Source organism: Miscanthus floridulus, chromosome 4, assembly GCF_019320115.1.
Source record: "Miscanthus floridulus cultivar M001 chromosome 4, ASM1932011v1, whole genome shotgun sequence".
In the NCBI taxonomy this organism is placed as follows: Eukaryota; Viridiplantae; Streptophyta; class Magnoliopsida; order Poales; family Poaceae; genus Miscanthus; species Miscanthus floridulus.
The window spans coordinates 118,874,989-118,946,524 of NC_089583.1; the positions used below are offsets into that span (position 1 = coordinate 118,874,989).

General features: G+C 46.1%; 4 protein-coding genes and 1 pseudogene across 7 annotated transcripts; 2 read left to right on the forward strand and 3 right to left on the reverse strand.

The window, feature by feature from the left end:
- The first annotated feature begins 2,122 nt into the window (after positions 1-2,122).
- On the forward strand, positions 2,123-3,788 carry LOC136552856 (uncharacterized). Its single transcript, XM_066544426.1, has one exon. The coding sequence runs from the start codon at positions 2,450-2,452 to the stop codon at positions 3,533-3,535; it is 1,086 nt and encodes a 361-aa protein (XP_066400523.1). The 5' UTR covers positions 2,123-2,449; the 3' UTR covers positions 3,536-3,788.
- A 1,963-nt stretch (positions 3,789-5,751) lies between these two features.
- On the forward strand, positions 5,752-6,637 carry LOC136550535 (histone H2B.5-like). Its single transcript, XM_066542136.1, has one exon. It carries the CDS (start codon positions 5,861-5,863, stop codon positions 6,314-6,316), a length of 456 nt encoding a protein of 151 aa, XP_066398233.1. The 5' UTR covers positions 5,752-5,860; the 3' UTR covers positions 6,317-6,637.
- A 109-nt stretch (positions 6,638-6,746) lies between these two features.
- LOC136550533 (pentatricopeptide repeat-containing protein At2g34400-like) lies at positions 6,747-12,790 on the reverse strand. Of its 4 annotated transcripts, XM_066542135.1 has the most exons (5): positions 11,714-12,790; positions 10,298-11,610; positions 8,906-9,022; positions 8,682-8,810; positions 6,747-8,495 (listed from the first exon to the last, which is right to left on the reverse strand). In XM_066542135.1, exons 1-2 carry the CDS (start codon positions 12,742-12,744, stop codon positions 10,662-10,664), a joined length of 1,980 nt encoding a protein of 659 aa, XP_066398232.1. In that variant the 5' UTR covers positions 12,745-12,790; the 3' UTR covers positions 6,747-8,495; positions 8,682-8,810; positions 8,906-9,022; positions 10,298-10,661. The 4 variants fall into 4 exon arrangements, with proteins under 4 accessions (XP_066398232.1, XP_066398230.1, XP_066398231.1 ...); XM_066542133.1 differs by having other exon boundaries at positions 6,747-8,810; XM_066542134.1 differs by having other exon boundaries at positions 6,747-8,810; positions 8,901-9,022.
- A 2,961-nt stretch (positions 12,791-15,751) lies between these two features.
- Positions 15,752-19,226, reverse strand: LOC136550536 (uncharacterized). The gene is made up of 6 exons (XM_066542137.1): positions 18,846-19,226; positions 18,076-18,182; positions 16,824-16,932; positions 16,576-16,737; positions 16,246-16,419; positions 15,752-16,049 (listed from the first exon to the last, which is right to left on the reverse strand). The coding sequence occupies exons 1-6, from the start codon at positions 19,104-19,106 to the stop codon at positions 16,020-16,022; spliced, it is 843 nt and encodes a 280-aa protein (XP_066398234.1). The 5' UTR covers positions 19,107-19,226; the 3' UTR covers positions 15,752-16,019.
- Positions 19,227-25,344: 6,118 nt separating this feature from the next.
- LOC136552857 (condensin-1 complex subunit CAP-D2-like) lies at positions 25,345-33,927 on the reverse strand (annotated as a pseudogene).
- Positions 33,928-71,536: the final 37,609 nt, after the last annotated feature.

A 71,536-nucleotide genomic window follows, 5' to 3' on the forward strand; every position in this document is an offset into this window, starting at 1 on the left:
CGACATGTAAATAAAAACAGAGGGAGTAGTAACTATTAGTTAGATAACTATTAGTGTTATTATTGGATCTAAATAAACCCATAAACATATAGTTTAGCGTCTCAATCTTATATATAAAAAGGAATTAAGAAAGCTAGCAAGGTAGTGGACAAAGGGAAATGCCAAAACAATGGGGAAAACAGTAGAATATTGTCTCGTCTCTATATTCAGTTTACCATTTTGTCCAAAAATAGAAAAATTGTACGAAACTGAGTGGGACGGGACATATTATTTGTCCCATCTATTTTTATCCACATAGGTGGATCCTCCCATGGTGTGCATGGAAGCTCCCGTATATTGGAATTTATATTCACACCTGTTCTATACCTTTTTCTACCTTGTCACACTTTTCAACGTCCTATACAACGGACCTGCTAACCGAATGCAATAATTCTTGGTAGCACCGCCGTTTCAGAAACCATCGCCCGTTTGATCTGGTTTGGCTTATAAGTTACGGCTGAAAGTATTGTTGACTGGTTTGGTATGAAAAAAAAAATATTGTTCGTTGACTAATAAACCATAGCTTATAAGCCAGATACGAGCACGCGAACAGCTGCATGCAAGTCGCACAGTCCGTGGTGTGGTTTCTTCTTTCAATCTCTTTCTGAATCAGTCAAACCCAATCGTCGAGTCCCTGATCGATCCTACGATTAATTATTCCGTGGTGCAGGACTTTCGCTGCACTTATAATCAAAGTGGCTGCGAAAAGTATATCACCAGAGCCCACAGTCCAGACTCCAGAGAGTTAAACGCAGGCTTGCATGCAGCTGCGAGTTACACTTACACATGACCCAAGCAACTGCCAAATGCGTAGCTCGAAAAGAAATTAAACGCAATCCTTCGGTCCAGTTTATAAGATGCAGTTTACCATGACATGATCTTCTAAGTTACAACAGAATCCATTCAATTTTCATTATATTGTTTACGATCATAAAGTTGTGATTATTGAACAGTAGCTTTAATTACAAATCTAAATGTGTGATTTTGTATTGCAATAGCTAAAAATTACTGATCAAATGATAGGTCAAAGATTATATAATGTAAATCTTGGTATACGTAAAGTGGCCGGGCCACGGTGAATCCATGGTTTTCTGGGTTGATGAGTAACCAAAATTAATGACCATGGTGCAAGCATGCAAGATTCTTAGAACGTGCATGGTCTTCGTTTTTGACCCAAAGATGGTTGCACGAGAAGACGATGGGCACTTTGCATTGCATGACGATTGCAGAAGATCACCAGTCAACTTATTACGATGGTTGGTTTTCTCTTGCACTCATCTGCTGCTCAACCCAACCAGGATCCTGGAGAAGGTCAATAATCTTGCATCTGTACTGTAATCCGCGGCGCGGCGTCGTTCTTCGTCCAGCGCCGCCGTACCTGCTTCACGCCGCATGCCATGCATCGCTGGCTGGCCGGCGACCTCTTCTTGGTCTTCTTTCCTAGAAGCTCGTGAGAGTTTGAACATTAACTGTGCTGCAGCATCCAACTACGTCAGGCCTTGCGACTAGCGACTAGCGAGGCAAGTCGTCGTGTCTCCGTCATATTCCGGCGTTCTGGATCGGATCTGGTCATCATTCGTGGCGTGGGACGAATTGAAGGGGATCACCGTCGAAGTAGTACTCGCATGAAGTGAAGTGGATCGATCATGCTGGACTTTCCTCGCTGAAACTCAAATTGCAACACCCAGAGAACGAACGAACATGCGAAAACGATGGATCTAAAGTGTCTGGTTCACAGACTAGTCCAGAACACAATCAAAGCGTCCACCGTACCGTACTCCGTATCCGCCATGCCAATGCAGATCCGGGTTGGCGCGGATTGCATCCCGATGATAGCTCTCCTCTCCTGTGGCTGTGATGTGATGTGATGAAGGCCCGTTCAGCTTACCATATATATTCGGTTTACTTTTTTAGCCGAAACAGTGTTTTTCTCTCACAACAATTCAGCCGGAATAGTATTTTTCAGCTAATTTCAGCAAGTCTCGGACCAGCGAACGGGGCCGAAATAAAATGAAAAGTAAAAGATCGACGACTTGGTCTGTCGTCTGTAATAAGCTAGTACAGTACATACAAGTAGAACGCTCTCCCCGTCACCGGTGACGCAGGCCGGCCCATCGGACACCATCCCTCGCGGTTGACTTTTTGCGCGCCATTCCGCGTCAGCTATAGCCTGGCCACAGTACGTGTCGGCCAGCCGGTGCCGTGCAGGGGCAGGGACGACTTGGTAAATGGTAAGCACTGGAGCCGCAGCCTAGCACGCCGACGGCACCCCATCCACAGACCACCACGGATCGGAACCGGAACGCACGCGAACACCACCTGCACTGCACCCTCGCACGCACGGCAACTGCAACTGCAACTGCAGGTGCAGGCAGGCGCGGCCAAACCGCCGCCACCCAGGCCCCAGCGGATGCACGCTGCCGCCCGCGCCGACTCGGCGTCTCCCACCACCAAAACCCCCGATCCACTTGCCCTTGCGCCTGCCGCGGATCCACCGCGGTTTGACGCCCGCGGCCCCGTGCCCCGGCCCAGAAAAAGCCACCGACGCCATGTCCCGTCCCGTCCTTGTCAACCGCTCGCCCGCCCCCCAGCACAGCTGCCACCACACGCCCATGCAGACACGCCAAACGCCCAAACCTCCCTGGTCCCTGCGATATGTATAAAACGGAACCTACTACCGCCTGCCGGCCCTGCTCGCACAGTTGCACCTGCCTATACCAAGTCGCCACAGAGGAAACGGAGACCTAGCGTACGTGCTGCTAGCTGCTGGCGCGCGGCGTGGCGCGGCATGCCGGGCGACGGCCTGCTGCGGCGGTGGTTTGTCTGCATGCGCCCGGCGCGGCGTGAGGCACGGCTGGTGCTGTGGGGCGGGGGCACTTGGGGCGCGGAACCGGGGCGGGCGGCGGGGGAGGTGATGGCGGAGCACGCGGGCCACGTGGTGTGCCGCGCCGACGGGTTCCGCGTCGGCCGCCCCGCGCCGGTGCTGGGTGTCGGGGACCGCCTCGAGGCCGGGCGCACGTACCTCGTCGTCCCCGTCGACCACCTCCCCTGCGGCGGCGACGGGGTCGTCACCGCGGCGTCGCTCGCGGCGCTCTCGTCGTCGTCGCACTCGAGCGGCGGCGGCAATGCGGCGGCGCCGTCGCTGGCGCTGGTGGCCGCAGGACGGAAGAGCCCGTTCGAGTACGCCAAAGACGGCGACGGGCGCACCGTGATCAGGGTCGCCGAGGAGTTCATCGTCAGGGCCATCGCGGGTGACGGCGGTGGGGGCGGCGGCGACGGCTGCGGGTCGCCCGCGCTTTGCAGCACGCCGGAGCTGAGGAAGCACTACGAGCAGCTGGTGGGCGCCACGAGGGGCCGGCCGTGGTCGCCGCGGCTGGACACCATCAAGGAGCGCAAAGGGCGGAGGCTTGCGGACGTCGTCAGCCCCGGCAGGCTGTCGCCGGTACGGCTGCTGGGGATGGACAAGGACAAGGGGCTTAGTTTCAGCATCAGCTAGCACCTAGCAGGTACAGCGGGATCAATCAATCAAGAAGCCAGCGGCAAGGACCATCTCAGGCGATCTCCATCACTGGCCTTCATTCATAGCCTCAGCTCCATGCCGCTGCTCCTTATTGGTCGTTGGACAAGTTGATTGTCTCACCACGAATGTTTATCACGTATGATTGTTGTTGACTTGAACAACCCTTCTATATTCAAATATTGGCTCTAGCGCTACCAGTTACTCCCTCCGTACTTAAAAAAAATTAAATCGTTTTGGAGAAGGCTTGGGTCAAATATTAGAAATATAAATCATGAATAACTTTTAAGTTGTTGAGTTGAAAAATATAAAAACCATATAAATAGATTTGTCTTCAAAAATACTTTCATAAAAATATACATATATCACTTTTTGATAAATATTTTTTATAAAAATAAGGAGTCAAAGTAATACTTTAGAGACCGTGTCGCTGTCCAAAACGACTTGATTTTTTAGTATGGAGGGAGTATACAGTTACACTCACTCCTACTTATGCAGCCATACAACAAGTGTAGATTAGCAGCTCTGGTTCAATTAAACTTATTTGGTCAACATGATATAGTTTAAATTGTAGAATCAATAGCTGTGTAACTATATAAACAGGGTTGTTTCAACTAAGATACGAATCAAGCGATTTTTAAAAGCAACTCGTCATGTTTTTTTTATGAGAAGCGATTATACTTTAGATTCTTTAAGATAAACTTCAGGTAAATATACATTTTTATGCAATAAATGATTCATGAGAAGCTATTGTTTTAGTTCCTAGCCTCATAATTCATTTTAGACAAACCACCATACCAAATAAGCATATAATCACTTTTCTATAAAATATTGATTGACAAAGCTACTTGTGAATTCAACCTAGAAGCTACTCTGAGAGTTAGATTCGAAAAAAAGAAGCTACTCGGAGAGTTATGCCAAAAAAATAAAAGTCTAACCAGAATTATATATAACAACTAAAAATACAATATTTATGGTGCCGAATAAATTCTATTACAATGTAGTTACATAATATATTTTTATAATGTAACTATTTTAGTGTCATGAGTGTTTTTTTTTACAAATCTGTTCAATCCTTAGACAGTTTGACTAAAAATACGTTTAAAGTTTTTTTTTTTGAGATGGAGGCACTACTACTTCACAGTCCCCCCCCCCCCACCCCCCCCCCCCCCCCCACCCCCACCCCACCAAAAAAAAAAAGTTCACGGTCTGCTTCTTTGGGTATAGAGCCTGCTTAGTTGAAGACTAGTTTTTGCAATGCAAATTTAGAGAAAGCTAAAATTTGGATAATAATATGAGGGAAAGTCAATATCTTCATAATACAACTAAGGTTGGTACTTGGTTTGTTAGCAACAAGAATTCTCTTGCCAAAAAAATTGGAAGGTATTACCAATTTTTTTGGCACCAAGTTACTTACATGCCAATTGTTGCAAAAAAAAATTACATGCCAATTCTTTTGAAGTTGCCCATATTTTGGTTTGCCAAAAATTAAATTGAAACGAAGCAGACCATAATCCTAATGAATTCATAGGAGGATTAGGAGAAGCTACGACCTTGCTTTCGTATAGCCACTATCCACCATTACTGCACTCCAAATATCTAACCAAAAAAAGTTGGAATCCTGTAAAACACGCCATGTGAACCTAGGCCCCGTTTAGTTGCCGGCCGAATTGACGCCGCCGGAATGCTACGTTACTCTAGCACACTGTAGCATTTCGTTTGTATTTGGTAATAATTATCCAATCGTTGACTAATTAGACTCAAAACGTTCGTCTCGCAAAGTACAACCAAGCTGTGCAATTAGTTTTTGATTTCGTCAACATTTAGTACTCCATGCATGTACCGCAAGTTTGATGTGACGGATAATCTTCTTTTTACGTAGTACCAAAGTTTACATTTTGGATAACTAAACAAAGGCCTAGAAAAAATGAAGCTCGAATTGACAATCTTTGTGTGTGTGTGTTTTTAAAAAACACTGACGAAGATAACTGAGCATGCATGTATCCGAGAAACGTACAGCGTTCCCCTGTCAGACATCCTTTTGCCACGTCAGCGATCCGCTCCGAAACGCATCTCAGCCGTCCAACCCCTGACCGCACCAACGCCTGGCGCTCGTCCACGCCAGCGATCCGCGGCATCCGCCTCTCCACCAATCAGCGCTCAGGGCATCCGTTCTATAAAGCAGCCGTTCCCTCCCCGCCTTCTTCCCCACGAAAATCCTCCGCAACCTCCCATCCCATCCTCGAATTCCGATTCGCAACCGAGCAAACCCTACCGCCCTTTTCCACTCACCGAGAGGACCCGATGGCGCCCAAGGCGGAGAAGAAGCCGGCGGCGAAGAAGCCCGCGGAGGGGGAGGCCGCGGCCCCGGCGGAGAAGGCCCCCGCGGGGAAGAAGCCCAAGGCGGAGAAGCGGCTCCCGTCGGGCAAGTCCGCCGGCAAGGAGGGCGGCGAGAAGAAGGGGCGGAAGAAGGGCAAGAAGAGCGTGGAGACGTACAAGATCTACATCTTCAAGGTGCTGAAGCAGGTGCACCCGGACATCGGCATCTCCTCGAAGGCCATGTCCATCATGAACTCGTTCATCAACGACATCTTCGAGAAGCTCGCCGGCGAGGCAGCCAAGCTCGCCCGCTACAACAAGAAGCCCACCATCACCTCTCGGGAGATCCAGACCTCCGTCCGCCTCGTCCTTCCCGGGGAGCTCGCCAAGCATGCCGTTTCCGAGGGCACCAAGGCCGTCACCAAGTTCACCTCGTCCTAGGCTTCTTGTCTTCGTGTGAGTGAGATGTCGGTGGCTTTTTGACTGAATGGAATGCTATTGTTATCTGAATGTTGATCTCTCGGCTGTCCAACATCTGCTTGCCACATTATTCTGGCAGTTGTTTTTGTTTGGGCTTCAGATTGAGACTGACATGAGAGTAATGTTGGCTGAATCTGTTGCGGTCATGGTTTGATTTAGATAATCTCTTTTGATCATCCAGGATAATACCTTCTGATCAGTTGTACTCTAGAGAGAATTTGTGCTTCTGCAGGGTTCATCACCTTATGGAACCAATGAATAATGCTACCCTTGTTTTCTGGCGATTCCTTCTGTTGCTTTGAGCATAACAATTTATGTATGTAGCTATAGACGTCGTTTTTTCAATTTCCATCTTTTGCTTCCTGCCAGCAGGTTTAATTTCCAGAAATCCTCTCTTGAGGACCAAACTTGATTGTCCTGAACATTATTGTGCGGTCTTGAAGTGTATGAGGTCAGTTCTGCACCGTACGGTCCGTACCTGGTTGTCTTGAATGTTGAATCTTGGAGTACAGTCAGTTGTTTGCGGTGCTCATCCTTGACATTGTATAGTTGAATACAATGGCCAATCCAACAATTTTTCAAATATATGCAGTCTTTTTCTTGTGGGATGGCTGGTTTATAAACATGTAGGAATCATGAATGGCTTTGTTTCAGGGAAGGTGGGAGTTTAGCTATGGATGGTTGTGGGTTGCTATTTAATAATCCTATTTGTTTGTTTTGGTTGTGTCCATTGTCTTGAGTGATTTCAGCCTCTGTTAGGTTAGGAATTCTCTGATTCTCTTCCTTGTTCCAATCCAACTTGTTCTTCTAAATATATTGTTTAGTACTTCAGAAATCCTGTTTGTGAGAGAAAAATATTGTTCGCTGTTCGCTTGGCTGATAAGCCAGACTGAAAAGTACTATTCACTGATTTGTTGTGAGAGAAAAATACTATACCATGACTGATAAGCCAGACAGAGTTCAAGCGAACAGAGTTTAAAATCACAGAGAATTGTGTATCACTTACAAGTATATATTAAGAAGAAAAGGACATCAGCCTTACAAAACACAATCACACATCCAAAACTCTAGGTACACATTTTTAGTTCTTTCAAATTGCTTTCCCATTGTTACTGTCATCTCCCTGTTGAATTGAGACCGTTGGTTTGCCTCTGCTGACTGCACCTGTGGAAAGCAGGAATTTTGCATGTTTTCTTCGTTTTTCATGTGAAAATAAATTGATTCCTATAAAATTCTTGTGTTTGAAAGGTGCCTTTGGTTTTGCCAACAGAGGTTCAGTTTATGTGCTATTGAGAGACTTAGAAGTACATCTTCCCTTCCTGGCAAGTGAGTGAAATTTTGAAGTGCTCTATGCGACTATGCCTCTATCAATCAGAATGTGCAAGTTTTGTATTTTGATTGAGATTTCTCGTAAGGAGCTATGCAAGCTGATAACACGACACAGTTTGCTTGAACTTATCAGCGCTAGAATTTACAGTATTTTTCTCTCACAATAAAACAGCTTCAGTCGGTTTATCAGCCGACTTTAATACCAACCGAACAGACCCATCTGAGGTGAACAGGCCCGGTGTTGTTGCCTCATGGTAGCTTAATCAGAATTCAGAAGCGCAGACGCTCGGCAATCACATGGGCATGCTTTTTTTTTTCTATTTAGAATTGATGCACTTGCGCATGTATTTAGGGGATGCTATCCAAACTCAGTCATATATATACGGAGTGTATAGACTAGAGGACAAGGAGGTACAGCTATGCAGGTCCTTTTTTTTTTGCTTATATATTACCAGATTTGTTAATGTTGTCAGTCCTTTCTCGTGTAGTTTGCTAATGTTAAGTGCATCTGCCAACTATATACATAATAATAATGCTAATCCTGTGATACATTATTGTTTTCTTCGTACGACAGATGAACATTGAACACATTTGTCACCCTTTATCCCCACAGCCTGAAGGAAATGCACCTGTTGCTATTTCAAGAAGAAGTATTGAGCAGCCTTGGTAGCTCACGTCGTATAGTCTGGTGAAGGAAAACTATTCTTGTTTCAAGAAGCATTGAGCAGTCCTGGTAGCTCACATCGTATAGTCTGGTGAAGGAAAACTGAAGGATGCACACCACTTGCTCGACTAGGTCAATCGGTTCGAACTACAGAATTCACACCACAAGCAAATAAGCAGCTGGTCAACTTCAAATGCATACATATACATCAGTATATTTGCACGAAGAGACCGCCTGGGGGCCTGGCACAGCTGCACAGGAGAAACTGCCTCTGTTGTTCCCTTAGAAATATGCACAAGCTCATCCATGGAATATTTTGAAATGGAAACCAACCTCAGTTGTCCTTCAGCAGATAAATGAACTACTGAACTGCATCAAACCAGTCATCACATTTCAGGGCTTGTAAAAGGTGGTTGAAGACGAATGTCAAAGTGGACATTCTCAATGCCTTGAAAACACACCCTATCAAACATATCACGTTTTTGTAAGCTTATACTCGTAGTAAACATATAGCAAAAGAAGGTCCAAAACCATTCTGACTGCATTCTGTACCTCACCTTTTCAGTCGTATATCACTGTTGTAGACTTATAGTTCCTCCAAGTACTGCAGATCTGAGTAGCCAGTAGAGGTACCGGCCATGTATTGCCAAAAGGGCCTTCCATCATTGACATACCTGGAGATACTCAAATGCATTAGGATTGAAATTTCAATTGCAGATGAAGCAGCATGGTGGGATTTGAATGTAAATGAGTTCAGGAGGCTGAATAACTTAAAGTTGAATAACTTATATCACGTACTCCTTCCATTCAAAATTGTAAGTTGTTCTAGTTTTGTCGTAAGTCAAAGCTATAGAAGTTTGACTTAAGATAAAACTAGAATGGCCAGCATTTTGGAACCGGAGTATGGTGTGTCTGGAGGGCTGCACGGCTCCCAGGCTTACAGCTCTATGTATTAGTAACATAACAAACCCAATAGTTTATTCTAGTACATATGTGGGCAGGCAAGAAGGGGAAATTTCAGGAATTGCCCCCCTACCAAACATATATCACCCATTTGATACCCTCCCAAAAGACTTCACAAAATTTCCAAGATGAGCTAAAACAAATGAAACTAGGACTCATCTTACTGACTGTCTGAAACAGAAAAGACTCAACACTAAAGACAAACACACAAGATTATCTAACACAATGTACCTGAGAACTAACTAAATAAATAGATAATCAAGTATCCCAAGAATATCTGCAGAATGAAGCAAAAATACCTATCATTGTAATTTTCTAAGACGTTTTGCAAGGAAATTACTCAGAAATTGTAGGATATTCACACCTATACAAGACAAGGACATACCTACAACCGGAAATGGTAAGAAAACATCTCTTAGGTTACAATTAGCATGTTGGGGAGCACACATATAAGGTAGAGACAATAACAGCAACAAAGCCTTACATACTGTAGATACATAGTTTCTTTTTGGGAAAGAAATATTTATTTTACACGAAAGAGTGATATTATTCATCTTATAGGTCAAAAAGGGACGACTGGAGAAAATGGGCTATCAGATCAAGAAGTATTCCAACCAATGTTGGCACCAAAGGCCTGATCCAAGCAAAGAAATCCCGGCAGCACATAATTTATTAGTATACATCCATGGACTAATTCTATGCAGAGTGGAATATGTATTTGGTTCCCCCTCATACACTAATTCTACATTCGCTGCGAGCTCAGTTAACATCAACCGAATGCTCCTCATACACTAATTTGACATTAGTGTGAACTCTCAACATTGACTGAAACCTAGTCAGCGAATCTGATATGCAATACAAGCGCAGAAAAGAGGAGAAAAGCAAAATAACACAAAGCAAAGTATTATAAGAACAGAACAGGTGGAGAAAAGAAAATTTCAGTGCAACTGCAGAAGAAAGGATCCATCAATAGCTGCTCATCTCACCTTGTCCTGTACCATTAAAAATCATGGGCAGATTTAAGGAGCTCCATGGTGTAACTGGACTCTATTACCTTCGCAGCTGAGGAAAAATCTGACTTGGTGGTGGGAAGTAGACCATAAAAAGGTCCCAAGAGCTAAATGAGAGATTCCATGCGACACTTCATTGAACAAGTGAGAAGGTACATAACTCTCAATAATGATTTGCTTAGTATGCTGCAACTATTGAACTTTAGCATGGTATCCCATCATACTGTTGGCTGCTGCTGTTTTGTTCCTCTGTTTATTTCATTTCGCGATTTTCTCCTCCTGTAAATTAGCAGAGGTCCTTCCTTTCGTTTCAAGAAGAGGAAATATGCTTTATTGTGTGCTACACCAGATCGAGGTTCGGAACATATCCCTCTAGTTTCATCTCATTTACCAGTATGCCCATGAGTTGATACATATCTTCTGCACCATGCTGTGGTTCAGTGCTTGCATAGAATTCAAGGACTTTACCATGAACCTCAACCCAGCTGCACCCTGGAGTCTTGCTAACACCCCTCTCCCTCATTAGCCCTATCATTCTTGCAGATTCATCCATTTTATCTGAGGTTGCATAAATCTTGGATGATACCACATAGTTCCATGAGTTTGTTGGCTCCAACTTCATAATCCTGTTGATGACCTTCTCACCAACCTCAGCATTCTTGCATTTCCAACAAGCAGCAAGCAAAGCGCCTAACATGACAGCATCTACCTTGCCATGCATTTTCTCAATAAAATCCCATGCTTCTTCTAAATGACCAGCACGTGCGAACAAGTCAACAATGCAGGAGTAGTGCTCAATTTTAGGAATGACGTTAAACACAGGTGTCAGGGAATTGAACAACCGGCGGCCATACTCAAGTAGCCCAGCATGTACACAAGCAGAAAGCACTCCTATGAATGTGATATCATCTGGCTGGAGTCCTTTCTCATTTCTCATTAGTTCAAACTGCTGAATGGCATCATAGCCTCGACCGTTGAAGGCAAACCCACAGATTAATGCATTCCATGAGGCTTCATTTTTGAATGGCATCTTCCCAAAAACATGTGTGGCTTTCTCAAGATCTCCACACTTAGCATACATGTCCACTAAGGCTGTTCCCACATAGACATTGCTGTAGAGGCCTCTGTGTAAGGCATACCTATCCAATTCAACTCCAAGCTCCAGTGCACCAACTGCAGCGCAGGATGAGAGGACACCGACCAAGGTTATCTTGTCTGGACGCAGCCCAGCTTCCCTCATGCTGTGAAACAAGGCTATTGCTTCATTTGACATGCCATTTTGCGCATACCTGCATCAGCTGATATGCCATTTGTAAATTATCAGGCGAAACAATGAATCCTTAATCAGCATTTGTTTGCAACAATAACAGAAGTGTGTCTTCATATACTTGCCCGGTGATCATGGCATTCCATGCCACGACATCCTTGTTGCTGATGCCATCAAACACACGCCGTGCATCTTCTATCTCTCCACACTTCTCATACATCCCCACAAGCGCCGACCCAATGAGCGAGTCCACCTCCATCCCGGCAGACCTCACCCACTCCTCCACCAACTTCCCAAGCACCAAATTGCCAGCATCCCTGCAAGCTGTGAGCACAACTGCCAGAGTCACCCCATTTGGCGCCACTGCGCCCTCAGTGACCATCGACCGGAACATCCCTTCAACCTCGGCCACCATCCCTGCCCGCTCGTATGCTTTCATTATAGAGTTCCAAGAGACGACATCCCGGTAGGGAATTCCGTCGAACACCCTGCGAGCGGTGAGGTGGTCACCGAGGCAGGAGTACATAGTGATGAGGGAGTGGACGGTGTGGTCGTGGTCCCTGAGACCGAGCTTCTCGAGGAAAGCGTGGGCGGAGCGGGCGAGGGCTGGGGCCGGGCAGCGAGCTGCGGCGAGGAGGAGGAAAGGGAGGGTGTAGGCGTCGGGTCGGAGTTCGGTGCGGAGCATGCTGAGGAAGAGGCGAAGGGAGGTGTCCGGGCGCGACGAGGCGAAGAAGCGGAGCGCGACATTGTAGGAGAAGGCGGTGGGGGCCGGGTGGGAGGAGAGGAGGAGGAGGACATAGTCGGCGGCGGCGGCGGAGGAGGAGGAGGAGGAGGAGGAGAGGGAGAGGAGCTTGGAGAGGAAATGGTTGTAGGGAAATGGGCGGTTTGAACGTGCGAGGAAGTGGGCATGGAGCTGCTTGACGGCGGCGAGGGAGCGGCAGCGCGACAGGAGCCTAGAGACGGCGGCGGCGGCAAAGGCGGCGGTGGTGGAGGAGGCGGCGGAATGCATTGCTGAAGGTGGCGCAGCCGACGGGTTGTGGAGCTGTCGCGGCTGTCCGTCTCCGGCGGCGTGCCAACGATGCGCGCCGCGTCGGATGGGACCGCCGCCACCGTCCCGGTCCCGGAGGAAGAAAGACTTTTTGGCGTGCACCGGCATTTCAGCGGCCGCGAAACTGATGTTCAGCTGGCCGCACACCCTTGTCATTGTGCATTAGCGGCCAAGATGAGCACCTCGGGGCTGATCAATAGAAATTTAGAACAAATATTAAAGATTAACGATGAAATCATATGTTTTTTCTACAGTAAATATAAAGAAAAATCACTATCAGAGGCTGCTGCCCCCCTAGCCCCGTGGATCCGCCACTGTCATTGTGTACTGCTGGAATTTTTTTTCAGGTGTTTTTTTTCACATGGGGTCCACATGAAAATGTTATTTGATATATTTCAAAAATACTATTTAGTATTTGAATAAATTTTCTCGAGAAACACTTATTTCTTCTAAAAAAATGAAGTTCTTTAGTCATGAAACTTGACGTGAATAGATCACCTATGGATTAGAGGGCATATTTGGGACTGCGGGTTGGCCACCGCACCATGTATCGGTACCCCAACATATAGCCTGTTCGCTTGCTCATAAACGATCGTAAATTTCCAGCCGGGAACCGTGTTTTTCTCTCACACCAAACCAGCCAGCAGTAAATAATCCACGATACGATACGGCCTCCCGAACAGGCTAATATGACGTGTTTGGGACCGTAGGCTGGTCACCACATCGGTACGGTATTGACCTCCACCTCATGGTACATAAAATTCAAGCGTGGAAAGAATCATCGATGAGGTGGAGTGTTTGGCGGGATTTTCTTGATTCTCAAGGTGGTACGACCGCAAATCCGATTTTTAGTAGTCCAAACACACCTATAGTAAATTAGATAAAATAATCTTTAGTTGATCCGAACACACCTATAGTAATCCAATAGATTATTATAATCCAATAGTCCATCTCAGACCTACTAATATATAGAAGATTAGAGGTGCTCACAAAATCGAATCCCATAAATTTAACACAGATAATGCAGGGATCCAAACAACCTAGATTATTATAATACCTAATCTAGATTACTATAGCCACATTCAAGATCTAGTTTCTAATAATATAATAATGATCTAAACAAACATTTAATTATGGAGGAGAAACTTAAGAAAAGTTAAGCAGAAGGTAAGCCCTAATTTGGTTCAAAGCGGACATTATGTAACCACCTTGGTTCGTCCTTTTGATATTGTGTGACATGTGGTGCGAGTATAGGGGGGAGGCGGCGGGGGCATGCACCCTTTGTTCGTGCTTTTGATATTGTGTGACATGTGGTTTGTGACGAGCAATGTATGTTCATGGACGGTTCTTTCAAATATTCTATTAATTATTTTTAGTTGCACATAAATTTAGAACATGTACTATGTTATATTGTTTTAGTTTTATAATTTCAATAGTTCATCGGTTAGCCTCCTCATGGACACTTTCTGGCTTGGCACTTGAACCAAAACTGATTAGCACAAACACGAGACATTGGCGTAAAGCAACAACATAGGAGTATCTTCATACCCATGTGAGAAGAGGCTAAGTTTGAGGAATTATTTCAGATAAAAAACCATGGAAAGACTTAGGGCCTGTTTGGCAGGGCTCTGGCTCCGGCTCTGGCTCCTCTGTAGAAGTGGCTTCTCTGTAGGAGCCGAAGCTTTTTGAAAAAAAAAACGTTTGGCAAAACGGCTCCTCCTGTTCTTCTAGAATTGATGAAAAGTAAAAATGTCCAAAGTGCCCCTACTTATTATTTGACGGTACAAAATCTTGCATCAATTAATTATAATATCGGTTATAATTTAGGTAAATCATTTTTTGAGCAAAGGTAAATCATATTTAAAATAATTTCTAATGAAGAAATGAGGAAGGCACCCCTTTGGGCCTAGGCCCATACGACCTGCACCAACCCACTGCCGGTCTTCCCTTCCAAGGAACCAACCGCTCGCATCTTCTCGTAAAAAAAAAGATTGCAGTGCCGCCACCGCCGCCGCTCTCGGCTCCGCTTGCTCAGGCCGCCGCTGCCGGCAGCAAGATCGCACCCAGTGCCTGCGCCGCCGCTCTCCTACGCCGTGCTTGCTCTCTCCCATGCCGCCACCGCCGCCGCTCACCGTACAGCGCCGCCGAAGCCTACTGCCGTCCTGCGTAGCCGAGCGAGACAAGGAAGGGCGTGAACGTCTTTGCATTCTAGACAGCAGGAGGAGCCGCGCGGAGCTACGTTTCTTGGCTCGTCCTCGTGCTATACAAAACGGCTCCGGCTCCCAAAGTGCTCCGCCGGAGGAGCCGTTCTGTGAAGAGGTGTTTGGTGGAGCTCCTGCAAGAGCAGGAGGCGGAGCCCTTGCAGGAGCCCTGCCAAACAAGTTTTTAAGTACTTTAGGCAAAGGAACCGAAAGTTGACATCAGGAGTCGTTGCACTTATTAGGTTGCTCTGGGCTCTGGCTAAGGTCAACAAATTCCAAAATACTGCACCATTTAGCAGTGCGTAGTAAGGCTGTGTTTAGTTCGCGAAATCTAGAAATTTGGCTACTATAGCACTTTCGTTTTTATTTGGCAATTAGTGTTCAATCATGGACTAATTAGGCTCAAAACGTTCATCTCGCGATTTCCAGCCAAACTGTACAATTAGTTTTTTTTCGTCTACATTTAATGCTCCATGCACGTATCGCAAGATTCGATATGATGGCTACTGTAGCACTTTTTGGGAAACTTTTTGAGTAAACAAGCACTAAATCATAGCCGTGAGCAAAGAATGGATCCTTGAACACAGCACTAACGGACAAACTAGTAATTTGCAAGGCAATTAATGTGGCCATATCGATATGTCGTGCACGGCAGGCTTAGGGAGCTCATTCTAGATTTCTCAGAGCTCTTTTCTTATGTTGTAAGTACAAAAGAGAAGCTCTGCCATTATTTCTGTGAGTTTGCTGTTCTTGTTTCTCTGCATTGATACTTTGGCTGTCTTTTTTTGGTATCCCTCTTCTCTGTTAATTCAACCCGGAAAGAGCTCCTGCAATGGTCGTTCAGAAAGGGAAAAAAATACAGGAAGGCCTGAACAATGAGAATTAGTGATGCCGATGATGCCTCAGGATACGAATTGTGAAATACGAAAGATGCCGTAGGGATCACCCAAGGTGTATTCTGCAGGTCACAGCCGCAACACAAGAAACTAACAGGCGGCTACTGAACATTTAAATGTATACATAAACATCATCAGTATTTGCTACAAAATGCCTGGCGCAGTCGCACACAGGGAGAAACCGCTCTTGTAATTTCCCTTGGAAATATGCACAGGACGCCCTTGGTAAGTAGCGTTGACACTATGTACAAGGATGACTCCTATTGCGGCTCAGGAGAACAACTCACTATACCTCAACCCCGATCCTCTCTGCAACCTGCAATACAGTTACAAACAAATCAGCGAAAAATCAGCGCTTCAGAGAAATAGTGCAGATAACATGAAAGAGTTGCAGGGGATCCTGGGCCAAGTTATACAATGCAACTGTTGGTAAATCCTGGTGAAATGCAACACAAATATAGAGCTGATAATGTTGGAATTCCACAGGAGTGTTGAGCAGCAGAAAAATATACCTCCTTGAAGGAGTAAACATCACTGCGCCAAAGCCAGGCATCACAGCCTGCATCCCTAGCTCCCCATATGTCGTTCCTACGGTCATCACCAATATGCACAGCTTCTTCAGGTTTCACTCCTAACAGCTCGCAGGCCTTCAAGAATATTGTAGGGTTTGGCTTTTCTGCTGCAACCTGGAAGTTGAGCAGCATCCAAGGAACAGAGTTTAAGACAAGATTAATAGGAAAATAGCAGCTATAGTTTACAAATAAGCACATAAATACAGGGCCAGAGCTTAATAGTAAGCTTCGTTAAACAAGCCCATCTAATATTCAGAGATGGAAACCAACCTCAGCAGATATAGCAACTGCATCAAACCAGCGGTCACATTTAAGGGCTTGTAAAAGTGGCCGAAGACGGGTGTCAAAGTTGGACACGACAGCTGTTTTGACACCAGCCCTCCTCAATGCCTCAAAAACACGTCCAGCATCTGGATCGCAGAGATGCCAAGCCTAGCAAACATATCACATTTCGTAAGCTTAGCAATTATATACCAAAAGAAGGTCAAAAACCATTTCGATTGCACACTGTATCTCACCTTTTCAGTTGTATAGTACTGATACAGTTCCTCAAAATACTGTAGATCTGAGCAGCCAGTAGATGAACTCACTATGTATTGCCAAAAGGGCCTTCCATCATTGACATACCTGGAGAAACTCAAATGCATTAGGACTGGAAATTCAGTTGCAGTCCAAGCAGTAGCATGATTTTCGAAAGGGGTTTGAAATCTGGAGTGCTGCAAGGCTCCCAGGCACAGCGCTTTTTTAGTAACATAACAAACCCAACAGTTCATTCTAGTACATAAGTGGGCAGGCAAGATGAGCTAGAAACAAATGAAATGAAAGAACCAGAACCAGCACTACTTCGGACCACCACCCAGATGGCCAGATATGTTAAGAAAAATTTGTGGCGATGTTTTTTGACCAAGATGTTTGTCCTGATAGGTTTAAGAAAACAGCCTGGAAGTACTTTATTGTTATGTAGGAGTATGCTTGAAAAGCTCACAAAACCAGATCAAGTTACTTTTGTCAACTGTACAGTATTTCTATAACGCCTAAACCATACTCATCGGCTAGGAATTATTGTTCCTTCTTTATTTCTTTATTTTTGTCTTTTTTTAGCAGTGGCATAAATAAACCAGCAGAACTATGCTATTTGGGAGAAATCCAGTTCTCGAACTAGATCTAGAAGACTTGTGATGATATAACTCTCCGAGTTATTTACTGACTTGTTCTTGGAAGGATGCCCAGTGTTATTACGTCGAATTGACTTACAGCTCAGTCTTCCAGATAAATTGTTCAAAAAAAAAAATCTCTGCATAAATGTTCTCGATTTGCAACGCATCTGAGATTGATGGATTCAGATATATTTAGGTTTGCACTATTTATAGGGATTCAACTTAATCTCTACACATCGGATGCAGACCTTTTAGCTGGATATGCGTGGCATGTTAACTATACATGACAAAATTACTTACAGTACCAAAATTTCCCTAGCTTTCATGCAAGGAACTTCGAAGCTGATTGTTCCAAAAGACCCAAGCCTCTGAAGTGATCAATCGACAACTTCTAACCACTTTTATTACCATATAGGTGCACAGCTCGATTGGATTGCACAAAAGCAGGAGACACGTACCATACCAAGTTACCAACAAACATGTAACTGTGAGGTGCAATCAACTGAGGTCACATAATACACCAGTTCCACATGCTTATATTTTTCTCCCTCTAAAAAAAGTCATGCAAAATACAGCAAGTACCATGAACAGTCACAAGTTTAGTGGGGCTTACCTCAGACGCGATCTACCCCATGGCTGCGCATAGGCCCGCCGATACCGCATCAGAATCTCATCCTCGGAGTAATCCACTCCGTACTTCTGGCCTATCGTTCTGTACACCTGAAACAGACGTTTAAAACAGCAGACATCAGAACACATGCTCAAACGCATCAGAGAAAGCAGGAGACTGTTGTGCAATTCGTCGCTCAGGGGACGAAACGAAACCATCTAGGCTTAGATTGCGAAAAAATTTCAAACCGATGAATAGTACCACTTTCGTCTTATTTGGTAAATATTGTCCGACCAACTAGCCTCAAAAGATTAATCTCGTGATTTCCAACTAAACTGTGTAATTAGTTATTTTTTTAACTACATTTAATACTCCATGCAAGCGGCTAAAAATTGATGTGATGGAGAGAGAGTGAAAAAATTTAGAATTTGGATGGCATCTAAACAAGGCCGTAGTAAAGCAAACAAGTCCTGAAGAACACTGACAGATCTCTCCACAGCACAGCCTGAGACCGCATATACAGAGGAGAGAAGCAACAGATCAGATCAAGTCCAATCACTCTGCCACAGAGCGCGCACAGCCGAGCCGAAATCAACTTGCATGCCGCAGGAATCGCTACCGATGATCAGAAATGGGGTACAGAAACCATCGGACCACACATGCAGCAGGAAACCGGCCGGGCATAGTGCAGCAGAGGACGCGAACCGGAGGGAGGCGTGCGCGCGGCGGCGGCGGCAATGGGAAGGAGGGAGGCGAAGGCGAGCGGAGCGGACCTGGGCCATGGGCTCGGTGGGGGCGAGCAGCGTGCCGGCGGCGTCGACGAGGATGGCCTTGTGCGTGATGTCGCCGTAGAGGGCCCGCCGGTAGTCGTAGTACTCCCGCGCCCCCATGAGCTCCCACCTCGCGGCCCCCGGCCCCGTGGCCGTGGCCACCTCCGCCGCCGTCCCGAGCGGCCGTCTCTGGCCGCGGCCGCCCGCGGCGAGCGCCGGCTGCAGCCGGGCGGCGGCCGCCGCGCGCAGCCGCGCCACCGCCATTGCTTGCGGGGCGGCGAGATGAGGAGGAGGAGGAGGAAGAGCGTCGCCGTGCCGTCTCCGCGCGTCGTGGGCGTGGGCTGTGGTGGTCCTCGGGGGAACTAGTGTTGGCGGTTTATAGGCGGCGAAGGCGTGGCGAGTGGTGACTGTGGCCTGAGAAGGGCCAGAGATGGCTATATTTGGATTTGGATGATCATTTAAAAAAGCTGTTGGAGAGTAGTTTTATATCAAAATCTCTATTTCTAGCATTTAAGAAGGATATGGAGAGTCTATGCTTGTCCGTTAATGTTTGGTTCGGGAGGAGCATGGTAAAAATCAGGCTAACATGGACATGATATATCATCACCAACATTGCAACGATTTATCCGTGGATGGATGTTGGCAAACAAAATTCCGGTATATTTCTATCTTATATTATATCTGAATAGATAGAGTTCACGACCAGAGTGTTTTTCTCTTTAACAGTAGGGTGTTTAGTTCGAAACTTTGTTTTTCTTAGTTTGTGAAATGAAATAGTTTAGTTCACCATGATCTCATTGTTCATAATTTAGTAACTAGTGTACACATGGGTGAAGTCATTTCACCAAAATTATTAGGATGAGCATATGTAGTTATACACCACCTTATAAAGGTTGAATATTTTTCTTAAACTAAACACCACTTAAATGCATGAAATTTTATAGCCTTTTACCTAAGCGGGGTCCACATAAACCTTACAAACAAGAATAGAGCAACATCCAAACTGATGCATGATAATACTAATTTTCTTAATTTTTTCCCCGAGCAATCTAATTTCTTCATGTTTTTTCACCCCATCTGCCAAAAGAGTCGATCTAATCCTTTCACACGTGCCCGGAGCCACTTCATATACGTCTGTGCTTCTATTCTTTGTTTGATAGCCCTAACAACCAAGCATCAACACTAAGGCCTTTTGAATTAAAAATTTTAATAAATAGGAGGCTCAGAGAAAAATACTGTAGATTTTAGCTGATAAGCCGGCTAATAAACCGGCTGAAGTTGTTTTGTTGTGAGAGAAAAATATTGTAGATTTTAGCTGATAAACCAGCTGATAAGGTCAAACGAACAAGTCCTGAGTTTAGATTAAATTTGTAGGTTCGGTATGCCTTCAGTGGTAACCCCAAGTTAGAGGCAATGGGACCTGCGAAGTTTTTGTCAATTGGGGTTGCATCGTGTACTTAGCTCGGTTAGTGCGATTTGGTAAGTTTAATTAAGGCCACAAAAAAAATAATGTGGGTATGTAGGGCCTGTTTGGCCTCCGTCTAAGCTCGCCAAGCCACAACAGGGGCGGCGCCAGAACTGCGGTGGACGTTTTTGTTTGTCTTGAGATCTCCCACACGGGTGAGCCAATCGCTCGCCAGCATTCTCCCACACACACTGCGACTGGATGTAGAAGAGGGAGGGAGAACAAGCGCGCGCACAACACAAGCACCAACGTTGGTCGGAGCTCTGCAGATGAGATGACAAAACTAAACTCGCTCTCTTCACTAAGTCGTAGTGGGAAACTATATATACAACTATACCCATCTAATCCTAGTACACAGACACGCCAGGCTGCTACGCTGCTACAATGATTAGATATGACAGCAGGACTGACTTTGACGTCTGCCCCTGCTGTGGCTACAGTGCGGCAGGGGAGCCTTTCGGCGCCTGCCCCTGTCGTTGCTACAGTGCAGCAGCAGGGGAGCCCTTTCGGCGTCTACCCCTGCTGCGTGTACAGAGGGAGAGCAGTAGATTATTTTACAGTTTTCCTCGCCAAGATTTTGGCAAGTTGTGGTAGAGAAATTGAAGTACGGTCTCGTGGGCACGCCGCAAGTGCGGCAGCTAACCAAACGGCCGCCACACAAGTTAGGCACACAAGACTGTGACGTGATTTGGCAACTTATGGTGACAAACCAAACACGCCCGTACTAAGTACCACAGAAGTATTCGTACATTTTGTGAAATGTACTACTTAAGGTCTTTTTTGTGGAACTAAACCTTAAATTAAGGTCGTATTTGACAGTCCTGCCGTTGAGTGCTAACAAAGTAATAAATATCAAAGAAGCCGCAGCAACAAAGACGAAATAAACAAGGACGACGATATCAACAAATGCAAGTATATTCGGCGACTCGGCGGTGTGACCATGGAGGAGGTAGGTTTAGGCGAAAGCAAGCTTTAGGGGAATTGAACGAACTTTGCTTCTACAATAGTATAGCATAATCTTGCTCGTCTACTCAAATGCAACTTGCTTTATCATGAACACCGACTTCCCAAGTGCTCTCTGCTTACGAGCTCAAGTGGGAGTGATGTTGGAAGTTGCATTGAGACCGAGTCCGGTCCTGATGTTTCACATAATTTAATCCATCTTTCACCCTAGCTAATTAGCTATGCAAGCGTATGTTCCAATGGGTGACAGCATGCAGACACGAAACCGGTTTTGATCTCGATAAAGCCCACATCAGTCTGCCACAGAGCCCAATGTTTCCCGTCCGGCCACGTCCTGCAGTTTTGGACGCTACTGAATTGTCATGTACCGTCGCGACGCCAAAGCAACGCAAAGTTACCTTATTATTACACATCACCTTTGCATTAGTTTACACTTTAGAGAGACCATGGCATATGTTACTCCTACAACTTAGTTGTATATATATGTTTGTGTACGATAATTGGCCGGAGAGAGCCCATTGATTCATGGGTCGCGCCCACCGGATCTTTGGGCCACGCTGTTGGCGTTACACGCGTGACGCACCGGGAGGATCGATCGCACGTAAACGACGCCACTCCATCAAGCTTACTCAGCTTTGAAAGAAGAAGAAAAGCTTACTCAGCCAGTTGGTTTTTTTTTATCCCCAGCGCTGTAAAAAAGAAGGAAATCCTTCCGGTTGCAACCGAAAAAAGAAAGAGCGAAAGAAAGGAACGTTTCCTTTTTTTATACTCACGTTCAGAATTCCAGGTGTAAAAAAAAAAAAAACTCGGCCTACGGTGGGCAGACAGCCCCGTAACTTTGTGCTTAAGAAAGAAGACCTTCTCACGCAGGCCGAGAAAACCCCCGAACACCGTGTCCCGCCCTTACACAGGGGCCCGTTACCCTGTGAGTGAGCCGGTCCATTGCCTGTGCTTTGGGAAACTCAAGACAGGCGAGGGGATTTTTTTAATGGGTACCGAAAATTCTGCCCTCATCGAGCCTTGAACTCCGATCGGCAGGTCGAGGCCTCAAGCCTCACCGCCTGCCCAGTCGAGCCGAAGCTCGTCTCCCAATTCCAGGTGTATGGAAGTGACAAATGATTGGGAATCAACATTCAACCCCATCCGCTTCGGCACCCGTTCCAAGACGGATCTGGTGCAGCCGCCAACAAACCCTGTAGTCTGTAGTAGTAGCAGTAGCATCTTGTCAGTGAGTTCGTTAAGCACAGGGGCTGATAAACCTGGTTGCTAAACTGGACACCTCATCATGTGTGGTCTAGCTAGAGGCCTATTTGGATCACCTAGGACTAGGTGTTAGGTTCTAGACTATTTGGATCACCTATACGAGTATACGACTGATTAACTGGAGTCGTTGTTAGTTTAGAAGTTGCTAGAACTAATTGTTAGGTGCATAAAGTTTAGATGACTGAAGTTCAATCCTATGATATTTGAATCCATCAAATAGTAGTTATTAGAGCAACTTCTTCAGTTTTTGAATAATCTACCCCTAATATATATGTACTTGGTTAGTCTAATATTGGTTTTGTAATATTGGGAGAGTTGTTGCGGCAGTACCCCAAATCCCCATATATCTTTCCTAATGCTCATATAGAGAAGGTGAGTCCGGTAGGATTGTAAAAGAAAAGATGGATGAAAAGTGGTAGTCAGGGTGATTCCCATGGTATTAGGGGAGATACATGTCGTTCTGTTCTTCAGCACTACTTTAGCAGGACTTTTCAACGAACGAAAAGTGTTTTTCTCTCACAACAAATCAGCATAAGACAAACTCCTTTGTTTGAGGGGTATGAGAGAAATACTAGCGACCACTAAAAAAAAGAAGAAACATTGGGAAACTGCTAGAGCAAGAAAAAACATAGTTATCTCGAATATAACAGTTTTATATGAATATGAAGAGGTATTAGGAGTCCACTTTAACTCCTCTTTACTAGCTAGTAGATTAGCTGTTAGTTGTGTTGTGAACTAAAAATTAGTCTATCTATCAGTACACCTATTTGGATGGACAAGCGGTTAGTCTTGGTAATCAAACACATCCAAGTCACCAACTGCAGTTAGAGCTTATCCAGCAATACTATCTAAATCAGACTATATATTTGTCTCTTTAGGTACAGACATTTTGATACTACCTATTTTCCGTTGTTTTCTCCAGCAACACTACGTAAACCAAACCTCCGAATTCGTTCTAGTAGATAATGATATGTGGGACCCACATACCGTTCTCTTCCTATCCTCGTCGCGACAGAAAAACTCGACCATCGGAGACGAGGAGCACTCGCCACCAGAGCGTCGAGGGAGGGAAACACCAGCCACTGGCAGCGGTGGCAGTGGCGGAGAAGAGGCTGGCGTATCCGGTGTCGGCGCGGGACGGGGAGAGGAGCCGGTGGATCCGCCGCCAGCCGTGCGCCGAGGTAGGGCACCGCAAGGGCCGCGTGACGGGAGGAGAAGCCGTCGAGAAGGGAAGCCGCCGCAAGGGCCGCGCGCTGAGGAGGGAAGCCACCGGGGAGGGAAGCCTAAGGGGAGCGTGTGCGAGCGAGCGCGGGGAAGAAACTGGAAGAAAGGGACGAAGAAAAATTTAGGTAGACACTTATTGGTCCAACAGGGTAGGTAGTTTGCTAAAGTGTATTTTTTTGTTTTGTCTCTATTATCTAAATATAGGATAGATAGTGTGTTTAATACTGATTGTCCACCACAAGACCTTCGGAGATTGGAACAAAGATCTCTCCGTGCTGGAGCCCGGAACCAGCATCCGTGTGGCTGCGACGCCGCGACCTCCCAGCGCACACACGCCACTCTGATTGCAACTCCGGAAAATGACAGCAGACCGGAAGAATATCGTGTGGCCGGACATGTGGCCCTCACCGATATGGATTCCCACCGGGCTTGGTTGGGCCGCTTGGGCCAGACCCACAGACGCAAGCGAGCTCCCTGAACCACAAGCGCCCCTCCAAATTGCAGACTGAACGACACGACCAGGCGAGAGAGGCACAACTACTGTCGACTCTCTCTTTCCTTCTGAGATCTTATGAATCAAATTTCTGCGTCGCCACTGAGAGTGAGATTCAGGCCACATAAACTCTTTTTTTATTTAATAAAAAAAAGATTCAGACTACATGAGTGCATGACGACCACGCGGCAAACTCGAACGTTTACAGTACATCGTGTTCTGCAACGGTGAACGATCTACGGATAAGTTTTCTGACGCTAAAACCGTCTCGTAGCAGGAAAACCACGCAGGCCGCCTCGCCGAACACGCTCCCGTCGCTCGAATTTCCGCGCTGACCTACTCACTCGCCTGCACAATACAGCTTGAAGGGTTTATCAATCAAGCAACGGTGTTTTCCTTTCACGATAAATCAGTACCGGCCAGAACCAACCAACCAACAGGCTACAACTTAGTCACCGAACTCAGAAAAGAGGGAAGGGGGAAAAATCGCCTGCCGCAAGAAAACCAGTGGTGGCAGACGAGCCGGGGGAACGCGCGGCGGGGGAGGAGCAGGGCACACGGCAGCCAGCAGCCGGGGGTCGCCGTCGCCGTCGCGGCGGGCCGAGTCGTGCCGTGTGCCCGCTCGCGCGCAATCAAATTCTTGGAGGCGGAGGCGCGTCTGCGGGTGGGTAGGAGCGGTGATCCAGGAGGCGAAAAGGATCGCTCCGCAAGGTGCAAGTGGCCCGCCCGACCCTTCCGATCCTGCTTTCTCGGAGGCGGGGCAATGGTCGTGGCCGTGGATGCTCCTCCTCCGGCCAGTCGGCGTCAGGGTGGTCCCACCCGGGAGATTAACAGCTTTACAGCTTTGCATTCCTGGATTCTCTTCCTATCCAGAATCCGGCTTTCCTGATGGGGTGACTGTGACGACGTGTCGACGTTGAGAACAGTTCCGGCTTCCGATCGATTGTCGTCTTAGTCAGCTGACGGATTTGCACAATCGTTTTCGGCACTTACCGTAGATCCATTATTGCTACGGTGTGGACTCAAACACCAGCAGAGATGTTGTCAAAAAAAAAAAAAACAACAGAGATAGAGATGGAATTTTGTGGCCATACTGAAAAGCTGGACATGAGCCGAGCCTCGAATCTGGATTGATAAGAACAACATGTTGAAAAATATCATAGCACCAGGCCTGAAAGATCAAGCCAGATATACATACATCAAATCCCTCGGAAGCATGTCGTGCTACTAGTAGACAATCCATTTCAAAGCCGAGCTACTGCAACAACCAAATAAGTGGTCCTTACAACTTACAAGGAGCAGTTAACAGACTCCCCTAGACAGTTTCACGGGAGACAATTATTGTCTGCTCGGGATTCAGCGAGCTAAATTAGAAAGACACGCATCATGCTAAAAGGATACAGCCCATCGTGGCTTTCAAACGTCCAGGTTAAGGAATCGTCAAGCGCACCACTGTGGTCCAGAATTCCGGGATCTCAAGGCGAGATCGTCACTGAATGGCATGCTATAAATGGAGTTGCCGCTTGGTGGGAGCACTGCTGCATCATCACCTTCCTTGTCTGCACAGTTCACCAATTTGCTTTACCAAGTGATGGGTACAAATCGAACATGACTAGAATAGAATGGCATGTCGTGTGCACAAAGCAATAGCCTGCGGTCCTTCAATCATCGATAGTGAAATGAAGTAGCACTTGTGAGCAGAAGGATAAGTACACGTACCTTCTGGTTGAGCGAGTGGCGCGTCTAACTGGACCACTGTCTGCTGAGTCCTCTACAACGGGATCTCTGGTTTTCTTTGGCCTTGACCGTGACATGCCTGCATAATACATGAAACATGAGTTCATTAAGAAACTTGATGTGTGGATAACAGAGCTGGAATCGTGAGTCACCTTTGCGAACAGGTTGTGTGGATTGAATCTCTTCACCGCCACCTTCTGATCCTGTAAGTGGGGGTGATGTCTGAGAATTCTCTGTACTAGTATTTGCACTGTGTTCTGGCGTGTTCTCCTTATATTCGGTGCTGCTATCCACCAAAGGATCTGCAACGGGATCTCTGGTTTTCTTTGCCCTTGACCGTGACACGCCTGCATGATACATGAAAGATGAGTTCCTTAAGAAACTTGATGTGTTCATGTTGTGTGGATATCAAAGCTAGAATCATGAGCCACCTTTGCGAACAGGTTGTGTTGATTGAACCTCTCCAGCGTCACCTGATTCTGTAAGTGGGGCTGATGTCTGAGAATTCTCCGTACTAGTATCCGCACTGTGTTCTAGCGTGTTCTCCTTATATTCGGTGCTCCTATCCACCAAAGGATCTGAAACGGGATCTCTGGTTTTCTTTGCCCTTGACCGTGACACGCCTGCGTGATACATGAAAGATGAGTTCCTTAAGAAACTTGATGTGTTCGTGTTGTGTGGATAACTGGATATCAAAGCTGGAATCATGAGTCACCTTTGCGAACAGGTTGTGTTGATTCGATCTCTCCAGCGCCACCTGATTCTGTAACTGGGGGTGATGTCTGAAAATTCTCTGTACTAGTATGGTCACTGCATTCTGGCATGTTCTCCATATGTTCAGTGCTGCTATCCACCGAAGGATCAACTACCTCGCTAGTTTCTTCTGCCACGGACACATAAATAGACAGGTCAGACCATCTGTGCGAGAGAAACAGATACTGCCATCTAATGCACAGAACATAAACAGCTATATAGCATCACATAGTCGACTTTAGCAGTTATGTAGCAAAGAGGATAAGGAGCATCAGGAGGAAATGAAAACTCTTCTACTTACCTTCAGCAGAATTCCCACTGTTCTGACTAACTTCCTTAGTAGCCAGAAATTCATCAAGCGAGCCAATTCTCTGTCTGTGTGCCTCAGCATTTTTTGTTGTTTCCTCCTGTTCTTTCTTTTCCTGATGAACCTTGCTAAGTTTCTCCTCAAATTCCTCAATGCAAACTTTTAGCTCAGGTTTCGCAAACTTCTTGCACTGATTGGTGGAATCACCATAGATAAGTAAGTGAAAAAAAAGGATTGTTCATAAATTTAGTGATGCTTTATTAAACCAAACTGAAGCCTACACAAACATCAAGGCTATGCTACCAACCTTTGATATTACGCTTCTGAAGTGGTTCATAACAGAATCTTCAGACAATGCATGCTCAAACATCTTAAAATTATCAATGAGTTTTTTCACGCCCTTTTCAGTGAAGGTTAGCTGAGAAAGGCAATAAGAGATATACTCCCACTGTCTGACATCTGAAACACATGCAAAGAAAGAGTCAAGCGTCTGAGAAATGTTAAAATGCATGTCTTACAGCACAATTGTCTTGAGAAAACAAAGAATTAAATGACTGAAACAAAGAAATGAGTGTTAACTTTTAATATAGCTAAAATGTAGACATCAATCACAGGTGCTAGAGTGTCAAAAAAGAGCAACTTGATCTCATCTTATTTCTTATATGCGCAATGCTCTCTCCTTTCTATTTCATATAATGCAGTAATGTTTCTCTCCTATGCTGTTGCAAATTTCTTACTCTTACCACCTTTTTGTTCACAATAAATTGCCACTTCCTCAACACTGAGGCAGGCTCTTTCCCTAAGTACCTTATTAACATTAGGTACAAGCACCCACTTAGCTAGGTATCAAACCAACTTTATGCAAATCATGACTTCCTTAGTATGCATGCTGGTCAAATGTGACAAGTACTAGCAAACAGATGGGGCACTATTTATCCTATTGAAGGCATAAGCATAGTACCATTTACTCCAGCAAACCTATTGCACAGCTTATCCACAAGAGCTTCCATTTGTTTGTCCTGGGATCACAATTGCAACAGTATATAGTTACTAACAAGTAATGTAGAGTATGCTAACAGCATGCAAACAAGTGAAGCATTAAACATTATACCTTCTTAATTGAATTAATTAAGAACTGCATAATATTGCAAAAGGTTTCTTCTTTCAGGTGTTGATTGCACAGTCTACCCAAGATATCCGGAAGAAGATTATAAATTGGGTTGCTTCCTTCAGAGGCCACCAATAAAAAAGAAGCAAATTTGTTAGATAGAAGTGAAACTCTAGTATTCAAGTTAGTCAACCAATGTTTCTGACACATGTTTCCATACCTTTTTTTGACAACTCATGAAAGAAGAGTTTTGCCAGGCTTGATATCCTCTCATCTTCATCTTCTATTCTTACAGTCATTTCATTTATATACCCTTTAACCTACAAAAGATTTTCAAAGTGACTGAAAAATAACAGAATGGTGGGAAGGAGAGGAGCAGAGAGAGAGAGAGACCTTCATCATATCATTCAATATAAGATGAGAAATGACCAGCACAGCGTTCTTCCTCACTGGCACTGAAGGATCACGTAACCGGGCATATATATACTCTGTCCAAGGTTCTAAGAGGTTTGGGAAGCGAACTGCTAAATCGCCAAGCGCTATGGTGCAATTGGATCGGACAATTTCAGAAGGTGCACTTTCAGCAACAGTAAACAAGATTTGAAGATTTGCTTCGCTGAAAGTTGAGTATTTAATGTGAGGGAGTGCTTTCATGAAATGCTCATCGGTCCACAATAATGAGCAACTAGAGTCATGCGAAAGAAAGAAAAATACTTACCAGAACTCTGCATTGATGATCATTAGCCTGCAAAGAGCAAGCATTGCAGAAGCTTGTAGGTCTGGGAACTAGATTCAAAAGAGAAGAAATTAGTAACTGTAGATAGTAACAAGAAAAAAATGTTTAAATGAAATACAAGAAGCCCAGTAGACTATAAACCTTTTGCAGCAATGTAAGATTCCTGCAGAGTTTTGAGAGAAATGGCCCACAATGTCCTATGAGATTCTTTTCAGAAGAACAGCAAACAATTTCCTTTTCTGCTCTTTCAGCAAGGGACTCGATTGCAATATCTATGGTTGCACCAAGTCCCAGTTCGGCATTTATGCCTTGTGCCTGTTACACAATAAAGCACAACCTGAACTTAACTGAAACAATGACAAGTGAAAAAGTGACAAGTTCAGAAAGGACAGAGATTTAGCAGTCAAGCCAGAATTACCTCTGAACTTTTAGACACGTCAGACTGGAGATCCTCAGTGGTGGACTGAGATTTTTCATTCTTCCGTATCTGTTTCTGAATTTTCCTAACGGAATTCTCAATGTACACCAAATGATTTAGTGCTATATGGCTAATAACAAAAAGAAATCTACCCAGCTTTGAAGGTGATACTGATGACAGAGAGGCATCATTCTCAGTTTCATCTCCATTTGACACATCCTCGGTTCCTAAAACACTGAATACAGAACTGAGGGACTTCTTTGCAGTCTCGGTAGCAAAAATTTCAGGTGCAGGGTGTAGGGTATAGATGGTGCTTATAGCTTTATCTGCAGCTCCATACCATATTTTCTCAGGAATTGAGAAGCTTGTTACCAAACCTTGCAATGCAGCAAATACTCTACTATTAGTATTTATCAGTTTGCCCTTGTCTTCATCTGATAATCTCTGCAAAGCAAGACATGCAGTTCTAGCAAGCAGAGGCTCCTCCTTAGCCCAGCGTCCAAACCCAATGTCAATAATATCTTGCAAGTGAGTACCCAGAATGCTGGGAGACGACTTAGCAGCCATACAAAGAATTGATAGAGCTCCACGGCTTTGCACTGGTCTCACTCCGTTTATGTTAAAGCAAAAATAGTCCCACAGTGCTGATACCTGCAAGAAGCGACAGGTCACAGAAAATATCCTCAGAAGCAACATAAGATATCATTGAACTGAAGTAATATAATCCAACAAAAATGGTTATATTTGGGAAGCTAAGCTATATATGACTACAGTAATCGAAGAAAGAAAGACAACAAATCAGTAGACATGGAAAAATTCCAATTCCTTCTGTAATTCCAATTCATATTTATAGAGGTCAATAATTAGGATCTTGAAGAAGCAAGCATCTTAATTGCTCCAATCTGAAAAACTCTGGTGCTCAGTCAGTTTCAAATGTGTCGCCACATTTATTTTTTCTTTACAACTGAATTATATTTTAATCACCAAACTGCTCAGTTACTTTAGCTGGAACTAACAAATAATCACACTTCAAAGTGGTAGCCAAAGCAAATTTGATAGGGAAAGAAGGGCGCACCGTGCTGGATGAAATTTCTGCTTTTGAAACTAAGGAACTAACTAAGCTCTCGAGAGCAGCAAGGTCACCAATGCTACAATCAATGGCAAGGTCTAACAAACGTTTCGCCGTTTCTGTTGGGCTTTTCCTTGTGTATAAAGTAATGAATGCACTCTCCACCGCTTCATATATTGACTTATCCTGAGAAAATACCTGAAAAATGCGAATGATCAAGGAATATTAACAAATACATAACAAGCACAAAAACCAAAGAGAGTTTTTGGGATATTACCAGAGGTAACATTTTCCTGAGTGCTGCTTCTGATCCTTCGATCTGAAATTGTCTGCATCTCATCAGTAAAAGGATCGTGTTCTCAACATCAGTAGCTGAGGATGATGCCAACAACTGAACAAGAATTGGCATTAACGAAGTTATACACTTTGAAAACCGCAGACCAGCCTTCAAGTGATGCAACTAAAGCTCTTATTTGTTCCAAATTTGTTATATCCACAATCGTAGCATCACGATCATTCTGATCCTGACTTGATGCTAAACAGCTATCACTGATACTTTCATCTTGCCCCACGATCACTTCACCAGGCGAACAATCGTTTGCAACCTCATCTTTGTCTGGATTTGAAGGCTCCATTCCTTGTAATTTTTCCTTGTACTTTTCTAGAGTTGCCTCAAAGGTTGTAGTCCTTAACTGAGGCCCAAAAGGGTTGTGTTGCAGCATTGTAATGAGAAGCTGTAGTGCTGATTTTCTCACAATAGCACTTTTGTCCTCCAGTCTCCCTGAAGCAACTGAAGCCACTTCATTCCACAGGCCAATTGAGATAGAATTTTCTTCACAAAGCTCAGACCACACCTGAAGCACACGACTCCTTGTGTATGCTGACACATCCCTACAGCGCTCAATCAAAATCTCTAGCATAGCCTGCTTACTTCGAAGCCGAGCATTGCTATCACCCTCAACATCCTTGAAAGCATTTGCAGCCAGCTTTCCCAGAACTCCAACAAGAGCATTTCTGATCTTATATGACTCACCACCAAAGTGAGGTATCAGAACACCGATGTTGGTTGACATAAGCTTTGGCAAACGGTCTGCAAGTTCTACAAGGAATCTCCCAACATTATCAGCACCAACACTATCTCTTGCGTATTCTTTTGGGTCAGCCCGGCCTATTTCCCTAACCAGGGAAATTGCGAGGCTTCCGTCACCAAACTTTTTCTCTGCGGAAGCAACTGCTTCTGCAAGATGAGGAACAGTGAAATCAAATTTGTGGATCAGATGCGAGACAGATGCACTGATTTGAGAAATTCTCTGATGCTTCGTGGCAATTGCTCCAATTATCCGGCACAGGCCATTTCTTGTATCCTCATCTTTTAACACATTTTGATTTTCACAGAGGACAAAAGTACACCTACATATTATGAAAGTGATGTCATTGCAAAAAAAAGTGGGTTACTGGAAAGTACTGTAGTCAGTTTCCAGAACTTACTTTGAAACGAAAGAGAGATATCGTTCATCAGTTCCTCCAGGACCAAAAAGTAGCGAAAGGTCAGCTTCAAGAGAATTAGCAACTAGACTAATGATCCTACCCCTTTGTGCTTCCCAATTCCAAGCATATACATGATTCTTCTTTCGACCAGTGCGCTGTCACCTGAGTTCTCATGAAAAAAATAAAGTCAACTCAAAAAACAAGAGCATAGATAATCTGAATAATTGTATCTTCTGCACAAAAGTCACCTTAGCCCCTGTGCCGGTTTCAGCAGCAGATTCCTCCGTGAGAACAATAGAAATGAGAAAGAAGGAGTAGATCTTGAGGGCATTGTGGTGTGAGGCAATGCGATCATTGATTGGGGTAGTATCAGAAGGGGATGACATGGATGCCCGGGAAAGTGAGTCTATGTTGGGTAGAAGGACACTGAGGTTGGAGCGCAAGGTCTCAACGATGTTAAACTTAAGGGCTGGTGGTAAGCAATTGAAATCACGAACAATAGAATAGATGGCATCGAACACCTCCTGTTCCTCGATGCAGAAGAGCTCCTTATCAGAAAGATCAAATGATGCACCTTCAGTTTGAATCAGAATAAGAAAAATAGTCAGTTCACTTAACAAGATCTTTCATTCAAAAAAATAAAGCACCGAAACTAGCTAGATCTCTATATTTTTTTTAATAATAACTTTCTAATTGCAGCGTTGCCACAGGTTAGAACAGCCAACATTGTCAATAGTAAGACTATAGCATGAAAATTAAGGGGGAAGGTCTATTCCCATCAAGCAATTGCTAATATTTTGTTTTGACGAAACAGCAATTGCTAATATTACAGAGACGACAATGGAGAATAAAGATTTATGAATAATTAAAATAGCAGGGTTATGTAGGGCCGCTGAGGCAAAACTTATAATATTGCTACAGTTCCCGTGGTTTTGAATTTCCTTTTTTTTTATTTATTTTCGGTGAATTTTTGAAAAATCATAAAATGAAAAATCTAATTTTATTGGACTCCACATGAGTAGATCTACATAGTGAATATATAATACGGTATACTTTAGTACAAAATTTTTACTGTAGCCTTAGATTAATTGGAAAATCTAATTTTGTCTGTAATTAATTGGAATAATTCATAGCTGCAGCTTCTATGGTCCAATTGTGGTGAAATTTTTATGGTACGCTAATTATTGTATGCTTGAACTATAGTAAAAATTTCGTACTCATTGGACTATGTATAACTTAGTTATAGATAAATTCTAATTAATTACAGACAAAATTGAATTTTCCAATTAATCTAAAGCTACAAAAAAAAAATTGTACTAAAGCATACCGTATTATATATTCACTGTGTAGATCTACTCATGTGGAGTCCAATAAAATTAGATTTTTCATTTTATGATTTTTCTATGATTTACTATGTTAGCTGCTCGCACCCACCTTTTCTGAAATCAGATCAAGTTTCTTAACCCCAGACAATTTTAGTGCGGTAAGATACTAAAGCAACTGCAAGACCACCGGTTTCAAATTGGTTGCAAGCAAGCTCAAACGCTTCTGTGGAAGCGACCGCGAGCATTTGTCTGCAAACTCAATTATTTACATGCACGCACCGAATTGCTTGAGAAAAAAATAGGGATGCCAGGTTGCCAGCTACAGAGTACATCCAAATCAGAAGCCCCGACTAGCACTACTGTCCAACAAAACCCTATTCTAGTGAATTTTAAGCAAGCGACGATCAAAATCTGAATCCAAAACTAGGAATTCTTAACGACTAGTACAAACCGACCAAACAACAAACCCAGCGGCGGCTGGGAGATGGCGGCACGTACCCTTTACGAACTCCTCGAGGTCGGCGGCGCGGAGGGTGGCGACGGCGATGGGATTCTGCGGCCGGAGCGAGGGCTCCTCGTTGCCGTCGCCGTCGGTGTCCCGCTCCAGATCCCGCAGGCTCGACGGGAACACGAACGGCGGGGCCATTTCGCCGCGGGCAGACGCCGGCGAGCGGAGGAGGGGGAGGCGGAGGGGTTTGGTTTTGGGATGGGGAACGGGGAATGGGGAATGGGAGGGGAAGAGTGACGTGTGTTTCGAAATCGAGAGCGGGAGCCGTGAGATTTCGTGAGGTTGTCCCGACTGTATGACAGCGAGGGCCCACGCGTCACGTGTGAAGGTGGCCCCGTTGAATAGGCGGGGCAGCTCGTGACCTTGTGTTGACTGTTTTTTTAGGTTTTTTTTCTTGAGAAACAGACTGTTTTTTTAGATATAAATGAGCTCATGTTGACTGTTGAGTAAAACCAACTGTTAGGTCGATCGAATAATCAAAATATTCGCGTTTCCAAGTCCTATCAAAAGCTGTGTTAAATTGTTCACATTTAGAAAGCTCCATCGCTGCAACTTTAAAACTGTGGCAGCTACCATTAATTGTTGCTTGCACAATATTATCGGTCTGTTCGGCTGGGGCTAAAACGATCGTATACGATCGTGGATTATTACTGCTGGCTGGTTTGATGTGAGAGAAAAATATTGTTCTGGTTGAAAATTTACGAACGTTTACAACCAAGCGAACATATTGTATACTAAGAGGATAGCAGCAGTTGTTATGACTGTGTCGAACACATCAAAATTCTTAATTAACTCAAACACTGTTAATAAATTTTAGAGAAATGCATCACTTGGCAAGATTTAGGCTCGGCTTTCTTTGTTAACAGTAGAGTGTACTTTAAAAGGGTACATACAATGCTTTTAGCTAGCCAGATGCTTCTATCTGCTACAGGTTTTCCTTGTCACGGTGGATACGATATGAGCGCTTATAGGTAGAGTCGCTGCCTAACCAAGCGTCGACGCTAGGTGGCAATTCAACGCGCTCATGCGAAGGCAAGCACTGCCCTGAGAAGCTAATTAACTACCATTGTTGACTTGTTCTCGGACAAAGAAGTGCATATCCCATTGTAAGCTAGAGCATATGTTTTTAAAGTAAAATGCACCAAGGTCCATTAATTTTTAGAGGGATGTCATCTAGGCCCATCAACTCTCAAAATATATTTTTTGGTCCATTGACTTTTTATGTAATGCACTACAGGTCCATACCAGTTCGAGAGCTTGATAAATTTATATTTAAACCCCTCCCTTCGATACCTCTGTCTCAAAACAGCCCCCACGGTAGCCCGATCAATGGGCGAGCAGCCGTGTTAGGCCACCCACGCCACCGCCGCACGAGCGAGCGGCCAGCCACCCTTGCTGCCTTGCTGGTGCAGCCACGTCGCCACACGGGCACGCAGCAGCTGCGCCAGGCAGCCATGTTGGTGTTGGTCGAGCGGGCGGGCTATCATGCGAGGCCAGCCCTAGTCCGTCGTCTGTGAGTGAGTGGGTGGCCGCACTGCTTGGATTCTTCGTCGCACTGCTTGGCAGCATCGTACACTACGTGAAAAACAGTTTGTAGCCATAGGGTTTTTTTAGGAGCGGCTGACATTAGAGCAGTCCATGCACTGGCGTGCTCGGGCTCTAGCACAACAGCCGCTCCTATAAATGACACAGTAAGAGCGACTAGTAATACGAGTCACCCCTACAAAGACATCGATTTATAGGGGCAGCTGGTATGCAGAGGAGGCTAAATAAAAAAATTAACTGCCTCCTAAAACAAATTTACCGAGGCAGACACACGGGCTGCGTGCGCCATTTTCCTGCGTCGATGGTGACATCAACTACAGCGCTGGCCCCACCTCACCTCGTTCCCCATGACCGGGAGTATACCACTAGCGCCGCCCATGGTTTCGACAAAACAGCCGACACATGGCACAAAACCAGCGGCCACACCCTTCTATTGCCACACAAATGGCCACAGAGATCAAAACCACACCTAGATCCGGCCTGCTTCCCTATAACCACGCTGCCCCTTCAGTGAACACATGCATCCATGCATGCAGCTGGCCTCATCTTGCCTTGGCACCTTGTAAGTGCAATCAAACTTTATTGTGGGTTTTGGCATTGATGACCACCAAATTAGAGGACTAATAAGATTTATCGAGATGACAAGCAGGGAATCGAAAAATGAGGATGATGTACAGGTTGCAGGTGTCCTAATTACAAAAGGTGACCAGATCTAGCTCAAAGGAAGTTTAAATTCTTTTATGTTTTAAAATTGAGTTTAGGGAAAGCCATACTATTAAGAGGGATTTTAGGACAGCTGGTCAACTGTTGAACTAGATGCTCAAATTCACAGATTTATATCCTCCCACCTAGTCAAAATAGCCAGTCAAATTTTATATCATTTTACCTATTTTGGCTAGGGCGGCAGTGCCGCCCTTAACTGACCGTTGGGCTCGAGGGGTATTTATACCCTTTAGGCCCGGCCCACAACGGTCATCTTCTTCACTCAGTCATTCTGCTCGAAATAAGACAACCAAAGCTCACTTCTCTCCTCCATTGTTGCTCCACCATCCCTTAAGTAAATCCTTGATTCCAACCATCAAAACTTAAGAGAAAAGGCAGTAAAACTCAATTAGAGAGCAGATCCACCGATTCCCAAAGTCTAAAAGCATTTGGTTCACGTTTGGCCAGCGGTTTTAGGGTTTGTTACTCTTGGAGCTTGCTCCTAGCCGGCTAGGCGTCGCCCTTGCGCTTGCTAACTCGTGTGGTGGCCTTGGGAGGTTTATAACCTCATTCAAAAGCTAAGAAATCATCTCTCACCTCAAGAGTTCACTCTCTTAATTTGAGAACGAGGGTAAGGCAAGCCTTTGTGGCAAGCCTAAGTCTTTTGTGGCTTCCTCAACAACGTGGACCTAGGCAAACCTTTATGGTGAAGCTGAAACCATAGGATAAATCTTATGTCTTGCAGTGTTTCATCTTGTTTACTTGCTAGTTTTAGCTCATTGCTAGCTGTTGTTGGGGTTTAGTTGCTTGATCCACTCTTGTGTGGAGTTTCTATGGTATTTCAGTCTTCAAACTAGATCTTGTCTTTCTATTACAGAAGTAAGCAGCTAGTGGGGTCAGGTTTATCTCTGTAAAATCTCAACTGTATTAGATTTATATTCGTAGATAGTGCCGACGAGTGCCGCCCTCTGTTCTAACAAAGTTTTGAGTTGAATATTTACAGGCCTATTCACCCCCCCCCTCTAGGCCTTCTTTAACTTCCTATATATCCTACAAGTGGTATTAGAGCGAGGTTACTTCGTATACGCTTCACCGCGTGAAGTATGGAAGGAGGAGGTTCGAGGACCATTCACAATGCGGATACAAGTGGTGTGCACGTCGAAGATGTCGGTAGCAGCAGCGAGCTGTCCATGTCGACAGCAAGTGACGCCACCATCAAAGAACCCAAGACCACTGATGCCGAAAGAAGAAAGGCAAGAAAAGAAAGAAAAGCCACCAAGATCGCAACAAGAGAAGCTAGAGAAAAGAAGAAGGAAGAGCAGTGGCTTAAAGACAAGAAGAAGAGAAAAGAAGCTAGAAGAATCACAAGAGAGGCAAGAGCCAAGAGAAGGGCAGCAAAAGCTCAAGAGCAAGAGAAGAATGAGTATGATGCATCATCTAATGAGCTCTCTAGTAGCTCGGATGACGGAGATGATAATGTGTCATACCATGCTTCAAAAGATAGCAAGAATGTGAAGAGCAAGGATAAGAAGAAGGATAACGATGACAAGGGCAGCAACAACAATAAGAAGAAATATGCCGCCGTATCATTTAATTATTCTTATTTGTCTAACCATAATAAAAGGTCCTTTATCAATGTATCCATGGGCAAGTTGCCTCATTTTGATGGGACAAACTTCGCCAAGTGGAAGCACTTGATGAGCGTCTATCTTGTAGGTCTTCACCCCAGTCTTTGGGAGATTGTGGTGAATAGATTGCAGCCACCAAAAGATCCTGAAGTGCCAACAAATGAAGAGTTAGCTGCTGTCCATCTCAATGGCCAAGCCACAAGCATTCTTCTTAGTGCCTTGGATGGAAATGAGTGCAACCGAGTGATGAATGTCAATGTTGTAAAACAGATTTGGGACACTTTGCATCTAGCACATGAAGGTGTTGATAAAGTGAGGAAAGTAAATATTGATTTGTTGATGGCTAAGCTCAATAGGTTAGTGATTGTTATGGAGAGGGGCCATAAGAGATGTTTGATAGATTGATGACCTTGGTGGGTAAGATTAGAGGCTATGGATGTGATGAGCTTGATGATCACAAAGTGGTGAAGGTTATGTTGGAAGCCTACTCACCAAGAAATGAGACCCCAATGACCATAGTTACCTTGATTAGAGATAAGAAGTTTGAGCACTTCACACCTAATAATGTGCTTGGAAGATTGTTGACATTTGACATGCAAAGAGAAGAAGCCAATGAGAGAAGACTTGGTGAGTTGCAAGCCAAGCTAGAAGGCATGAAAATCAAGGAAGTAGCTCTCAAGGCAAATAAATCAAGCAATCAAGGCATCTCCAACAAGGCAAAGGGCAGCAAGCAAGCATCAACAAGTCAACCCAAGGAAATCAAACCAACTCCACAAAATGATGATCTAAGTTCATCCTTAAGTGAAGATGAAGATGATGGGGCTGATTACATGAAGATTAATGACATGGCTTTGTTCATGAAGAGCTATCACAAGGGGCTAAAAAAGAATGGGTATAAAATAGTGCAAAGAAGGTTCCTAAATAAGAAGAAGAGGACTTGCTATAATTATGGCAGCACGGAGCACTTCATTGCTAAGTGTCCCTATGATAAGAAAGAAAACAAATACAAGAGGGATGACAATGAAGGCAAGCATGAACACAAAAAGAGATACAAGCAAATAGGAGAGGCACATATCGGGCATGAGTGGGACTCAACTAAGGAGTCAAGTGATGAGGATATGAAAGTTGCAACCGTGGCCATTCAAAAGCCATCATCTACACCAAGGCTCTTCAACAACATGTCCGATGATGATGACCACCGCTCCACTCACGTTTGTCTTATGGCAAAGAGTGAAAAGGTAAAACAAAGAGCCAAATCTCCTCTACCTCCTAGTAGTGAACTTAGTGATTCTAGTGATGATGATACTAGTGATGTTGAGAAATATGCTAAATTGACTAAAAAGTTGGATCCAAAGACCAAGCTCTTCATCATAAATCTAATGGAGGAATTAGAGAGTGTCAAAGCTGAGCTAGCCGATAGAGATGAATATCTTAAGGAAACCGAAAAGATATATATTGGCTACAAGGAAGCTTTTGAGTTAGAGAGAAGTGGGGTGAACTCTTTGAAAAAGGCCTTGGCCAAAGAGCAAAGAGAACATGCTCTCACAAAGAAGGCAAATATTGCGCTCAATGATAAGTATTGTGTCTTAGTTGAAAAGCACAACAAACTTGAGAAGCAATATAATCTTCTATGCGAGAACACCCCACTCCCCTCTAACACAAATGACACTTCTATTCCCTCCACTAGCCAAGGATGTGGAAAATGCTATAATCTTGACTTAAATGTTTATTCCACTAACCTTGCAAACCTGGAGGTTATGAAAAAGGAGATTGCTAGGCTCAATGCTATGTTAGGCAAAAGGTGCATGGAAGGCAAGAAATCTTCTGGTGGCAAAGTTGAAAAACCAAAAAGGTCCAATACAAAGGTGGAAGAAATCCACGCATCAAGGATGGGCTTGGGCACACTCATGGAGGTAAAACCAATGGGAGAAAGGTAATCAATAGATATGAGTATGTTTAGTTCATGAGCAAAGGGCAGGAAGGTATAGATAGGTCTACACAGATGGTGGCACAAGGCCAGCCTAGAGCAGCACCGCAGCCTATGGGCGGTAGTGCCGCTGTGAAGGGAGGCAGTGCCACTCCCCACATAAAAGGGAGGACCACCTTCTCCTCCTCTGCTCATGTTAAGCCTAAGAAGAAGGTGTTTTATCCTGAGCAGGGTGTCTAGAAACCAAAGAAATCTATCTGGGTCACTTTAAATAGATATGCTTATCAACCAAAGGCAAAAGCACCTCAATAATGTTTGAATTCTAACTTTGTTTTGCAGCACAACAGCAAAGGAGAAGTGTTTGCCAAGTTTGTTGGCAATTGTCGAAATGTTTATCATAATGCTTTTATTTGGGTTCCTAAAGTTCTTGTGACTAACATGCAAGGCCCTAAGAATGTCTGGGGACCTAAAACTAGGAACTAAACTTGTGTTGTAGGCATACGCCTCTGGTGGGTCAAGTTGGGTGCTTGACAGCGGCTGTACAAATTATATGACCGAAGAAAAGAGTATGTTCTCATCATACTCCCCAACTACAAATTTAGATGAGAATATTATATTTGGTGACAATTCAAAAGGGGGTGTGATTGGACTTGGTAAAGTAGCTATTACACTTGATCATTCAATTACAAATGTCTTACATGTTGATTCCTTGAAGTACAATCTGTTGTCTGTCTCCCAATTATATGAGATGGGCTACAATTGTCTCTTTACGGATAAGGGTATGGAAGTCTCTAAGAGGGAGGATTCCTCTATTGTCTTTACGGGTCGGCTCAAGAACAAGCTTTACCTAGTTGATTTCAGCAAAAGTAAAGCTAAGGTTGAGACCTGTTTAGTGGCAAAATCTAGCATGGGTTGGCTATGGCACTACTGACTAGCTCATGTTGGGATGAGGAACTTGGCCAAACTCCTAAAAGACAATCACACCCTTGGACTAACCAATATTCAATTTGAGAAAGACAGAATTTGTAGTGCTTGCCAAGCCGAAAAGCAAGTAGGTGTACCTCACCCACCAAAGAGCATCATGACCACCACACAACCATTGGAGTTGATTCACATGGATCTCTTTGGACCGGTTGCCTACCTAAGCATAGGGGGTAACAAATATGGTCTAGTTATTGTTGATGATTATTTCCGCTTCACTTGGGTGTTCTTTATTTATGATAAGTCCTAGGTGCAAGAGAAAGTCAAGATATTTGTGAGAATTGCACAAAGGGAGTTTGGTCTTCCTATCAAAAAGATAAGAAGTGACAATGGGATCAAATTCAAGAACACTCTAGTTGAAGAGTTTCTTGATGATGAGGGCATCAAGCATGAGTTTTCAACTCCATACACCCCTCAACAAAATGGTGTAGTAGAGAGGAAGAACCATACACTTCTTGATATGGCAAGGACAATGCTAGATGAGTACAAGATGTCGGACCTCTTTTGGAGTGACGCCATCAACACCGCTTGCCATGCCAACAACCGCCTCTACTTACACAAGAAACTCAAGAAGACTTCATATGAGCTTCTAACCGGTAACAAACCAAAGGTGTCATACTTTAGAGTGTTTGGGTGCAAGTGCTTTATACTTAACAAAAGACCCAAAACCTCTAAATTCGCACCTAAAGTTGATGAAGGCATTCTTCTTGGTTATGGATTAAATAAACATGCCTATCGTGTCTTTAACAAAACCATGGGTAGAGTTGAAGTCATGGTAGATGTGACATTTGATGAATCTAATGGCTCTCAAATAGAGCAAGTTGATTCAAGTGTTGTAGGAAAGGAAGATCCACCATGTGAAGCAATCAAGCAAATGGCTATAGGCGACATTAGGCCACAAGAAGATCGAGCCACTAATGATGAGGATCCACAGGATGTTGCTGCACAAATTTCCACTGACGTACTTCATCGACAAGGGCAGCACTCACCTACTGAAAATTAGTAGGGCGGTAGTGCCTCTCCTGAGGGCAGCAGTGCCACCCCATCCACCTTAGCAGTAGCTACTTCAACTCCTACTCCACCACTTCAAGGGCTCAACCTAGAGCCTATCATTGAACAAGAAGAGGCTGAGGGTCCAGAAGAAGAATAAGGATGTGTTGAGCATCCAAGGCTATGTCAAACTATACAACGGGATCACCCTGTTGACAACATCCTTGGGAGCATTTGAAAGGGGGTAACGACTCATTCACATTTAGCAAATTTTTGTCAATATTACTCATTTGTTTCCTCTTTGGAACCTCTCAAGGTAGAACAAGCACTTGGAGATCTAGATTGGGTCATGGCCATGCAAGAAGAGCTCAACAACTTCGAGAGAAATCAAGTGTGGAACTTAGTGGAAAGGCCCAATACCAATGTCATTGGTACCAAATGTGTCTTCCGCAACAAGCAAGATGAAAATAGCATGGTGACAAGGAACAAGGTAAGATTGGTGGCCCAAGGCTTCACTCAAGTAGAGGGCTTGGACTTTGAAGAAACATATGCACTGGTGGCAAGACTTGAAGCAATTCGAATGCTTCTAGCCTTTGCTACCCATCATGACTTCAAGCTGTACCAAATGGATGTTAAGAGTGCATTCCTCAACAGCCTAATACAAGAGTTGGTATATGTGGAGCAGCCACTAGGGTTTGAAGATCCTAAGTTCCCCAACCATGTCTATAAACTCTAAAAGGCACTCTATGGGCTTAAGCAAGCACCAAGAGCATGGTATGAATGCCTTAAGGAATTCTTGCTCAAATAAGGCTTTGAAATAGGCAAAGCTGATCCTACACTCTTTACTCACAAAGTTGAAAATGATATATTTGTGTGCCAAATATATGTCGATGACATAATATTTGGTAGTACTAACCATGTGTATTGTGATGAGTTTAGTAGGATCATGACTAAGAGATTTGAGATGTCCATGATGGATGAGCTGAAGTTCTTCCTTGGATTTCAAATTAAGCAAATGAAGGAAGGGACATCCATTAGCCAAACCAAGTACACCCATGATATGCTTAAAAAGTTTGACATGGTGAATGCCAAGCCTATTAAAACTCCCATGCCAACCAATGGACATCTTGATCTAAATGAAAAAGGGAAAGCCATGGACATCAAGGTATATCGCTCTATGGTTGGCTCTTTACTTTACTTATGTGCATCTAGGCTGGACATAATGCTTAGTGTGTGCATGTGTGCTAGATTTCAAGCCAACCCAAAAGAGTGTCATTTAATGGCTGTTAAAAGAATCTTGAGATATTTAGTACACACTCCTAACCTTGGCTTGTGGTATCCCAAGGGCTCTAAGTTCAATCTACTTAGCTATTCAAATTTCGATTATGCCGGTTGCAAGATAGATAGTGTCGGGGACCTAATACCGGGGTACCCTAGAAGGTGGAACCAATAACCACCGAACGTTAAAAACTTCTGGACGCATAAGAGTGCTGTTTCATCCCTTGTTCGAATGACAGGAGTTTGGTTTTGCCTCGACCGACACCTTTTGAGATAGCTCTACCTCGCCTGAAGGCTCAGGGTTAGTCTCGATCTCGCCCGACGCCTTTGAGGCGGGCTCGATCTCGCCCGAGGGCCAAGGGATAGACTCCGTCCCACCCAATGCCTTTGAGGTGGCTCTGCCTCGCCCGAGGGCTCAGGGCTAGTCTCCGTCTCGCCCGACACCTTTAGGGCAGGCTTGGTCTCGCCTAAGGGCTGAGAGATAGATTCTGCCTTGCCCGACCCTAGAGGGGTAGGGTCGGTCTCAGCCAAGAGATAGGGGTTTGGTCTTCGTTTCGCCCGACGGCAAGGAACGAGCCTCACCCAGCTTCATATCTAAAGACTGGATTCATCTTACCTGACAATTTCTCCCTGTTCCCTCAAGATAGTAGGTATAGGGCAAGACAAGACGTTCGGGTCAACCATGGCTCCAAGGACCATACCCTATGCCCTGGTAGGAAAAGTACTGCCAGGGGATGACGGGACAAGTGCTTTAGACCCTTCCAGGCGACGCAGAGCCCGAAAGGTTGTACAGGTGCGTGCTCCTCGCCCTGTAGAGTTGTAGGCGCCGCCTTCAGCCCTAGGACATGGAACCCGATGAAGATATACAACAACCGCTATGCTCCAGAAAAGGATTTGCTATCTCCACGAATGACGAATATTCCGTCACCACGCTATGGACCCGAGGGAGCGGCGCCCGCTTCCCGACCCCTCAGGTCCGCCAAGTCAGAAAGCCTTAACCACGGCGTTACTCTGGACCCCGACCCCTCGTCCCTTCGACGAAGACTCATAGGAACCATAAGGCATGTGGAGCAAGGCTGGGAGAGGCTAATAAGTTAAAACCACTGTACTACAACCCATACCCTGCGCGGGGTAGCATTCTGTAATCAACCTGACATTCTATAGAGACATCGACGGTATTGTAGGCACTTATCTTCCTTCGCACTCATCAGAATGAAGAACCAGGCCAGGTAGACATGAGCCACAAGATTAGGTAAAGCCCTCATCCTTGTAAAGCAAGCCTCTTCATCTATAAAAGGGGATACGCTTCTCCCATCAAGGGGACGGACTTTGGACCGAATAAGACAACACACACACAGTCAAGCTGCTACGAAGCTCTTGACCTCCTTTCAACCCTTCCATCAAAGACTTGGGACCAGTCCCTCTCTCGATCATTTGTATCCCCTACTACAAATCATTCATGATGCTAATAACACGAGCAGCAACAAACTGGACGTAGGGACATTCGGCCCGAATCAGTATAAATCTTATGTCCTTTAGCGCACCATCCGAGCCTAATGCACATTACTATAAATTTACTTGCCGGTGCTCGTACGAAACACCGATAGTTGGCGCACCAGGTAGGGGTGCTTGTGCATTGCAAATCAGGCCTCGGATGGCCACCCACGCAATCATCTGGGCCCTGGGCGCACACGTGCGTTTCGATGACCTAAATTTCATCATCACACTAGGAGGAGAGCTGGCGCTGACTCACATAGCCGCCTTGTCTCTCCCTTCCATCGACCTCAGCTGTCTTAGGCTTGAGGGCCCACCGGGCAACTCCCTTGGACCCCGGTCATCAAGGGAGGCCTCACACAACGTCACCCTATGTCCGAAAGGGCTTGTATGGAGCGCCCCAACAGCGTTTTCATTCGGTCTCCACAACGCTAGGGTGACCGCTGGCCACCTTCTGGCACTACATGTGGTTCAGTCACCCACGAACATCGAGTTCATAGGGGTGATTGAGCATGATACGGAGACCCTCTATGGGCTCCTCAACGAGGAGCCAGGATCATTCTCTAGCTCGGATTCCAGTAGGGGGAGCCACCACCCTTCCTGGGAATGCTTCATGACGCAGACCCCCGAGGGTCATGTCAAAAGTGTCTCTAGGGAAGAGGTCACCCCTATGAACAACCCTGATGGCAGATCCGGGGAAGAGACGATAGCCCCATCTCGCCTAAGGATGGAGCAGCTGAGGGCCCATCAGCAAGAGATCGATGAGGCTGGGCAAGGGCTCGTATGGGAGTACGCGAACATCAATCGTGAGATTGAACATCGTAAAGATAGGGGGCATACGCACGCCACGGCCCGCACCATACACCAAAGGATCCTCACCGACGATGGGACCCTTCCTCACTTTGCCCGAGCCAGCTAGAACATCGCCACAACAACCACCTTGCTGCATGGCCTTCTAGAGGCTGTGACGGCCGAAGATCGCCGGGCCCACAGGGAGATTCGCATGTTGCTTGAGCGTGCGGTGGCGCAGCAGGCGGAAAGTTCGTTGTCTCGATGATGCGAACCCAACACTAGCTAGCGCACGCCCTCAGTGCGTCCTACTAGGGACGCGTCCGTTCACCAAACACCGCCAGCCGGTAGGCAGCCCTTTGCCGTCCTAGTACATCATTGCCTCGGCCATGGCCACGACATACGCAACATCATCGACGCTCGAAAACATGCCCATGGCGATAATGGAGAAGCAGCACACCACGGCTACCATCCCCGACGTGGCGGATGCTACGACAGCAACGAGGACCGAAGCCCGAGCCTCAGCCTGCCAGGTCCTCAGGCCTTTGGTCGGCACATCCTCAACGCCGCGTTCCCCCTAAGGTATCGACCACCTACCAACATCCTTAAATATTCTAGCAAAACAAATCCCGAGCTTTGGCTCGAAGACTATCGACTTGCATGTCAGGCCGGTGGTGCGAGTAATGATGATTTCATTATTCGCAATCTCCCGCTATTCTTGGCCGATTCTGCGCGAGCATGGCTGGAGCACCTACCGCCTAATGTCATTCAGAGTTGGGCGGATCTGACGGAGATCTTCATGGGCAACTTCCAGGGCATGTACAAATGCCCTAGAAACCCATGGGACCTCAAGAACTGCCGCCAGAAGGCTGATGAAACCCTTTGTGGGTACATTCGGCGCTTCTCTCGGTAGTGCAATGAGCTCCCTAACGTCGTCGACGTCGACATGATAGGAGCCTTTCTGTCTGGGACAACCTATGAATCCCTGGTCCATAAGCTAGGATGCAGGGGCCCGCGGACTACCAAGGAACTCCTAGACATTGCCACCAGTCATGCCTCTAGAGAAGAGGCGGTCGGAGCCATCTTTGATCATTCCGACGGAAAGATGAGGCGGGACGAAGATGCCGACAAAGGCGCCTCCAACCATTCTGCCAAGAGGAAAAACAAGAAGCAATGGCGCGACAACTCGCTCGTGGCCACGGCTGAATGCAAAGGTGGCCAGAAGCCCGTGGAGGGCACTTCGAACCACTTCGAGAAAATGCTCGAGGGGCCATGCCCAAACCACGCCTTCCCGGCCAAGCATCTATATAAGGATTACGGCCTCTTGCGCAAATACTTGGCCAGGGGCCTTAACAAAGGGGAGCAGGGGAAGGAACCTGTTCCCACCATAGACAATGCAGAGGAGAAGGACGACGCCTTCCCAATGTCGACTGGTGCCCTCATGATCTTCGGAGGATCGACGGTCTACGACTCCAAGCGTCGCTAGAAGCTCGCGCACCGCGAAGTCTATATAGCCAGACCGGCCACGCCAGGCTTCCTCCGATGGTTAGAATCTGCCATAACCTTCGACCAAACCGACCATCCAGATGTCGTCCCACATCCAGGAAGGTACCCGCTTGTCGTTGATCTGATCGTCGGACCTAAGCGGCTCATGAAAGTACTAATGGACGGAGGCAGCGACCTCAACATCATGTACGCCAAGACGCTCGATGAGATGGGCGTCGATCGAACGAACCTCCACCCCATTCAAGCGCCTTTCCATGGTGTCGTGCCTGGTAGGCAAGCCGTGCCACTAGGGCAGATCGACCTGCCCGTCACTTTTGGGGATCGGTCCAATTACTAGACTGAAACCCTCACCTTCGACGTAGTGGGGTTCCCGGGGACTTTCCACGCCATCCTAGGACGACCATGCTACGTGAAGTTTATGGCCATTCCTAGTTATACGTACCTTAAGCTGAAGATGCCGGTCCCCCACGGGGTCATCACCATTGGCACCTCCTTCCAGCGCGCTTACGAGTGCGAGGTCGAATGCTGCGGACACGCATCCATAGTCATTGCCTCCGAAGAGCTCACCACCCTTAGGGAGAAGGTCGTCGAAGAGGCACCCGATGCGAAGAAATCAACCGGTCGTTCGAATCGGCAGAAGGCTCCAGGGAGGTCCTCTTGGACCCCAGCAGCTCCGAGGACAAAAAAGTCTGCACCAGGACCGCGCTCTCCTCCGAATAGGAAAGCGCGCTCGTCGACTTCCTCTGCAACAACAAAGACATCTTTGCGTGGAAACCCTCAGATATGCCGGGCATCCCGAGGGTGGTCGCCGAGCATACTCTCTAGATCCTCCCAGGCTCCAAGCCGGTAAAGCAATGCCTACGCCGCTTCAACGAGGAGAATTGTAGGGCCATCGACGAGGAGATAGCCAAACTACTGGCCGTAGGATTCATTAAGGAAGTATACCACCTAGAGTGGTTAGCAAATCCCGTTCTTGTGCGAAAAAAGAGCGGGAAATGGAGAATGTGTGTCGATTATACCGGCCTCAACAAAGCATGTCCAAAGGATCTGTTTCCTTTGCCATGAATAGACCAAATAGTCGATTCCACCTCAAGGTGCGAAATCCTCTGCTTCCTTGACGCATACTCCGGTTACCATCAAATCATGATAAAAGAGTTCGACTAGCTCGCGGCATCTTTTATCACCCCCTTCGGATTGTTTTTCTACATTTCGATGCCTTTCAATCTGAAGAATGCTGGGGCAACATACCAGCGTTGTATGCTCAATTGCTTCGGAGATCTCATCGGGTGAACCATTGAGGCCTATGTCGATGACATCGTAGTTAAATCCAAACAAGTTGACCACCTTGTCGCCAACCTTGAGCAAACCTTTGTGAAACTCTAGACAAACGGCATCAAACTCAATCCCGAAAAATGTGTTTTCGAGGTCTCGAGGGGCATGCTGCTCGGCTTCATCGTCTCTGAGCATGGTATCGAAGCCAACCTAGAGAAAATATCAGCCATCACAAGGATGGGCCCGATCCAAAACATAAAGGGGGTTCAGCGCATCATAGGGTGTCTGGCTGCCCTCAGCTGGTTCATTTTGTGCCTCGGCGAACGAGGACTCTCCCTTTATTGACTCCTGAAGAAATCTAACCGCTTTGAGTGGGCAGCTGAGGCTCAGGAAGCGCTTGACACGGTTAAATGATTTTTAACTAAACCTTTGGTCCTAGTGCCTCCATGCAACGGAGAATCCCTCCTACTATATATATCGGCCACCACCCAAGTGGTTAGCTCCGCCTTTGTAGTAGAGCGAGAGGAAGAGGAGCACGCCTTCAAGGTGCAACGCCCTGTATATTTCATCAGCGAGGTGTTATCTGACTCCAAAACCCGCTACTCCCAAATCTAGAAACTCCTCTACACCATCCTCATCACCAAAAGGAAGCTACGCCACTACTTCGAGTCACACCCCATGACAGTAGTGACGTCGTTCCCCCTCGGTGAGGTCGTCCGTAGCCATGATGCTATGGGAGGAACCGCAAAGTGGGCACTCGAGCTGATGGATCAGGGCATTTCTTATACCCCCCGAACAGCGATCAAATCTCAGGTACTGGCTGACTTCATCGCGGAGTGGACCGAGGTTCAGATGCCACCAGCAGCCGTTGATCAAGAGTACTAGACAATGTACTTCAATGGATCACTGATGAAGAAGGGTGCCAGAGCAGGACTAGTTTTAGTATCTCCCCTCGGGGTCCACATGAGGTACATGGTTTGGCTCCATTTCCCCTCATCAAACAATACTACAGAATATGAAGCGCTCATCAACGGCCTACGAATCGCCATTGAGCTGGGCATACAACACCTTGACATCAGGGGCGACTCTTAGCTGGTCGTCAACCAGGTCATGAAAGAGTCATGCTACCACAACACCAAGATGGAGGCATACTATCAAGAAGTCCGATGGCTGGAGGACAAATTTGACGGCCTCAAACTCAATCACATCCCAAGGCGCCTCAACGAAGCAGCTGACACACTTGCAAAAGCAGCGTCCGGCTGAGAGCCAGTCCTGACAAGCATCTTTGCCAGTGATCAACACAAACCCTTGGTATGCTACACAGGGTCAGAACGAGCCAACGATGTCCCATCTAGCCCGACCCTAGGGGCCAATCCGCCAACTGCTCCACCCGACCCCAAGGTCATGGAGCTTGAAGAGGACCCGGCAGTGGAGTCCAACCCTCCCGATGACTGGAGAACGCTTTACCTCGACTACCTCCTCCACAACATACTACCGGTAGACAAGACGGAAGCCCGATGGCTCGCACGATGCGCCAAGTCCTTCGTTCTTGTAGAGGGCGAACTCTACAAACGGAGTCACATTGGGATTCTACAACTCTGTATCCCTGACAAACAGGGAAAACTCCTACTGGGCGACATCCACAGTGGAGTCTACGGTTATCATGCCGCACCAAGAGCCTTGGTTGGGAATGCATTCCGACAAGGTTTCTACTGGCCCACTACAGTAGCCAATGCTGAGTAAATTGTATGCACCTGCGAAGGGTGCCAGTACTACGCTCGGCAAACACACCTCCCGGCCCAGGCTCTCTAGATGATTCCCATCACATGGCCCTTTGCGGTCTAGGGACTTGACCTGGTTGGGCCACTCAAAAAGGCGCCCAGGGGCTTCACCCACCTACTTGTCACCATAGACAAGTTTACAAAATGGATTGAAGCTCGACTAATATCCACGATCAAATCCGAGCAAGCTGTGCTGTTCTTCCTCGACATCATCCATTGCTTTGGAGTACCGAACTCCATCATCACAGACAATGGCACGTAGTTCACCAGTAGGAAATTTGTTCGATTCTGTGATGAACAACACATCTGAATCGATTGGGCAGCCGTCGTACACCCCCAGACGAATGGGCAGGTCGAGTGCGCAAATAGCATGCTCCTTCAAGGCCTCAAACCTAGAATTTTCAATCAGTTGAACAAGTTCAGCGCGCGCTGGCTCGCTGAGCTCCCGGCCGTGCTCTGGAGCCTAAGGACAACTCCTAGCCAGGCCACCGGCTACACACCTTTCTTCATGGTCTACGGTTTCGAGGCCTTTCTTCCAACGGACCTTGACTATGGAGCACCAAGAATCAGAGCATACGACAAACAGGGGGCTAAGGCATCCCACCAAGACGCCATGGACCAGCTAGAAGAAGCCCGCGATGTCACCCTCCTCCGTTCGGCTAACTACCAGCAGGCGTTGCGATGGTACCACAGCCAACGGGTGCGGGGTCAAGCCTTCAACTTCGGAGACCTCGTCCTTCATCTTATGCAGAGCAACAAGGACTGCCACAAACTCTCCCCGCCCTGGAAAGGGCCCTATGTCGTCGCGGAAGTACTTCGCCCAGGTGCCTATCGGTTGAAAACCATCAACGGCGAGGTCTTCACCAATGCCTGGAACATTGAGCAGCTACGTTGTTTTTACCCTTAAAATAAGCGTATACTCTTCTTTATTAGTTTTTGTCATAACAAAACCCCGATCCTTAGTGACTTCTGACCCCTGCAAATCGTGAGGGGTCAGACCTCACTCGGGGGCTGGCATGTGATCATAACATGTAACATATGTAATACAAGTATTACGCTTACAAAAACCTCCTGTGTTATATTTACAAACATTCTCTAAGTTTTCCATTCTCCTCACAAACGAGTCCTAAGGGCTAAGATTTTGGGAACTAATTCTGAATACAACTGGTAGGACTACGAGACACACATGCCCCAGTGGCTGCAACCTCTTTGCTCACCAGTTCAATCAGAATTAGTTCGCCCATGTTCCTAGCTTCTTATGAGTTAGACCGTGAGAAGGGTCGGAAAGCACTAAAATCATTTCTACAAAAAGGAGAAAGATAAAAAATTGCTTGCCATAAGCAAAAGATGTAAATTTATTCATTTTTTGCACAAATTCATCACTTACAAAGTGATTTCATTACAAAAAGGAATAATATACTTGTAAATTTAGAGGACTGTTTACTCGGGGGTTTTCCCACAAAGTTATTCAATTACAGTCTCTACTTAGCTTTACTACAAGTACTGCTGCGGTCGCCGCGCCACGCTTTCCATCGGCAACGCCCAAGGCATGTACATGGGCCAGTTCATCTACTGCGGCTGCCACGTCACGCTCTCCATTGGCAACGCCCAGGGCGTGTACATGGGCCAGTTCGTCTACTGTAGCCACCGCGTCACGCTCTCCATCGGCGACGCCCAGGGCGTGTACACGGGCCAGCTCATCTGCTGCGGCCACCATGCCATGCTCTCCATCGGCGACATCCCACTGCTTCGTAGGATCCTTGAAGGTGCCGTCATCTACAACGCCTCCACCAGGGCGTCCGGGGACTACGCCATCGTCGTCAGCCGCAACCCCGACTACAACGCCTCCGCTGGGGCGTCCGGGGACTACGCCATCATCGTCAGCCACAACCCTGACAGCGACGCCTCCGCCAGGGTGTCCGGGGACTACGCCATTATCACCAGCCACCACCCTGACAATGGCGTAAAGGTAGGAAATGCCTCCCGCCAAAGGAGGAGCACAGCGAATGACGACGCAGTCGATGACGTAAGGCACCCACCGACGCCTCTTCTCCTTCGACAGCAGTGACTCCTTAGTAAGGGCGGCACGCACTATCTCATCTATGCTAGATAATCTCTGGCTCGACATCACGCTCTAGATTCACGAGCAAATTTGTGAGTTTTCTCTCTCCCTGGCATTACTCTTCCTCACTTAGGAACCGCCGCGACGCACGGACGCATTCAGCAGAAAGGAAGAAGAAGGAGAGATAGCGGCTCAGAGGTAGAAGGGGAGGTGGGATGAGAACTCCCCTCCCCCTCCCTATTTAAAGAGGGGGCGCTGTAGCGAAGGAAAGGTGAAAGGTTGAATGAAAAACCCTCTCTCTTCCCCTCTTTAAATACGGAATCAATGTTGATTGATACCTGAGGGGATGCGCCAGAACTAATGGGACGCACCCCGGTCGACGAGGCGTCCCCCCTAGTCAAACTGAACACTGCCTAGGTATGGCCCGCCACTGACCCGCTCCGAATGCGGCAATTAAGGCGCCCACATAGGCAGACAACCCTTCACCTCCCCATGCAGGACCACGGGACGATCCGATGATAGGACCTTTTAGATCTCCTAGGCCGGTCATTCGGCCCAGAAGAGACAACGAACGAATGTCCAAAGAAAGATAAGCATCTCTGCCTTCTTACTTTATGCGTTAAAATTCATTCTCGAGCTTCCGACCTCGTCAAACGGTGGGAACACGAACATCACTCGGGGGCTGCTGAGGATGTCTACCAATCTAGACATCCTCCTCACCTGACCCCCTCCATACGCTTGAAACTAAGGACATGAAATATGGGCATAAAACTTTGAGTAAAACTAGACGAACTAGCAGACCCTACGCCTCGGTAGCTACGGTGTTTCTGTTCGCCAGAAAAATCATGCTCAACGCCCCTCGCGTCTCCAGCTTCGATGTCTGCCTTCTCAAGAAGGGTTCGGAGGGGTCCGCCTATAGAATCTCCCCAAAGGAGAAGCTGTCAGGTTGCCCAAGTTAATTAAATGGCTTGGACCGCCACCGAGATATGAAAAACAAAGAATAGTGATTCTTATACAGGTTACTCCAGCCTCATCGCAAACATCAGGGTCCGAACCCCGCACGGACACATCTGGTAAGAGCTTTTCGTCGCTCATACCGCCAAGGTAACGTTACCGACCTCGCCTTCATTTTGATTATATTATACATATGCAAAACATCCCAATGCTTCGTGTCGCATCACGAAACAGCCATCGCCTCATTCGATATAGGCGGCCATAGGCTGAGGTTCGAAGGTCGGCCCACGAAGGGCTTGAGGCCGCCTCATGCCGAACAGAGCCAGGGAGAAATAACTGAGACAAGCCCCGCTTAGAAGTGGACAGGTACATCTCAACCTTTTCTCGTTCGATTCTAACCCGAGCCAAACCCACAGAATCTTCATCGAGGAGAGGCCATCGGGCCGCCTGAGCCTATCGAACAGCTCGGGCATATGCTGGGAGGCGGGTTAAGAAGTTGTGGAGTGCCACTAGAGGGCTCTGCTAACCCCATCAGCAAATGATGGACTCGAATTCCACACGAACGTACCCGTTAGTGAGCTCATTGAGCGCGATACTTGAGCCATCGAGGCAAGTGTTGTTTACTCAGCCCCTCCGATTGTGAAAATTAAGGATGGGGTGACACGCAAATTACGGTCGACCCCTATCAGACCCTAACAAGGCCCGGGGGCTCGAGCCAATCAATACAGGGACACAGGTTCAAAGGCCCTACCCTATCGAGCCCATAGAGTCCTAGTTGGGGATTTCTATTGGAAGACCGGGCGGGGAATATTGCAATGCCATCCAAGGACTTCGTCGACCCTATCACCAAAACCACGGTTCCGATCTCTAGTAACCCCCGACCCCAGCAAATGCAGGGGGGTTGGACCTTACTCAGGGGCTGGTTAAGGTACAGCTACCTCTCTTCTTTCTTTCGAAACAATCTCCTCACATCAAGACCAGCGGCAAGATTTGGGGGAACAGATTGGTAAGATCGCAAAAAATCAAACAAAACAAAATTATGATGCAAAATCATGAAACCACGTCTAGACTCAAAAATACCGACACTTGTCCACATATTACATATAAGTTGTTCTCAAAATTATTCAACTAACTACTCCCGCAGAGGGAGAACCATCTCTTTTAGATTATCCGCTAGGTTTTTCGCAAGGGGAGCAACCATCTTCTCCATTGCCTCTAGCTCATCATCCTCATAGGTGGATGGGAAACCTTCGCTCATCACCTTTAGGTTGATTTCCTTCTCGTAATGGGCATGGGCAACGGTGAAGGCCTGGGTGATCCTAGCGTGAAAAGCACTCTCCTCAAGCTGGCACACCCAAGCCATGATACCTGCGGCACGAGCCGCGAGCGGGCTGGTCTCCACCAGCTCCACCACCTTTAGGGCTTCAAGGACCACCTCGACCACAACTTGCAAAAGATCGTGCTCATCGCTCTCAACCTAAAGGGCCCTTTGTGCATGGGCAACCTCTTTTTCTAGCTTGGCGAAGACGTTTTCGGCGCTCAACCTTTGGCTCACCACATCACCGAGATCTGCCCAGAGAGAGCGGACCACCTCGACGTCCTTGTCCACCTTTTGCTGAAGGGTCATGGCCCTACTCTCGGCCTTCCGTCGGAGGTTTCGCTCCATCTCCAGCTCTTTCAGGACCTCACCGGCCTTCTAGTTAGCCGCGGCATTCCTCTACAGCAGCTCGTCTCGCTCCTTTTGGAGCCTGGCGATCTCCTCCCCATCTAGCTTGGACCTCGCCGACAAATCCTCGAATATCCTATGGGCCTCCTCCACATCCTGACACGCCTAGGCTTCCCGCTCCTAGGTGGCAGCAAGCTGTGCGGCCATGTTTGCTCGCAGCCGGGCCTCCTCGGAGAACCGATCCCACTCCACCTTCTACTCGTAGAGGAATTAGGATTTATTCTGGCTATGAGCAACAAGGACCTAAAGAAGAAGAAGACTGGTATCAAAAATGCGAAAACACAAAAACATGCAAAGAAAGAAGAAAATCAAGCGAATACCTGGGTAGTAGGAACAACAATTTCACACAAGGCTCCTCTGGCCTGGTCTAGGGCCTCCAGCATGGTTGAAATTCTGATGTCAAGACCCTCCCACTCTATGCTCTTGGAATGATCATCGAGTGAGAAAAGAGCTGACATCGGGTCCTGAGCGGCCATCCACTGAAGTAGCGGCTCCCCCTACGCGGGGGAATGGCTTCCTCCCGATAAAGGGGCTGGGGGCGGCTCCCTCCTGATCCTATGCGGCACCACCACCACACTCGAGGACCCTCTGACTAGACCCTCCTCCATCTGGGCTACTTCGGGCGCCATAGGCGGATCCACCTAGGCCCCCGGTGGCGCGAATTGCACTATGCCCTCGAGCGCCACCACGGCCGTGCCCGGCTGATCATGGCTTGGCGTGGTCACGACCACCTCCACCGGCAGTATGCGGCCCTCGGCCGGTTGTACCACGTCCGCCATGGAGGAAGCCGCTTGCTCGGTAACCTCCGTGGGCATGGGCGCCACCACAGACGCCGTCGGGTTGGCCAACGCAGATCCAACGTCGGCACCACTCCCGCCCGAAATAGGGGTGACGCCAAGTGACGCCATTTGTCCCGCTTGAATGGCGAGACTCTTCTTGGGCACCAGCCCTAGGGGGTGACTCGTCCGCAAGAACCTACACAAAGGTAATAGCCATTAGATCAAAATAGAAATGGAAAAAGGATGAAAACAGGGGAATCAGTAGCTCACGTTGATGTCCTCAGCCAATGGAAGCATTTTGGGGACAGATCCCTAGATCCCTGCCCTGACTTGTCTGGGCAGGACCGTTTCGAGCCTGCCCCCTGCTCTGGGGTAGGGGGGCTCACCTCGTGGGGCGCGACACCAGAGCCACTCCCCTCCATCATCTCATGGGGTGTGATACCAGAGCCACCCCCCTCCACCATCACCATGGGGTTGGCAGCGGTAGGCCTGCCTTCCCCCATCCACCAATCCTCGGCTAGCATGCCGTGCGAAGCGGCAGACTCTCTGGCCCCCACCAACTCACTTCCCTCCGTGTGGAATGGGAAGGGTCCCTGCATGGACGGGTGGGCACTTGTCAGCGTGTCCTCATCCTCCAGGACACCCCAATCCACATCGACGACTACCTCATTGTCATTAGCATCATCATCGTTGTCATCATCACTGCTCACATCTTCTCCCCGATCCTATGCCTCCTGCTTCTATCGTTTCGCCTTCTTCATCTGCTCTCTTGCTTTCTTGTCCCGCTCGGCCGCGAGTCGATTTGCCACTGCCATGGCCTTGTCCTTGGGCAGCAGAACTAGACTGTCCTTGAAGACTAGCCTCCTCGGCTAGTTCCAACATCACGAAGGCGAGTATCAATAAATAGAGATTCAGAAAAAAGAAAAGAGCACGAGAGAAGAAGGCTTACGAATTCAAAAAAACCCAGGCTCCGGCCGCATTGGGGGATGTCCGGGCACCGGATACACAATGTCGAGGACACTGCCTGTGGAATCCTTTGTCGGCTTCATCGCCTCCTTAATATGCTGCGCCACTTCTGAGAAAGGGAGCGCCTCGTCAACGAGCACTGTCCCCTCGAATGACATCCCGGGCATCATCCAATGTAGGGGAAGCACACGCGCCATCAGTGGTGCCACCCTCCTCGCATGATAGGCATCGATAATCCCTATCCCCTTTATGCCCCATTCCTTTAGGGCTTGGAGGGCGGAAAGAAGGTTAGAGAGGTGTTTCTTGTCTTTGTACTGGAAGTCCCAAGTCTATGACTCCGGAGCCTTTTCAATAAGGCGCCCGGTATACCTCGGCAGGGTGGCACTCACATCATCCCTGACATAAAACCACTGCGAGTGCCATCCCTTGTTGGAGGTCGCCAGACGCATGGATAGGTAACCCTTCGACCGGTTATGGCACAGATGAATGCTGGCACATCCCATCGGCACGCTCACATCCTTCCCCCCAACCTTCCTCTTCGACAAACTAATGGTAAAGAAATACCGCCACAGATCGAAGTGGGGATCGATCCCCAGGAAACCCTCGCACAGGGCAACAAACACCGCCAAGTGCTAAACCCCATTGGGAGTTAGATGCTGCAGCTCCACCTCATAATAATCCAGCAACCCTCGAAGGAATCTATGCGTGGGTACCGTGAATCCCCGCTCATGGAAGATGGCAAAAGAGACGACATACCCTTCGGGTGGCACCGGCTCACCCTCGTCGCCAGGTAGCAGCCACTCCTAGACGACGGACAATGGGCGGAGAAGGCCACGGCGGATGAGGCCCTCCAACGCCATGAGGTGATGCTAGATCTGCCCCACAACTCCATTAAAGCAATTGGGGAGAAGGGCAGGCGCGAGCCTGATAGCGGCTACAAACACGAACATAAGCCGGTCGACAGTGGTGATGTGGGCATAGGAGGCTGGGGCGATTGGCGGCGGATGTTTTAGAACGCAAAGGCAGGGAGCAAAATATGGAACCTTGGGGGCGAACCCCATGGTTTTATAGGGGCGACGGACGTGAGAAGGGCAACCGTCCACCTCGATCTCTAGGCCTGCCACGCGCACCACCACGTCATGTCGCGGGACACGCGCCTGCAGTCCCTATCCTCTCACCCCAAGAATCACGGTGGATGGTTCGCCTTCTCTAGGCAAATCTGGACTCTCTACCCACCTAGGAAACGCGGGTCATGGAGATTTTTTCTCTCTTTGGCCCACATAAGGCCCAAAAGCTTGGCGACCGGCCCAACTAGGGACAGGTCCGCGAACAATCCAAAATCAAGGGCGCAAGCATTACTGGGGTCCTGATCCATGGTTGAGCCCTGGCTAGGTCAGCCCTGAATGAAATCCTCGCGAACGGGATACCACGACCCCCTCGAAAAATATCCAGTTGATGAAAAACTAAGTCCTTTAGCCTTACCCACGAAGGATCCGATACAACCCCCCGGGCGACTCTACTCGAATCACCTGGGGGCTCGGGGGCTACACCCATCGGGTGCGCTCGCGCGCACCCTTCGGCAAAGTAACTTTGACAAAATCAAAAAACACCCTCCAAGTGGTTCTACTCGAATCACCTAGAGGCTCAGGGGCTACTATCGGGGACCTAATACCGGGGGTACCCAGAAGGTGGAACCAATAACCACCGAACGTTAAAAACTTATGGACGCATAAGAGCGCCGTTTCATCCCTTGTTCAAATGATAGGAGTTTGGTTCCGCCTCGCCCGATGCCTTTTGAGATAGCTCTGCCTCGCCCAAGGGCTCAGGGTTAGTCTTCGTCTCACCCGATGCCTTTGGGGCGGGCTTGATCTCACCCAAGGGCCAAGGGATAGACTCCGTCCTGCCCAACGCCTTTGAGGTGGCTCTGCCTCGCCCGAGGGCTTAGGGCTAGTCTCCGTCTCGCCCGACGCCTTTAGGGCGGGCTCGGTCTCACCCGAGGGCTGAGGGATAGATTCCGCCTCACCCGACCCCAGAGGGGTAGGGTTGGTCTCGCCCAAGAGATAGGGATTTGGTCTCTATTTTGCTCGACGGCAAGGAACGAGCCTCACCTAGCTCCATATCTAAAGACTAGATTCATCTTACCTGACAATTTCTCCTCGTTCCCTCAAGATAGTAGGTACAGGGCAAGACAAGACGTTCGGGTCAACCATAGCTCCAAGGACCATACCCTACGCCCTAGCAGTAAAAGTACTACCAGGGGATGACAGGACAAGTGCTTTAGACCCTTCCGGGCGCTGTAGAGCCCAAAAGGTTGTATAGGTGCATGCTCCTCGCCCTGTAGAGTTGTAGGCACCGCCTTCAGCCCTAGGACATGGAACCCGACGAAGATATACGACAACCGCTATGCTCTAGAAAAGGATTTGCTATCTCCACGAATGACGAATATTCTGTCACCACGCTATGGACCCAAGGGAGCGGCGCTCGCTTCCCGACCCCTCAGGTCTGCCAAGTCAGAAAGCCTTGACCATGGCGTTACTCCGGACCCTGACCCCTCATTCCTCCGATGGAGACTCACAGGAACCATAAGGCGTGCGGAGCAAGGCTAGGAGAGGCTAATAAGTCAAAACCACTGTACTACAACCCATACCCTGCGCGGGGTAGCATTCTGTAATCAACCTGACATTCTATAGAGACATCAACAGTATTGTAGGCACTTATCTTCCTTTGCACTCATCAGAATGAAGAACTAGGCCAGGTAGACGTGAGCCACAAGATTAGGTAAAGCCCTCATCCTTGTAAAGCGAGCCCCTTCATCTATAAAAGGGGATGTGCTTCTCCCATCAAGGGGACAAACTTTGGAACGAACAAGACAACACACACACATAGTCAAGCTGCTACGAAGCTCTTGACCTCCTTTCAACCCTTCCGTCAGAGACTTGGGACCAGTCTCTCTCTCGATCATTTGTATCCCCTACTACAAATTGTTCATGGTGCTAATAACACGAGCAGCAACAAACTAGACGTAGGGACATTCGGCCTGAACCAGTATAAATCTTGTGTCCTTTAGCGCACCATCTGAGCCTAACACGCATTACTATAAATTTACTTGCCGGTGCTCATACGAAACACCAACAGATAGAAAAAGCACTTCAGGGACATGTCAATTCCTTGGACGGTCCCTAGTGTCTTGGAGTTCAAAGAAGCAAAATTGTGTAGCCCTTTCCACCGTCGAGGCCGAGTATGTTGCAGTCGGTGCATGTTGTGCTCAACTACTTTAGATGAGGCAAACCCTTCGTGATTTCAGATGTCAATTCACCAAAATCCCACTCTTGTGTGACAATGAAAGTGCCATAAAGCTTGCAAACAATCCCATAAGCCACTCAAGAACCAAACATATCGACATTCATTATCATTTCTTGAGAGACCATGAAATCAAAGGAGATATCGAAATTCGTTATGTGAGCACCGAAAAACAACTAGCCGATATCTTCACTAAGCCTCTTGATGAGTCAAGATTTTGTGCTTTGCGTAGTGAGCTAAATATACTTGATTCTTGTAACGTGGTTTGAAACATGGCACACCTCTGTTTGACAACCTAGCAATATAGAAAAACGATTTAAAAGGATGCTATATTGTGTTTCAAAACCATTTCAAAAGGCCAACTAAGTGTCATGACCATTGTTTGTATTGTTGATTGCTTACCGGTCATGATATTTGGAAAATATATATCTATATCTGAGGTAAAGAAGGTCATTGAGTTTTAGCATAATCTCTACAAAATTGGCAGGGTGGCAGTGCCGCTCTTAATGGCCGGTAGTGCCACTCTCGAAAAACTGGGCCATTTTCTACCAAATTTGGCTGGGTTGTGGGGCCCGTTTTCTTCTATATATTTCTTTCTCTGGCCCCCGACTCAACTCTTCCCTTCTCTCCTAGCTGACACCGATGCCCGTGCTCCTCTCTTCTTCTCTCTCAAGCACGTGTCGCCACCGTTTCTTGTGGTCTACCACCCCGGTAGTGCCGCTCCTGCAGCCGGCTGAGTCTTCTCATCGCTAGTCCCTGCAGGAAGCTCCTGGCTAAGCCCCTTCTCCTCTTCTCCCTCCACTCCAATGTTTTGGAAGCAAGGTGAAATCCTAACCCCATTCGATCTATGTAATGTAAAGCTTTTAGTCATGGATTCCTGTTTCTAGGGGGAGTATGAAGGGTTTAGAAAGTTTTTTGATGGTTGAATCGGATTGATTTTGAATTTCACTGGTTGGATGATTTTGGGGAGAGCGGCAATACCGCCCATGGGACCATTAATGGCACCTCTAGTAGATTCTAACTGCTATACTCAATCTCATAAAATCAATAAAGTTCAGAATGGATTGGATTCATTTATCAAAATTGTTTCTAAAGTTTTTCATATTCAATCTTTCAAATCCATGGCTAGGGTTTCATATATTTTTTGTTTAGACTGTGATTTTGAAATTGTGATGATGGCTAGACACTGTTGGAAGTAGGATTTAGCCAGAATGAGAAAGGTGAAAATGAACTAGTGAAGCAACTGAGGGCAGTAGTGCCGACCTCAGGGGGCGGTAGTGCCACCCTACCATGCTGATTCCAAATCCAGCAAAGCTTCCTATGTCATTTTCAAAATTCTTTTTCTTATTAAAACCTGCTTGCAGCTGTCTCTAACTCATCATCTTTTATAGTTTCTTATCAAGTCTCATTTAATTGCATAGATGGACCAAGGAAAAAGAAAGGTGATGACAACTAAGCAAAAGGTCAAGAGAGGTAGGGGATAGGCAACCTATATTCCTAGTGACAGAAATCTTGATGAAGACCTTGTTAAAGAAGAAAGAATTCAGAGGATTGGAATGACCATTCGTGTGTGGCCTGATTCTCCTCTGCACATTTCAGAGTTTGATAGCAGCTACATGAGAGATAACACTGATGTGTTCAACCTCAATCCTCCCCAAAATAGTGACAATCATAAGGTCATTGATTATTCTATGAGTTGGAAGAAGACTGGTGAAGCTAGAGAGATTGATCCTTACTCCTCTGACAGATCCAATGGCATTGATTATAGATTTTGGAATGCTTTCCAATCTAATTTTTATGCCACAACCATCCTATCCAAGTCAAAGGGCAAGATTAGCAAGATGCAGTATATTGATTTTGGTGACTCAGAGAGCAGAGATGATCATCAGTTTGCTACAGCCATCAAGACCTATGACCCCTTTAAGATGACGGACATCATGAGTTTCAGGTATGATTGGAACAGGGAGATTCTTACACAATTTCATGCCACTTACTATTGGAACAGGGAAGTGGATGAGCTTCATTGGATGACTGATGGGCGACATTATCGCATTGATTTTGTCACCTTCTGTCATATTCTTGGTTTTAGACACATCCATAGGGGTTATGAGAGGATTCATAATGAGCGTCGTCTTGAACCAATGGAAGTAAGGTTCAAGTGGGAGGATCAAAATCTTACAGTTCCTGATTGGTCAAGGACCAAGCTCAAGAGCTTCTATTACATCATGAACAATCTTTTTAGGATCACTCTTAACCCCAAAGACAATGCAATAGATTTGAATGGCTATATCACTAATGTGTTGTCTAGGTTTTCCAGCTGTGAAAAGTTTAATGTTCCAAGATTTATTTGGGTTGAGCTAGCATATGCCTTGGATGATGGGAGGAGATCTTTGCCCTATGCTCCTTACCTCATGTTTATAATTAAGAGAGTGACTGGCATGTGGTTCCCTAAGGATTATGAGCACACTGTTTACAAGATCAAAAAGACCCATGGAGGCTTAGGAGGACTTGGCTCAGTGAAAGGTCCTTGTTTGGTTTTGGTAATTGAGTGACAACCTAGGTGGACTAATTGTGTTTATGTGAGATACACAGGTAATTAGTCCATAGGTATATGTGTGTGAGCAACATATGCCATGAAGGTGAAAATGGCTTGGAAATGTTGCAAAGCTCACACATGTGATGATGAAGGAGCTTAAATGCACATGAGACATGACATTGAGTCATGTGATCAAAGGTGGAGAAGATCAAGACAAGACTTGGCTTGATGGACCGGTTGCAAGCGTGAAGGGCAAGTCGAAGGCTTTGGAGTGATGGACCACGTGGTGGTGAAGCTTGAGCAAGACTTGGCACCAATGGACGAAGGCAATAGTGAAAAGCAAGTGATGTCAAGATTGATGAACCAATATGATCATGTGATGATATGAAGTGGATCATATCATTGTTGATCATGTTGGTGCATGTGTTGCATCAACATTGGAGGAGATCGAATGGAATGCGCAAGGCAAAGGTATAACCTAGGGCATTTCATTTCACCGGTCATAGGTGTGTAGAGAAGTTTATGACTGAGTTTAGGATAGATGGCCGTACTATCAAGAGGGGCAAACTTGTTTGCATATCGGTCATCTAGTGCCACTCGAGTGATCTAACTTTGCATCGTCGCTAGGATCGAGTGGCGTGGCAAGTTGAGTGGCTAACATCCTTTGGGAAATGATTGTGAAAAGCTAACACACATACACATGGTGGTGTACACTTGGTGGTGTTGGCACATTTACAAAGGAGATGGAGTTGGAGTTGATGTGGATCAACTTGGTGAAGAAACTCCACCGGCGCCCTACACAGAAAAGACAGAGTCTCACTGAGTGCACCGGACGCTGGCACTAGAAGTGACCGGATGCTGGCAGGGCATGTCCAGTCAGGCTGACGCATGGTGACGTAGGAGCTGGAGTGTGATCGAATGCTGGGCTGCGTCTGATCAAGTGCGACCGGACATGTCCGATCAAGGTCGGTACCTTACTGTAAATGACCGGACGCTGTGGTCCAGCGTTCGGTCAGTTGAAGCTGCTGCGTCCGGTTAGAAGATGACCGTTGAGATCAGAAGAATGCCATTGAATGTAGGTGACACGTGGCTGTCATCAGGCGACCGGACGCTGAGGTCCAGCGTCCGATCAACACGACCGGAGCGTCCGGTCGACCCGACAGTTGCTCAGTGAAGGGGTAACGGCTAGTTTAGCCCTTGGGGCTATAAATAGAAGTGGCCTTCGGCCATGGCTGGTGCTGAGCACCTAAGGGGACTTAGTGTCCATGCTTGTGAGTGCTTGGGAGCCCTCCATCACACACATGCTTGATAGTGATCATTCGATGTGAGTGAGCGATTCTAGTGCGAGTGCATCGTGAGGTTGCATCGAGTGGCACTAGGTGATCGAGTTGCAAGCTAGTGGTGCTTGTTACTCTTGGAGGTTGCCACCTCCTAGATGGCTTGGTGGTGGTCTCCGTCGAAGCCCATAAGAAGCTTGTGCGATGCTTCGGAGAAGTGCTTGTCTCGCGGGAGCCACGAAGAGCAACTCTAGTAAAGCGTGTTATTGAGCTACCCTCACTCAAGGGGTAGGTTCTTGCGGCGCCCGACGTGCGGGCTTAGCGGGTGATGCTAATTAGCCGCCGAACCACCAAGTGAGCGGTCGACACAACAAGGACTAGTGTGTTGGCAAACACGTGAACCTCGGGAGAAACATCATCGTGTCAACCTTGTTCTTCCCGTTGGTTTGCATCCCCATTACACAAGCTTACGTTTACTTTCATATACATTAAGCTTGTGTTGTTGCTTTTTGTAATTAGTTAGCTTGTGTAGCTTGCTAGTTACCTTCATGCTTGTGTAGCATAGAAGTAGCTCCCTTGCATGGCTAATTTGGTTTGTGTAACCTTGTTAGTCACATTACTTAGTTTGTATAGCTAAGTAATTGCACTCTCTAATTTGGCATTGGTTGCCTTGTTATTGAGCATTGCTAGTGAGCTTAGTTGGCTTTGTGCTTTTGCTTACTAGCGTGTGTAGGAGCTCCGTTGTAGCTTAAAGTACTAGTGGCATAGGTTTGTGTGACCTCGCTTCTAGAATTGGTTAGGAGAGCTCTAGCTAGCCCGGCACCTTTGTTGCTTGATTAGTATCTTTGCAAGTTGCTAGTGAATATAAATAGAGGGGTGTAGTCTTGGCTAGACTGATAGTTTTAATTCCGCACTTGTTGCGGTTAGCCAACATGATTAAGTTTTAAAAAGGACTATTCACCCCCCCCCTCTAGTCGCCATCTCGACCCTTCAAGTGGTATCAGAGTCCGGTCTCTCATTTGTGGTCTTCACCGACCCGAGAGGATGGCGAACTTTGGGCTAGAAGTTGTTTGTGACACACACTTTTGATGGCACACACTATGCACGGTGGAAACGTCATATGCTTGATCATTTCCATGAATTGGGTCCCAAGGCATGGTGGATCATTGTTGTTGGTTTTTCTCATGATGCCTTGGATAAGGATAACCTCACCCAAGCGCAAGAGGATTACTTACAACTTGATCATCGTGCTCTTTATTATCTAACGTGTGCTATACATGATGATATTTTTAGACGTGTGTGGGACTTGGAGAGTGCTCATGATATGTGGCTAGCACTCCAAGCCTTTTATGGTGACTCCTCCACATGGGATGATGGTAAATTCAAGAAGGAGGATGAACCAAAGAAGGAGGCGCATGAGTGTGTTGAGCATAACCACAATTTGGTGATTGTGGAAGATTGCTCCACCTCATGGTCAAGTGATGATGATGATGATGATCGATCAACTACAAGTTCACTTGACAAGGTTGATGATGATGCCACAAGTGTTGCAAATGATGATGCTACCCATTGCACACTTGATGGTGATGATGGTTCATGCTCAAGCCATGATGAAGATGCTACTACATGCTCTCCAACCACACCACATTGTCTCATGTCACAAGGTGACACCAAGGTATCAAATGATGATGTGGTTGATCATGTTGATTCATATGATGAGCTTGTTAGTAGACTTGCTAGCATGACCATGTCTTTAGAAAATGAGAAAGCTAAAACATTGAGATTAGAAAATGAAAACTCATTTCTAAAGAACTCTTGTGAAGAACATAAGAAATTACTTGATGAATATAAATCTTCACTTGATGAGTTTAAATTGAATCATGAGACACTACTTGCATCTCATGATGAATTATTAGAACAACATGCTTCTCTCATTAAAGTGTTTACAAAGAAACTTAAAAATAATGAGAGCGCATCACATGGACCAAATGATAAATTGCAAAATGTTGCTAACCCTTGTGATGTAGAAAAGAAGCATGTATCCATCTCTTGTGATGATTTATTAGATATGCCATGCTCTTCACATATAGATACTTGTTCTACTTCTATGTCTTGTGAGACTAACATTTTGAAGGAGAACATTGAGCTCAAAAGTAAAGTGAAGAAATTGAGCAATAAGTTAGAGAGGTGCTACAACTCAAAAGTCACCTTTGAGCACATATTGAAGACTCAAAGAAACTATGGTGACAAGTGTGGCCTTGGCTTCAAGAAGAAGATGACAAAGGGCAAAAGAAAGAGAGAAAGGAAGATGAAGAAGCTACAACAAAGAAAGCTCTCTCATACCATGTGCTACCGGTGTCATGAAGCGGGACACTTTGCAAATGGTTGCCCAAACATTGAGAAGCTCAAGAATATAAAAGAAGAAGAGAGGCTAAAGCATGTCAAGTGCTTAAAGTGCCGCACTTGGGGTCATCTTACCTCAATATGCCCAACCAAATAATTGGTGAAGCAACAAGTGAAGCCTCAACCAAAGCCATAAGTTGAGCAAGAAAAGACACCTCAAGAGCAAATCAAGATCAATCATGAAGATGGTGATTTGATGATAAAGAAGAAGAAAACAAGAAGGGGTGGAAAGGCAAGGCATCCAATGCAAACTCAAGATGCCAAGATGATGAGCAAGAATGAAGATGAGAAGAAAGATCATGCTCACATCAAGTGCTTTAAGTGTGAAAGTATGGGACACTTTGCCTCTAAGCGTCCTACAAAGCTTGAGAAGAAGGCTCAAGCAATCCATGAGAGGCAAGGCAATGAGAAGCACCACATGAGCAAAGAAGAGAAGGCTCAAGCAAAGAGAAAGTGCTACTCATGCCGGAAAAGGGGACACATGGCACATTCATGTCCCCTAGATAAAATTTCTAAGCCTATTTCAATTGATGATCATGATATGCTTAGAAAGGATGGTGATGGTACCTCTATGGTTGCTATTGCAAAACATCCCGCTACTCATACTAAGGCATCGCCTAAGTATGTTGCTCCTAACTTGAGAGGACCCAAAATTGTTTGGGTACCATCAAAAAGTGGATAAATGTGTGTAGGTACCATGGCATTGAAGGCTTGATTCAAACTATTTTCATATTAATCATCATATGTTGAATCAAGTTATGAAGCTTAGTGCACATCCGGACCCAATGCCAAGAGAAAATTGAGTGAAGTCCAAGCGCTATCAACATACAAGTGCTATAATTCAAGTTGTTGGTAATTCATTGGATGTTATTTGATGGCTTGCAAATATTTGAGTTGAAGCTTGCTAATTGGATGATCATGAGCCAACCAAGGTATATCTCTTGTTGATTATTTCACTTGGGTGCATATGAGTTGATTGAATTGGATAAATATGCAATGTTGCTTGCTATAAGTTGATTGAATGGATAATTGCTTAGTAATCAAGTTTGGATTGATTTGTGTTGGATAAGTTCATAAGATGACTTTTAGTAAGTGGTTTGAATGGATATATGTCTTATGGAAGTATTCAAACAAGTTAGCTTCAAGTTTAATTCATATTTGATGAAGTATAGCTCAAGTGTTGAAATCTGTCCTATATTGTAAAATCTGAGCTAGCTGTGATCTTAGCCATGTTTGAGTGATCAAAACTTATTGGATTGGTATGAAAATTGGTATACATGCTCTAGACTTATGGTATAAGATGCTGTAGAAATTTCATGAAAATTGGATAAGAAGTGCTTTGGTTTTGGAGTGGATCTTGTTAGCTATAGTGCAGCAGTTTTTAGCAGGTAGCAGTGATGGAAGAATTGAAATCTGGTAGCAGTCTAGAAGTCAAATGAATCTCAAATTTTTACAGCCACTAGATAACTTAGTAAAGAACATCTCCACCAAATTTCGTGGTATTTGGATTTGTACTTTGGGAAATATGCTTATTCCTTTGAAGGGTACAAAATCTGTCAGAAAAGTGACAAATATTGGATTGATCTAGAGTCACTTTGATTGAAAGGTCCTCAAGTTGGAAACATGTTTACAAGTGTTTGAGGTACCTAAGTTTGATTTTGAGATGATCTAAAGGCATGACAAGCAAAGAGTACAAGGCCATTTGATTGTGGAGTGTACTTTGCACACATTTGGTACTCAAATTGGAAGATCAAGATCAAACTCAAGATGAAGTTGAAATTTAAGTTCTAGTGACTATTGGATATCATTTGGTAGAAAGAAAAGAACTTAAACAAGAAAAAAGAAAAGGACTTAAAGAAGGAATCAATGTTACTCATCAAGTTAAGTCCATCACTTGGATCAATCAATCAAGTTATTTCAAGTGAGTATCAAGAATGATTCTTGGAGAGAGGTCACTTCTCCCTAGTGTAGGGGCTTGCCGCCTATGTGTAGGTGAACCAAGTGTGATACTTGGAAGGCTAACATGGGAGTGGTGATCCGAGGGACATTTGAGATGCTTAATTGAAGCAATCAAAAGGGTTGATCAAAAAAAGCAAGCAATACCCAAAAGAGAGCTAATCAAGATATTTCAAGTAGTATTCTCAAATTGATACTCTCATGCAAGCATTGATCAAAAGATGAAGCAAGCCAACCACAACAAGAAAGTGCACTTGATCATAAATGGTATTCATTTCATATGGGTGAAGAACAAAATTCAACATGGTATCTATTGGTCTTCACCAAGCTCATAATTGGACTTCACATTGCTATTGGAGTAATGAATTAGAATCTATGTGACTATCCTCTACTCCAACATAGCAAATGTATCATTGTAATGTGCATGATCATTTCATCCCTTACTAGTATGCGGTTAGTGCATATAGTACATGCTTCATAGGATCATGCATAACAAATGAAATATTTAAATTCATAGCCTACCACTATTGTTTGAATGATTACTTGATCTAGTGGTTAGTATATGAATTTATTCATGAGCTAGCAAACCCAAGTACTTGACTCAATTTGGATTGCTAACAAGTGACAAGTACAACATTGGCAAGATAACCCTTGCAAGAGGTGTGAAGAAGCTTGTCATTGGTTCAAACCGAACTTGGAAGCTTAAGCAAATCATTTTAGTTCAAGTCAATCATAGAAGCTTATGATAGTGATAAGAGTACAAGCACAAGACAACAATACAAATGGATATCTAGTTTGTTTCAAATGGTATCTAGACTCAAGTATTTTATCAAGAATCTACAAATAATGTCTAGATTAACTCACAAGTGATATCCTATAAGTGGTACTCATAAAGATAGCAAATGTTCAAGAAATGGTCTTTATTGATAAGTCAAACAAGTGGTTCCATACTAGAAGATTCTTTTAAATGGTATTCACTTCCTACAAGCGGTATCTATACATAGTATCATTCATGCAAGATGATGGTTCCACAAGTGATCCTCAACTTTAAGTGATCATCAAATAAAGAATGCATCCCTCAACTACAAGAGCTCAAGTGTATCAAATGGATGACCCATGCTATCACATAGGGGGAGGTGTCACACAAATTGATATCAAGATCAAAGATCCTATGTGTGGTATCTCAAGAAGCCCTACACAAGATACAAGTGGTATAAGTTACAAGTGGTATCTACAAGTGGTGTCATTCCAACAATCAAGTGATGTCCATCAAAAATGCAAGATTCAAGCCTCAACCATCTACCCCAAATGCATACCTTTGCATCAATAAGAAGCTTACCTTTTTATGGAAATTGATGACAAAGGGGGAGAGATTATACAAAGATATGAAAGCTTGATTGAATGGGGGAGTGAATGGGGGAGAGATTGTATAATGGGAGAGATGAGATATAAAAGAAATATAGGTTGGACATGAACATGGGTAAAGAGGGAGCAACATTGGAGAAAAGAGATGGATCAAAATTCTTAGACAAGAGAAGCACATAAGTAGGGGGAGCAAGCTCATGAACTTTGATTGATTGCATTTGATATGTGCATATTCATGTGCTTGCTTGCATTGCATAAACTTTCAAATTCAATATGCATGCTTGTGTGGTGTATGCTAGTTGTAGAACTTGAATGATGATTTGATAACTAGCATGCATAGGATGATAGCTAGACACTTGGTATGCTTTTCAAGTAATACTAGTACCTTGCTTTTAATGTTGATCTCATAAGGTATCTAGTGCTTTTATTGCCAAGTGATGTCTAGCTAACCATGGTGCTAAGGATGAACTTAAAGGTGCAACTTCGATTGATACACGCTTCAAAGGTTTATTCTATACACCTTAGCATCATTTTGTAGTAATTACTCTCTCACAATTTTGATCTATTCATATGTGCGATCTTCAAATCAAACACTCTAGCACATATGTAGGGGGAGCTAATACTACCATCTCAGGTTTGTGGTACTTGTCCAAAATCATTTTCACATGGTAAAATTGCTTGGGCAAGCAACATAAATCCAAAAGAGCTTAATTTCCATATCTTTGTAGAGTTGTCATCAATTACCAAAAAGGGGGAGATTGAAAGGTTCTTGTTTGGTTTTGATAATTGAGTGACAACCTAGGTAGACTAATTATGTTTATGTAAGATACATAGGTAATTAGTCCACAGGTACATGTGTGTGAGCAACATATGCCATGAAGGTGAAAATGGCTTGGAAATGTTGCAAAGCTCACACATGTGATGATAAAGGAGCTTAAATGCACATGAGACATGACATTGAGTCATGTGATCAAAGGTGGAGAAGATCAAGACAAGACTTGGCTTGATGGACCGGTTGCAAGCGTGAAGGGCAAGTCGAAGGCTTTGGAGTGATGGACCGCGTGGCGGTGAAGCTTGAGCAAGACTTGGCACCGATGGACGAAGGCAACGGTGAAAAGCAAGTGATGTCAAGATTGATGAACCAATATGATCACGTGATGATATGAAGTGGATCATATCATTGTCGATTATGTTGGTGCATGTGTTGCATCAATATTGGAGGAGATCGAATGGAATGCGCAAGGCAAAGGTATAACCTAGGGCATTTCATTTCACCGGTCATAGGTGTGTAGAGAAGTTTATGACTGAGTTTAGGATAGATGGCTGTACTATCAAGAGGGGCAAACTTGTTTGCATATCGGTCATCTAGTGCCACTCGAGTGATCTAACTTTGCATCGTCGCTAGGATGGAGTGGCATGGCAAGTTGAGTGGCTAACATCCTTTGGGAAATGATTGTGAAAAGCTAACACACATACACATGGTGGTGTACACTTGGTGGTGTTGGCACATTTACAAAGGAGATGGAGTTAGAGTTGATGTGGATCAACTTGGTGAAGAAACTCCACCGGCGCCCTACACAGAAAAGATAGAGTCTCACTGGGTGCACCGGACGCTGGCACTAGAAGTGACCGGATGCTGGCAGGGCATGTCCGGTTAGGCTGACGCATGGTGACGTAGGAGCTAGAGTGTGACCGAATGCTAGGCTGCGTCCGATCAAGTGCGACCGGACACATTCGGTCAAGGTCGGTACCTTACTGTAAACGACCGGACGCTGTGGTCCAGCGTTCGGTCAGTTCAAGCTGCTATGTCCGGTCAGAAGATGACCGTTGAGATCAGAAGAATGCCATTGAACATAGGTGACACATGGCTGTCATCGGGCGACCGGACGCTGAGGTCCAGCGTCCGGTCAATACGACCGGAGCGTCCGGTCGACCTGACAGTTGCCCAGTGAAGGGGTAACGGTTAGTTTAGCCCTTGGGGCTATAAATAGAAGTGGCCTTCGGCCATGGCTGGTGCTGAGCACCTAAGGGGACTTAGTGTCCATGCTTGTGAGTGCTTGGGAGCCCTCCATCACACACATGCTTGATAGTGATCATTCGATTATGTGAGTGAGCGATTCTAGTGCGAGTGCATCGTGAGGTTGCATCGAGTGGCACTAGGTGATCGAGTTGCAAGCCGATGGTTCTTGTTACTCTTGGAGGTTGCCACCTCCTAGATGGCTTGGTGGTGGTCTCCGTCGAAGCCCGTAAGAAGCTTGTGCGGCGCTTCGGAGAAGTGCTTGTGAGGGGCATTGTGCTCGCCTTGCGGGAGCCGCGAAGAGCAACTCTAGTAAAGCGTGTCATTGAGCTACCCTCACTCAAGGGGTAGGTTCTTGCGGCACCCGACGTGCGGGCTTAGCGGGTGATGCTAATTAGCCACCGAACCACCAAGTGAGCGGTCGACACAACGGGGACTAGCATGTTGGCAAACACGTGAACCTTGGGAGAAAAATCATCGTGTCAACCTTGTTCTTCCCATTGGTTTGCATCCCCATTACACAAGCTTGCATTTACTTTCATATACATTAAGCTTGTGTTGTTGCTTTTTGTAATTAGTTAGCTTGTGTAGCTTGCTAGTTAC

What these genes read in the sequence shown, in the direction of transcription:
- LOC136552856 (XM_066544426.1), top strand. Translation starts at nt 2,450, where the DNA reads ATGCACGCTGCCGCCCGCGCCGACTCGGCGTCTCCCACCACCAAAACC.
- LOC136550535 (XM_066542136.1), top strand. Translation starts at nt 5,861, where the DNA reads ATGGCGCCCAAGGCGGAGAAGAAGCCGGCGGCGAAGAAGCCCGCGGAG.
- LOC136550533 (XM_066542135.1), bottom strand. Translation starts at nt 12,744, where the DNA reads ATGCCGGTGCACGCCAAAAAGTCTTTCTTCCTCCGGGACCGGGACGGT. An exon ending in TGGAATGCCATGATCACCGG is followed by an intron (nt 11,611 to 11,713) that starts GCAAGTATATGA and finishes CAGCTGATGCAG; the next exon opens with GTATGCGCAAAATGGCATGT.
- LOC136550536 (XM_066542137.1), bottom strand. Translation starts at nt 19,106, where the DNA reads ATGGCGGTGGCGCGGCTGCGCGCGGCGGCCGCCGCCCGGCTGCAGCCG. An exon ending in TGGGGTAGATCGCGTCTGAG is followed by an intron (nt 16,933 to 18,075) that starts GTAAGCCCCACT and finishes GAGTTTCTCCAG; the next exon opens with GTATGTCAATGATGGAAGGC. An exon ending in CAGTTGCTATATCTGCTGAG is followed by an intron (nt 16,420 to 16,575) that starts GTTGGTTTCCAT and finishes CTCAACTTCCAG; the next exon opens with GTTGCAGCAGAAAAGCCAAA.